The 62899-nt window shown below is 36.3% G+C and overlaps 1 protein-coding gene across 5 annotated transcripts; it reads left to right on the plus strand.

Moving 5' to 3' along the window:
• The first annotated feature begins 28575 nt into the window (after positions 1-28575).
• Cep78 (centrosomal protein 78) lies at positions 28576-60316 on the plus strand. 5 transcript variants are annotated; one of them, XM_048806947.1, is made up of 17 exons: positions 28576-29103; positions 32476-32648; positions 32744-32816; positions 34078-34181; positions 35188-35362; positions 38854-38967; positions 40212-40276; positions 40538-40649; positions 43189-43206; positions 44800-44932; positions 46232-46277; positions 47794-47922; positions 55348-55425; positions 57563-57729; positions 58594-58765; positions 59067-59114; positions 59691-60316. In XM_048806947.1, the coding sequence occupies exons 1-17, from the start codon at positions 28851-28853 to the stop codon at positions 60252-60254; spliced, it is 2424 nt and encodes an 807-aa protein (XP_048662904.1). In that variant the 5' UTR covers positions 28576-28850; the 3' UTR covers positions 60255-60316. The 5 variants fall into 5 exon arrangements, with proteins under 5 accessions (XP_048662904.1, XP_048662905.1, XP_048662908.1 ...); XM_048806948.1 differs by lacking the exon at positions 43189-43206 and having other exon boundaries at positions 28577-29103; XM_048806949.1 differs by lacking the exon at positions 59067-59114 and having other exon boundaries at positions 28578-29103.
• Positions 60317-62899: the final 2583 nt, after the last annotated feature.

Genomic DNA, 62899 nt, shown 5'->3' on the forward strand with positions numbered 1-62899 from the left:
CCAGTTCTAGAGAGTCCATGTTTTATAGTTGTATGTCTAGTTTATTTGATAAGGTTCTTTGTGTATCCATAATACATTCCAAAACTCATGAATCCATCTATCCATCTATCCATCCATCCATTCTCAACCCAGAAAATCCTGAAGTTTCTAATTTTCTTGACTTAATGAGTGTGGGTTACATGAAAGCAATAAATTATGCTTTGGTTGTGGACACGTGACTGGAATGTGCCTGAGCATGGACTCACTCCATCAATCATACTTATCAATGGAACACTCATTGTCTGTGGTAAATTTGACATTTGTTAACTCTTTCAAAAAAAGCTTCACAATTAAGTGGCAACTAGAATAGGAATATGAGATAAAAGAATTTTTTAAATTGGTTTTTATTTTCATTTGTTAAACAATGGGAAATATGAGCATGTTTCTAGTTGACATGAAGAAGTCTGTGCCGGGTTTCTGTTCTCACAACTAAAAGGCTCAGGGGTCACTCTAGTTAAACTGGGCTAACTAGGCTGCACGAAATAACCACACAAGAGACACAAATACCTTTTTCTTTGGGGTTGCTGTGACGGCTCCTCTGACCTTAAGGGTCCGCAGAAAGAGAGAGAGCAAGTGCAGGCGCTGACCCCTTTTATTGAGGAGAAGCTATTCAAATGAGGCAAGGGGTCAGGTTTCAGGGGGCTGAGTCTATCTTCATGATGTCCACTGTCAGCAGGTTGACTGACACCTGGGTAGGCCACACCCAAGGGCACAGTAAGAGGAGAGGACACACACAAGCCACTTCCATGGAAGATTCTATCCTAAACAGGGCAAGGGGCTATGTTACAAAGGAACAGGTGAGCATAGCTTCACCCATGGGGCTGTAGCAAGACACACCCGTTTCTGTGTCTGAGTGCCTCAGCACCCAGCTGGGGAGTGTAACTCAGTCACCCATAAGCTTGGCCTCCCACAAGTCTGTAGAGAAAGAACGGTTGATGATACATTGATAGGGGACAACAGATGGAAGGAGGTAAAGTTATATTGGGATGATATTATAGCCCAGAATCAAGGAATGCCCAAATCATGACTTAATGCTCTTTACTCTTCCCTACAGAACTTCTATTGGAAGAGGTAAAATATGAGGAATAACAGACAAAAGAAAACACACTACTTATAAATTACTAGTCAAGATAGACATTGCAAGACTCAGAAAATTCAGGTTTAAGAATATGGCTAAGCAAATGTTTTCTCTGATATGTGGACATTAACACACAAATGGGAGCGGGAGAGAATGAAAGTACTTGGGACTTGACAAAGGGATGGGGGAGAGGAATAGGAAAGACAGTAGAATGAATCGTACATAAATTTCCTATGTTCATATATGAATACACAACCAGTGTAACTCCACATCGTGTTCAACCACAGGAATGGGATCCTAATTAGAATAAGTTATACTCCGTGTATGTTTAATATGTAAAAATATTCTCTACTGGCACATATACCTAACAAGAACAGATTTTAAAAAGAATTTAAAAGTAGTTGGAAGATGGGAAGTGGAAATCAATACAACAGAGACCAGAACAGAGCCACATATCATCTACAGAAATACAGGTTATAGGGCTGGGGTTGTAGCTCAGTGGTAGAGCACTTGCCTAGCATGTGTGAGGCACTGGGTTCTATTCTCAGCACCACATATGAATAAATTAATAAACAAAATAAAGGTCTATTGACAATTTAAAAAACATTAAAAAAGAAATACAGGTTATAATAAAGGTGGTATTTCAAATCCATTGGGTGAAGCATAACCTATACAATAAATTGTGTAAGGAAAATTAGTTTTCAATTCAGAAAAGTGGAAAAATAGACCCTTACTTTATAGCATCCATAAAAGCAAACTTCAGAGTGAATTAAGTAGCTGAAAAAAAGAAATGAAAAGCATTCAGAGACTACATTGGAGCATGTTTTTATAACATGGAGGTGGAAAAGTTCTTTAAATAATGTACAAGTACCAGAATCCATAAAAGAAAAGGATTGAGAGATAAAACCTCACACAAATTAAAAATCATCTTGAAACAATAAAAGTCATGATAAAGTTAAAAGATGGATAACATGCTAAGAAAACTCTATGCAGCATATTTAATGAGTGACTGGTTATTGTGTATAATATATAGAGAGTTTCTATAATTCATTCAAAACTATAAATATGAGTGGAAGTTTTAAGTGGACAATTTACATGACAAATCCCCAAAGCCAATAAACACATGAAAAAATGCCCAACAATGCTAAATGAGGTGCCTGTGAAGAAACAGTATAAGCAATAGAAAATTTTGTTTGGAATATGAGAAATAGCAACTTTCATATAAGTTGTTGGTAGTGTAAACTAGTCCAGGCTTTCTGGAAGGTAATTTGGGGTTTATTTATTCAAATAAATAATGTGTCCTGGTGAACATCCCCCCCCAAAAAAAGAATATGGCTAAGATTCACAGACCTAAATATAAATAGGACATCCCCCACATATAAATAGGACATTCAGGTGTACATGCATATAAAGGATGTCCCAGGTCCTGGTTTGCTTACATATACCCTCATGGAAAGGAAGAAAGTGAACAACATTTTAAAACTATTGATATTTTGGGGCAGATACTTCTTTTTGGGAAGGGTGGGGAAGTTGTTGACCTGTATGAGGTAAGATACTCAGCAGCATCCTTAGCCTCTATCCACTAGCTGACAGTAATGCACTCACCCCTCCCAGCTGGAACAATCAAACATGTCTCCAGATAGTGACAAATGTCCCCTGGGATGAAAATGCCCCTGAGTGGTAGCTACTAGAGAACAGAATGACTGCCTTGTCTCTGAGAAGGAGACTCAATTTTGTTCCATGACAAGAAGGCAATAGATAGGCTCTACGTGGATGCAGAATTTCCTCCCTTTCCCAAGTGAAAAAGAAACACAGTAAATATTCAGAGTTTTACTAAGCTGATTAACAACTCTATCCTCTCAGGTGGGCAAAGACAACCGAAGTGTCCCAGCCCTTTTCATTTTAATTGTTGATGGCCTCTTCCTGGAACCCAGAGCCTTATGCATGTGAGGCAATGACTCTACCAACTGAGCTATATCCTAGCCCCTGTTGATGGCCTATTATCTCCCTGGGATGGCAAACAGGGAGTAAGGCCCACTGATGGAGGGCTTATCCTCCACTCAGACTGGGAAGGGTGAAGGAGTGAAACTAAGACAGTCCCAGGCAAATCAGGATAAGCTAGTGACCCCATCAGAGCCCAACAGGGTTTTCAAGTAGTCGGGTTTCCACCAGACTTGGAGAAGTTTCCTCAGAATTAATTCCCTCATCACTTACTCCTCAGAAACCTTCCTTTAAATCTGTTTACCCACTATCCCCAAAGCCACTGAAATGAATGACAACAGTATATTAAACTAACTTAAAGGCCACAGGTTATTTCAAGTAAGAAATTCCCCTTCTATTTCCTTTTTTGTAAAATTTATTTTTTATTTGATGCACAGTAGTTGTACAAATCCATAGGATACTATGGAATATTTCAATATATGTATACCTTCCCTGTGCACACTCACGATATTTGGACTAGATTATCAGAGTTTATGTCTCATGCCTAAATAATGAAGAATGCCCAAACTTGAAAAGTATGAATTTTCCCAATTAATTCACTAAAGAGAAACTAAAGCCCCAGACCCAAATTCCCCCTCTCTTGATTGAAATTAAAATCTGAAAGAAATTATAGTCCATTGTTTTTACCATTCTTATTTCTTATTTTGTTCACTGACAGCCAGACTTGCTTAATTCACAAGGAGTCTCAATTCCTTTTTTTTTTTTTTTTTGCAGCTGTGGCCTGGAACATCTTCCACTGAGATGGGTGGAGCTCCCTCGAACACTGCTAAAATTGGATTAATCCAAACCCACTCGTCTCACCACTCTGGTTTTCTATAGTTCACAAGGGTCAGCAAACTATGTAAGAACCTCAATGGATCAGTCACACACAGAAAATACAAGTGAATCCCATTATGACAGTAGTTTACTTCCATGAAAAGTTATTTCTCTTGATCTCAGCAGATGGTATAATCCAGACCTCCTTGCTGTTGGCAGTCAAAGAACATATCAGAGACTAAATGTTTTCTTAGGAATGGTGGGTAGACAAAGAAAACAGCAGAGAGAAAACAGGAGATGCGTTTCATAATCTGCTTGTCCTGACTATAAGACTAACACCTTTTTCATGAGATGGTCACTAGCCTTTTTGGGATTCAAGCAAAACTGAGTCCTGGAGGCACAGTATTTGGGCATAAGCTTTTATATTTCCTTTTCAGTTCTTGGACTTTTAACAATTACATGAGGGTTTTTTTTTTTTCTCTACACCAACCTGATTAATAAGGTTTTCCACTTCTCTTCAAATTTTCATTGTTTAAATTAGATTACCCTCCATGACAATCCCCAACCCAAGTCCACCACAGCTGAACCCACTGGCTGTGATTTGAGTTTGTGAAATAAACCAGGCAGAATCAGATGAGGCTATATGCTGGTAGAGATGGTCAAGGTGTCGAATTCCAGGATTCAGGGACAAGCCATCTAAAGCCAAAGCTGAATTTCACATGAATTTTTTTTCCTACAACATCTTCAAAATAACATAAAAAGAAACTAGATTTGGGACTATCATTTAGTACCACCTGCCCATACCAAATACTGAGAATTTAAATTTCAAATGCTTCATAAACCAGTGTTCTCTAGTCCTCTAGAATCAAATGACTTTTACAGTTTGAAACATTGGCTCCCAGTCATGGCTGGGTAATAAAATGAAGGGAACAAAAAGCTCTAGTGAAAAAAAAATTAATTACTCCACCTATCAGACCTAAAAACATATAACAGGGAAGTTCTTGGTTTGAGATGAGTATTGGACCTCAAAGTCATCTCTTTTCCTAAAAATTAATACTAGCTGAAGTAATTACAGCTGTTCCAAGTACACCAAGAACCTCAGTTTTTCCTACATGGTACTTTGCCCCAAATACCAGTTCCATATAGATATCAACATGAGCCTACACTTTGCCAACGTGTATAGGCTTTGGGGAAAAAAAAGATTTTGTATGCCATTATGATTCCATTGCTTCCAAGTATCAAAGGATGATACTTCCCTGATGATCACCTCTCTTCCTTATGAGAGTTTAGGCCAAATATGTACAAAAACCAATAACAAAAAGAAAAACAAAATAACCCCTTATTAATGGCAAGAACCATATACAATCATAAACCTAGTATATAATGCAGGTCTGGAGGTATGATACCACACTTCAAAAATTCTCAGAGGTTTCAGGAAGATATAAAATTTTGAGTAACTATCAACCTCATAGGAGAAAAAAATGAATGTTACAAAAATGCTGAAATATATCTTAGAAGTAGTTGGAGGTAATGCAAATAATACAAATAATAATAAATGCTGGAGAGGATGTGGAGAAAAAGCAACACTTGTACACTGTTGGTGGGACTGTAAATTAGAACAAATACTATGGAAGTTAGTATGGTGACTCCTCAAATGACTAGGCATGGAATCACCATATAACCCAGCTAAACACTTTTTGATATTTATCCTGAGGAATTAAAGTCATCTTATTGCAGTGATGCATGCATACCCTTGTTTATAGCAGCACAACTCATAATAGCCAAACTACAGTGTTAATCAATGGATGAATGAATAAAGAAAATTATTTATATATAATGGAATTCTATTCAGCCATAAAGAAAAATGAAATTATGTCTTTTTCAGGTAAATGAATGGAACTAAAATCCATCATGCTAAGCGAAATAAGGTCAAGGGTTGTATGTTTTCTTTCATATGTGGAAACTAGAGAGGAAAAAGGAAAAGAAAGCTGGAGGTGGACCTCCTAAAAATCAAAGGGAGATCAGTAAAGGAAAGGGACCAAGAGTTGGGAGATGGGGAGGGAAGGGAAAGGTGCTGAGGAGTGATAGTGGCCAAATTATATTGTTATACTGTGTGCATTTATGAATATGCCAAAAATTCCATTAATACGTACAACTATAATGCACCACTTAAAAAAAGTAGGGGCTGGGGCTATGACTCAGTGGTGAAGTACTTGTCTTGCAAGCATGAGGCACTGGATTGGATCCTCAGCACCACATAAAAATAAATAAATAAAATAGATGTATTGTGTCCATCTACAACTAAAAAAAATTTTTAAGTGAAAAAAATTAAAAATAAAACGAAGCTAATAATAATAATAAAAGAAATCTAAAGAAAATGTGTTAAAATACTTTGGAACTATAAATAAACTTCCTTCAATATTATAAATCTTTGGTGTTATCATACGTATCTCTCATAAAAGAGAGAAAACGTTTTCCATATTTCTATTTGGGTAGCTTCAACTGGTAATAATTAACTGCTTAGATTAAAGTACATTTAGATGGGAAACATATACACTTTTATAGATGGGAGTCATTTCTGTTTTGATTAACCTATTTCTTTCCCAGAGCACTTCTTCAAAAATGAAATTGGCCAAAGTTTCCCCAGATGATGTAACTTGATAGAAAATCTAGATTTCAGCTTACATATTTGAGTCAGTCATTAAGTAAGCTGACAAGTTCAGTGATTTATTTCCCAGGCCTAGCAACTACATTAAAAAAAAAAAGGAAGAAAGGAAAATAAGACAAAAAAAAATGGAGTTAAGAGTTCCTCATGGAAAGACTGATTCCATGAGAAAGTCTCTGAACTGCGCAAACAGAACTTATCCTTACAGAAGTAGAGTCAATGCAGAGAACAGAAGAAGAATATAGTCATTAACTCTAGACAGATTTGACAGGTCATTTTTACCAAGAAAAAAAGAAATAATTTTGTGAAAAATAAGTACTCGGGAATCTGGGAAATTAAAAACATAATTCCTGAAACATAAAACTGTACTCACTGAAGGATTTAATAGCAAGCCTAACCCTGCTGAATATAGAATTAGTGAGCTGAAATATTAATCCACCTTATTCATGAACAACAAGCAAAAAAAGAAAGGTTATAAAAAAGATAAGGCAGGTCTGGGGTTGTGGCTCAGCAGTAGAGCGCTCGCCTAGCACATGCAAGGCCCTGGGTTCGATCCTCAGCACCATATATTTATTTATTATAAATAAATAAAATATTGTGCCCAACTACAACTAAAAAATAAATATTAAAAAAAGATAAGACACTCAGAGGATAAATTCCTGGTGTTCTAATGATTCAGTTTTAGGAAGAGACTCAAAGGAATAAAGAATAGAAAAAAATTCTTGTATTGAGAAAAGCCTTGAGTGTTCTCATTAGATCTGTCTACCCAATGGTGAGCAAGAAGTAATTTAAAATACTTCCAAAAATAATTACGATACCTACAAAAGTCTTAGTAAAATTTTGGGTATCAAATTAATATCTCAAATTATCTCCAAAGAGAACAAAAAGGTATAATGTGAAAAGAATCAGGTTAGCTGGCACAGTGGTATATGCCTGTAATCCCAGCATCTTGGGAGGCTGAGACAGGAGCATCAAAAGCCAACCTCAGCAAAAGCCTCAGCAAAAGTGAGGCACTAGGGCTGGGGTTGTGGCTCAGTGGTAGAGTACTTGCCTAGCATGTGTGAGGCAGTGGGTTTAATTCTCAGCACCACATATAAACAAATAAATAAATAAAGTTCCATCAGTAACTAATAAAAATTTTTAAAAACCAGTAAGGTGCTAAGCAATTCAGTGAGACCGTGTCTCTAAATAAAATACAAATAAAGGCCTGGGGATGTGGCTCAGTGGTTGAGTGCCCCTGAGTTCAATCCCCAGTAGCACCCCTGCACAAAAAAGAATCAGGTTGATGTCAAACTCAATTTGAAAAACAGAATACAAGAGGATGAATTAATAGGTCCTTAAGTTTCTGTAGGAAATTTTGACTTGGAGTCTTTCATTATTCTAAATCAGTATAAATACTGATGATGGTAGAAGGAATGTTTTTCATAAAACATATCATCCATAAACCTTTCATAGAGAAGTAAGCCAGAATGTGCTTTAGAAAAAACTAAGTACTAATCTATGGAAAAGAAAAACATGAAATAAAAGAAGCAATAGTTAGCAAAAAATCAAACACTAGATCTAAAAAAAAAATCATTGCTACACACATGAATGTTAAGGTTTGCTGCCAATGAAAATAGAAGCATCATATAAATAAAGTTTGAAAGCCTTTACCTAGATTTATAGATTGCTTCAGAAAAGCATGGAAAGCCAAGGAGATTTTGAGTGCTATTAATAATGTCTTACTGGGAACACTGAAAAGAGGTTAGATCCTGAGGAGTTTTGATAGTGATAGAAAAATGTAAGTTAGCATTTTTCTTAGAAATGGATTCTTTAGCACCTTTCAAGGAAAAATTTTTGAATTCTGAAACACATTTGGCAAAAAAAAAAAGTTTCAGATTCAGGATTGTGATCTTAGATGTAATTTCTTTTTTTTTTTATACCTTTATTTATTTATTTTTATGTGGTGCTGAGGATCAAACCCAGTGTCTCACTCATGCAAGGCAAGAGCTCTACCCCTGAGCCTCAATCCCTGCCCGCCAGAAGTAATTTCTAAAGGTATGGTAAGAGATTTTTCTGTCTTAGTATGTAGGTACTGTGTTGTGGCTAATGTTAAAATGTGCTTACAAGATACATTTCTTAAACTAAATAATAAAAAACTACTCCCCAACTCCCTGAAAATTTGTCTTTTTATGAAAACCACTAGATCAATATTTCTTAAAATATATTCTGAGGACCAGTACATCAGAAGCTCTGAAATGCCTGAAGCAGATTTTGAACCCACTGCAAACTTAGTAAATAAATTTCTGAGGGTGAGGCCTGAAAGTTGATGTTAATTTTCCTCACTCCTGAACTTCTTCACATATATCTCTTTTTACATCATTTACCTCTCTCTGCTTTATGCTTTGATTATGTATGTATTTCTTCTCCATTATAAGATTTAAAGGTCATATAGGCAGAGACTGTCCTTCACTACTCTCTAGCTCATTGTATATATTACTGTTTGCAGAGATATGCAATGACATATGCGATTGTGTGTGTCTCTTCACAACATTATTGTCTGTCAAAGCCCAAGAGAAATCCACTTGCTCAAACACAACCCTATGCAAAAAGTTATATTAATAAATGTTTTAAAATAAAAGAATTGTATGCTTTCTGTTAAAAAACTAAAAAGATAAAATTTTAGGGGCTGGGGCTGTGGCTTAGTGATAGTGCACTTGCTTGGCAAGTGTGAGGCACTGAGTTCAATTCTCAGCACCACACATAAATAAATAAAATAAAGGTCTATCAACAACTAAAAAAAAAATCTTTAAAAAATGTTTTTTAAAAATTTTAGAAAACACTCCCTCATCATGATCACTCCTCATTAAAATGTGAGTTATTTACATTTAAGTTTATGTAAACCTAATGTATAATTACAATGAAAATAAATAACAAAGGAGTGTGCAGAAGATATAATAATAGATCTATAATTTCTCCCCCAAATAAGCAAGGAAGCATTCTCTATAAGAAATCCCATAACTTGACCAAGTTGTTATCCTCAATTCCTTTCTCATCATTAATGCCAACAGCAGAGGGAATATTCTTGTAGCTTCCTGTTACATTGTAGAAACCAAGAAAAGGTGAAGGGAATAATAAGATAGTTAAATAGCATTTGTTATGGTTGGATCTTAAATGTATCCCAAATTCTCATGTGTTGAAAACTTTTTCCCCAAAGCCCTCAGTGTGCAGAAGTGGGATCCTTGAAAGGTGATTTGATCATGAGGGCTTCCATCTCGTGAATGGATTAATGCAGTGATGGAGCCATAGCTTAAAGGGTTTGGGGGGAGGGGCTTTGTTATAGAAGCCTTCTCTGTCTGTTTGCTTCCTGGACTTTATGAGGCGAGGAGTTCTTTTCTGCCATGTGCTTCCCACCATGATGTTCTGCTTTGCCATAGGTGCATAGTAATGGGGAAAGTGACCATGGATTGAAACCTCTGAAACTATGATACAAAATAAGTCTCTCTTCCTTATAAGTTGATTGCATCACATATTTTGTCAGGGTAACAGAAAGCTAACCAACACAGCAGATCTACTACTAATCTATCAATATACCCTCTCCTTTGTCTTTAAGTATTTCATCAGTGGTATTGAATATAAAATGAGCTGATCTCATATCATCCCAGGAGAGGTTGAAGGGAATTATATAGGACTTGCAAAAGCATATGATGAAAAAATGGAGATGTTAAAATGTACATTAAACAAAAACATGTCATTATTTGTTTTTAACATTAATTTTCACTAGTACTAATGTAAGTTTCTTTTCCTGCTAAATGGTAGAAAAGGCTCTGAGATGCCTTACTGGCTCTTACACTTCTGAGAAGACAGTCCAGGAGCAGTGTTGCAGCACATTCCCCAATAAAAATAGCCTGAGAATGTTTATGATTAGGTCTCCTGGAATAGATAATTTCCATTTCTATTCTTGACATTTATTCTTAAGATATCAATCTGGGGGTGGTGGTACATCAACCATCTCTGAGCTACTCCTACTATTGATTTTGGAATTTGAACATGAGATGTTTTAAAAAAATCACATCCCCACCTGAAATCTGGAGACACAGAGAATAAGCTAAGAAGTGTTACGCCTGAATTACAATTTCTAATACTATGAAAAAGGTCACATCAATGTGATAGAGCACAAAAAGGAAAACAGTCTCATGGGAGCAATTCTGGGACTCATTAATGTACCTTATCATTGATTCCAAAATAGAACCAGCAGGAATCGTCCTAGCTCCCCATCTAGAAGCAAATAATTATTCACTAAAAAAGGTAATTCAAATGTGGCTCTTACGGAAAACAAATTAGCATATGAAGCTGTAATATCAGATTTTTTAAAACCCTGGGAACAAAGGAAATAAAATCTAGTATAAAATGCAAGCTATAATGATGTAAAATTTCCCATTTTCCTTTGCTAGTTTTCTCCTTCCAGTTCCAAAATTACCTCTAAGCTAAAGATGGAAGTGACAAGCATCACAAATCAAAATAATATGAAAGGAAACCTTGTTCATGTTTGTAAATATATAAAACAAAACATCTAGGATTATAAAGAATATCAAAAACATTGAAATACAGTTGTCAAAATACTAAATACGTTTGTGATGTGTGCTGCTTTATTAATAAATAGCAAGATCTAGCAACTGGTTTACTGACTACCATAATTTTATGGTAAATTATATAACAAGGTATCTGCAGTACCTATATGTGATCTTAACATGTGAATCTTCGTGCACATCCCCTGACACAGTTGTCCCACATTCAGTATAAAGGCTGACTGGGGTGCCTGAGAAGGGGAAACGTAAGAAGGTCCCTGACCATTTTAGTCCTTCCCTTCAGGACCACTAAAGCTTTAATAGGGTCCTGATTATGGACGTCTCTGCAACACATTATAAGAGATACCTTAAGACTTCTCATAAAATAAAATCCAAGAATTCTAATCTCTTGTCCAAAGTTCAGTGCCACCTAAAAGTTGTTAAATTTTAAAACCTTTGCAACTGTGACTTTGCTTATCAAAGTGTCGGTTCCTAGACTGTAGCAGTGATTTCACTTGCAGTGAATTTTACCACATGGAAAACAGACTAGTCTCCTATGTCAGCCTTATGAAAGTCAGGGATTGGGAGGGATAAGCCTGTCCTCATGGGGATCCATGAGGATCCAACTTATTCCCATCCATCATTATTCATCATGAATCTCCAGTTATAGACATCCTCCAATATAAACTCGTTATTAGATTTCTCCCTCTTATGTTAATGCACATTTATTATTACAATTGATTCCCAATGGGTTATACAACCCATTCTCTATGGCCTAACCAACCAAGAATACAGAAAGAGTATGGAGAACAAGTCTTCAATGTTTTTAAGATGTAAGCCAAAAATGACCATATTAACCAGTTTTCTTAGTACTATTATATCTCTGTGGATGAGCCCTGGAGCTTGTGGAAGAGATGGTAAAACTGGTCCTCACCAGTGTGTAATCAAATAAGGATATGGTTTCCATGGGACCACCAAAGAATACTATATAAAGAGTTCATGAATATCGTAGGTGTTTAGTGAATGGCACTTGCAGTGGTGTCACATGCAAATCCTTTAGGTTTATGCTTGATGTGAAATTAGGATTATGTGACAAGAACAAATTTTCTTATGTAAAAGGCAGAGCCTTGAAACTTTTAATTGAGGGATCAAGATATAATATGCATTGCATTTCAAAGTGAGCTGCAAAGTAAAATACAAAATTTCAAAAGAAATATCTAAAAAAAAACAATGACAGAACTCATTTCTCACACATATTGAAAGATATAAAATGGGTGAAGTACATGTAGTTTTAGAGAAGAAACTGGGGAGAAGATTTTGGAAACAGATGTCAGAGAGCTGAATCCGTTTACAAGGGAGGGAATAGAAGAAGCTTACCTCCTAGTCTCAAGTGAAGGGCTTTGAGGCTGGGGATGCAGCTCAGTGGTAGGGTGCTTGCTTAACATGCACAAGGCCATGGATTCAATCTCTAGCATCACCACCAAAAACAAAACAAAACAAAATTATTTAACATGCTCAAGTGAAGAGATGATTTTACGGAGCTCACATAGAGAAGTTCTCTACGTGCCACACTTCATTCGGTGGGAATCAAATATTCAAATGCAAAGAGAAGATATATTTGGAATCAGACTGATAAGCTAGAAGAGGGCTGTGGGCAAAGAAAGTGTATTTCCTAAGGATCAGATTTGTTCCACCAATGACAGACAGCTAGCCCGGAAGCACCAAGAATCTAAGAACTTTCTCAACTGAAGGATGCTAGTGGAAGATCATCAAATGCATAGGGGTTGCAGGAGGAGTTGCAAGTGAACAACTAGAAGAGATGTTCAGTTTTCTATATTGAAGAAATGGAAAAGATAGACCCCCATCATTGAATTCTCTTGAGAACCCTAAAAAAATCGCACACAAGAGAAAAATGTACACAGGTAATGAAGCCATCCACTGATGATACAAATCAAATAAAAACTTTCTTTCCCTCTATGCTGCTTCTCCCACGTGTCAGATTCCAACCCTGAATGAGCCAAGACAGTTTTAATGGGGAGACAGAGGGAAAGTAAATGCCACTAGGCAGAAGACAGAAGAATCATCATGCTTTGAATGGTACCATGTGAGGAAAATCAAGAAGGCTTACATTTGAATTAAAATTTCCAAGTTTTGGTTATTGCTGAAGCCTATGTGAATTTTCAATCAGAAAAGAGGAAGAATGAGCTGGGTGCAGTGGCACATGCCTGTAATCCCAGTGGGTTGGGAGGCTAAGACAGGAAGATTGCCAGTTCAAAGCCAGCCTCAGCAAAAAGCAAGGCACTAAACAACTCAGTGAGATCCTGTCTCTAAATAAATAATGCAAAAAAAAAAAAAAAAACAGGACTGGGGATATTGCTCAGTGGTCAAGTGGACCTAAGTTCAATCCCTGGTACCTCCCACGGCAAAAAAAAAAAAAAAAAAAAAAGGAAGATGAAAGATTAAGAGGTCATGGGAAAATACAAAATTTTTTTTACAATTAGATAACAACTTTGTTGTATTAGAGTTGTGTTTATTCAACCTACTGGTCATATAAAAGAAGGTTTTTATGCCCCTATCCTTTAACTTAATCATTTCACTGTGGAGAAGATACTCTCATAGCTTTATGGTTCAGCACCATTTTTTGTTCACTTCACTTTCTTTTCAGGATAGATATTCATCTTTGCTCTGAAATGTTGCTCTGAGATTTTCTTGGTGAGATAAATCTAAGGAAGAAGGAAGCCTCCATTATCCTGTGATTAAGATACACTAAGGCTTTTATGTCCAGAGAGAAAATGAACAATACTCCCTATGCCCAGCTACCCTTATGAATTAAAGGGGTCCTTGGAGGTGTACTGAGGGCCAGTGGTGGGCTAGTCAATTGAGTCATTAAGATAAATTGACTCCAGCACATCCAGGAAAGTGCTTATAGCTATAAACCTTAAGTACTAGGCACCAAATGCTAAAGCCTGGAACTCAGGCCTATTCCAGGCCAGGAGAGTACAATATGGTACGATCATCTTCCTTATAAATGAGGTCATGGAAGGTTCTGCTCCACCCACCAGCTTCTGAGATACCTTCCCTGTGTACCAGTTTTTATCTTCATAAGGCTCAGCCTTTCAGGTGGAGATACTTAATCCAGAGACATGGAATCTCTGCCTTAGGGAGTAAACCAAGTTCCAGTGCCCTCTCACCCTGCTAGCCTTATTTCAGCTCTGAGCCATAGTACTCCGATGGCCTTATTGTGGTTCCATCTTCCCATGTGGGACAGGGTGCCCTAGATGCTCCAGGAGTGACAGAATGAGTACATAAAAAGGCCTCATCAGTATGGTGGGGTCTTTGTCCCTGAACCCAGCTGCAGAGTGGGAATACATTCTAAAACACTTCCTCAGCATTGTGCCTGCTCCTGGTGTGTGAATTCACCATAGCTTTCACATTCCCACCCAAAGCTGGTGTGGAGGGCTCAGCAACCCTGCAACAGGGGTAGCACATCAGAGCATCAAGTTGACTGTGCCCCCACATTGAGACTTCTCCCTCTCAAGTCATCTATGCAGCTTGTTATCACTGTATGCATGAAGGGAGTGGCTTGGAGATTTGGAGAGAGATATGTTAGAACTCTTGACTGCTGCTGGGGCTGTCATTTGGGGGCTCTGACCATTTTCTCTGATAAGGAATTGGAGCACTCAATTTCCAAAAGTGGTGTTTAGCAGACTGAGAAGTGCTGGTCTTTTATATGCTCTTCTTCTCTATGGCAGGGTTTGTCACCAACAGCACCACCGACACTCTGGACTCTGCATATTTGGTTCTTGCTGTGGGGAGGGGAAAGGGGAATTCTCCTATATATAGTGTAGGTGCGATGTTTCCAGCATCCTTTGATTCTACCTACTAGTTTTCAGTGGCACCAACAAACAGACATACACAACCATAAAAGTCTCCAGGGGCTCAGGCTGTAGTTCAGTGGTAGAGCACTTACCCAGCATGCTCAAGGCCCTGGGTTCAGTCCTTAACCTGCAGGGGAGAGCCTCCAGATATTGCCCCATGTCCCTTGACCAGGGGGCAACCCTCCCTCCCCCACCATCAATTAAGAATCTTTGATCTAAGGGGAAAACCTCTGACTTAATAACCATCTTTAAGTGAATGATTTTGGTATTTTAATCTAAGTACAAAGTTTTCCCTGTTTTATTGGATATATCTAATTGCAACCCCTTTCTGCCTTTTTATGGTTTGATGGGCATTTAAAATAACTATTTTGTGGTTCAAAATTGGCTCTTTTGGCTCAAAACTGGTTTCTTTCATGACTGATGAAGATAGATTTGGTTTAGTGCATCTAGATTCACTCAGGCAGACCCTGTTTTAAAACACTCTTTATGGAGCTAAGTGGGAGACAGCAAGGAAAAAACAATTCATTTGAAAAGGAAATCCAGATAGTTGCAAGGTATTGTATTTTGAGCCGAAAATCCCCTGTGCTGACACTTGTTAGAGATGAGGAGAAGAAGGAGAGAAAGAATTCAAAACGAGCTTGTTCTCCCTTCACCTTTGTGGGAGAATGAGCTTTCCAGTAAACCATTTCATGGAAATTGTGTGAAAATAATGAGGTGATGTGGTAATTTTTATGGGAAAATACTTGTTTCTCAATAATATTCATGACTCTGGGCTTCAGACTCATGCTGTTTGAAAGTGTGATGTAAGAATCACCTGAGAATACCATCAATAAACTGTAAGTATGAGTTAAAATACAGGTATCAGATTCACTGACTCAGAAATTTCCAGATAAACAACAAACATATTTTTAGTACAGTCATCCCTCCGTATCTATGGGGCTTGGTTCCAGAACCACTTACCTCTCCCATCCCACAACCCATGGATGCTCAAGTCCATTATATAAAATGGCATAATATTTGCATATAACCCGTGCACATCCTCCTGCATACTTTAAATCATCTCTAAATTACTTAATTTCTTATAGTACCTAATACAATATAAATACTCTATAAATAGATGTTATATTGGATTGTTGAAGGAATAATGGCAAGAAAAACATCTGTACATGCTCAGTATAGATATAATTTGGGGCTGTGTGTGTGTGTGTGTAGTACTAGGGATTTTATCCAGGGGTGCTCTCCCACTGAGCTACATACCCAGTCTTTGTTATTTTTTATTTTGAGACAGGATATCATTAAGTTGCTTAGGGCCTAGCTAAATTGCTGAAGCTGGCCTTGAACTTGTAATCCTGCTGCCTCAGCCTCCCAATTCACTGGGATAATAGGCATACACCAGTGTACCTAGTATAGATTCAATTTTTAAAACAATATTTAAAATCTATAGTTGGTTGAATCTGAAGATATTAAACTCATGAATATCAAGATCCCACCATATAAGTCCCAATGATTGCATGGGTCATAATTATTCTAAAAAGATATACTCACTGAAATTCAGATTTAACTGAGTGTCCTGTATTTTTATTTACAGTATCTGGTCATTCTGTCTGGCACTGGAGTAAAATAAACCTCTTTCCTGAAAACATCCTTCAGTAATTATTAGGCACATCATACACATAAGTTTATGACCACAATAGTAGAGTTGTTTGATTATTCATTAAATTAATATTATTCCACAGATAACTGGAAAAGTAACATTATATTACTTCTTTACTAGGGTCTGGTATTGACTATAGTCCCTGTTTAGAGAGGATTTTTGCAGCTACTGGAAGCCACATGTGCTTTACACTGCAAACTTGCAACATAAAGTGGCTAGCAGGAAGAACTTTTTGTTCTGGGCACTCTAGCCTTGCAATCTCTGAAGTTGCTGGTATCTCTTTGTGGGCTAAGACCAGGAAGTCTGGTTAAAATGTAGCTAATGCAGTAAGTAATAAGGCAGCGTTTTCCTTTCTGTTTTAGAAAGGGACTTGCAGAGTCCAATAACCATCCTTTTGGTAAGGAAATATTGCCACCTAGCCACAGAACAAAGTATTTCCCCCCTGGGCATCAGACAAAGAATCAACTCCAGCTATATACACATTTTCGAGTATACAGATTTGCACATTTTGGTTTTGGTTGCTTTCCTCTTAGCAGTCAGAGTTTGTAGGCTTTTGCAGAATGCAGGGAAAAAATATCTTTTACCAGTAGAGCCTGGACCTGTGAAAGGTAAGTGAGAAGGATCCCTTTAAAAAGGACAAAAATATAAGAATGGGTTCTCTTTTGTATGCATTGGTAAATATGAGACTAAAACAAGAAAAACTAAGTGCACTTTGTTGAAAGAAACTTCTTTTGCCAAAAGCTATGTGGATAAAATTCACATTTATTTTGCTATTCATGAAATGTCCAAGTTTCTGATGCATGTCCAAGTTTCTGATGCACGTACAAGGCTGAATAAAAATCACCAGAAAACATAACCACACTACCAGTTGACTAAAAAAGCAACTATATAGCTCAGTGGTAGGGCACTTGCTAAGCATGCTTGAGTCCCTGGGTTTCTGAGTTCCCAGAAATGAGAAAAACATCTAGTAAATAATACATAACTCTCATATATAAAAGTAGCATGGCTTGGCTTCTATTTGAGATCCCTGGATCAACTAAGGGCTCCCTCCCTAAGTTAGTTCTCTAGTTTTCAAACTTGTTCCAGCAAAATTTCCAACATCTCATTATCTTACATTTGTGTTTCTAATATTGGAGATAAATCTTGCCATCAGAGAAGAGAAAATATTTAGTTTAGAAATTTCCCAAGCATATGATGAAGACCTTCCTCTTTTCTTCTTCCTTTCTCTCTCTTTTTTTTCCTTTTGCTTTGTAAGGGGGCTGTGGCTAGTTATAAAAAGAAAAATCTTTTTAACTTGTCAACTTCATAATCACTCTTGGCCAGGTGCCACCTATTTTAATAGATAAGCCCTTGTGATCTGTGGCAACAAGGATTATGTTGCAGTTATAAATATTTACTCTCCCTTATTTGGTGCTAAATTTCAGAGTAGCATGTTCTCACAGTTGGTTACTAACTAGAGATATGTTTTGCAAATTTATACCACTTCTGTCAATTACAGTGTTTTGAATAGAAAAATCTTTTGTGAACATTTTAACTTTCAATTCAAATAATCTTGAGCTACTTACAAATACTTCTTGGGCACTTACAATGAGGCAGACATTGAGATGCAAGCTCACATAAATGAATTGGGTATCATCATGCCCATTTTATAGTTGGAAACTATGGCTGGTAGAGTTTAAGGAATTTGGCTCAGATCCCACATCTAGTAAGTACTAGAACTACATCTGTGTCACTGGTTAGACCTCCAGAGGATGGAGAGATAACCTCACTAGTAAATGAACAAAATAGCTTTTAACATTTGGCTACATCTTTACTCAAGCCAGGTGGAAGCAGATTACACCTAAATATTTAGCCAATCTCCCTCGGACTCCAGAGAGAAGGATGGTTGAATGCAAAAGAAAACTGCAGCAAGATTCCCCAACCTGTGTTCTCAATACAAGAGGTAATTCTAGTACAGAAGATTCTAGATGTCTTAGGTAAGGTGACAGACACTGCGTAGTGTTCCAGTAATTGAATGCTGTATAACATAACCACCCTAAAGTCTGGTGGATTAGAAGCGCAACTATATTATTTGTCATTTCATGTCTGCTCCACCTGGCATCAGCTGGCACAGCTCAAAGGATAGGCTTTGAATGATCTGAAGCCTGTTCACTTACATGATTAGCCAAGATCTTAGCTGGGGCTGTATGCTAAAATTGTGTGTGTGTGTGTGTGTGTGTGTGTGTGTGTGTGTGTGTTGTGTTGGGCAAGCTAGGCATGTTCACCCCTGACCCCAGCTTAAACTTATATATGTGGCCTCTTGATACGTCCTAGGCTTCCTCACAAAATGATGGGTTCCAAATGTGAGCAGCCTCTGAGAGAGAAATCCAGGCAGAATTTGGATTACCTTTTATGACCTAACCTCAGAATCACTCAACTGTTAGGAATTGTACTGTGTCTGCAAAAGATATGTTCAAGTACAACTCTTGGTACCAGTGAAGGTAACCTAATTTGGAAATTGGGTCTTTGCAGATGTAATCAAGTTAAGATGAGGTCATACTGTGTTAGGGTGGGCCCTAATTCAATGACTAGTGTCTTTATAAGAAGAGGAAAATTTGGATATGGGATACACACAGGAAAGAATGCCATGTGACTATGGTGGCAAGAGAGTGGAATGATGATCTACAGGCCAAGGAATGTCAAGGATTGCCAGCAACCACCAGCACTAGGAAAGAGGCATGGGAAAGTTTTCCTCGGAGCCTCCAGAAGGAACAAGCCTTGCTGACACCTTGGTTTTTTTTTTATATCCAGCATCAAGAACCATAAGAAATTAGATTTCTGGTTTTTTAAGCCATCCAGTTTGTGGCTGTTTGCTACAGAGCCCTAGGAAGCCAATACACTCATGTCTGCTGTATTTCATTCAATGAGACAGCAATGAAGTCATGCATCACTTTAAGGGAAAGTAAATAGATCCAACTTTTAGGAGAGTAGAAAAGTTCAGGAAGGGACTGAAAATACTGCCATGGTCCTTTGTGGAAAATATAATCTGCCACAAGTAGAAAATAGCAGTCCTTAAAATTTGAATACTTTCTGGCAGCTCCTTTGCTGAATCTTATATCCTGGTATATATATATATATATATATATATATATATATACACACACACACACACACACACATACATATATATGTATATATGTGTGTGTGTATACATAGATATACATACATATATATGTGTTTATATACATGTATGTATGTATATATATACATTTTATATGTAGTTTATAAACACACACACATATATATATACACACTTTTTTGTGGTGGTAGTGAGGATTGAACATAAGACCTCACATATGCTAAGCAAGCACTGTATCACTAAGCAACACCCTCAGCCCCAAGTTTCAGTACAGATACTGGGGTTAGAATCCCCTTCTTACCAATTAAGTTCTGAGATTAGTTTCATAGATGGTGATTTATCTTTGGAATACATATGTTCAAAGCCAGCAAAAACTGAAAGCACTTTTCATATTTATTTCCTATTACAAATAAAGCTTTGAATGAAGTTCAATGATATAGTTTGACATAAAACTGCAATTGTAATTTTGAATGCATTTTCAAATGTATAACTTTTGTCATAGTTTTAACAGGTTTATTGAGTTATAATTTACATACCGTATTCACAAACCATAGTTTCATATCTATATATCTACATATATATGCTATTGGTTGTTATGAGTTATGCACTTACCACCATCATCCAATTTTAGAAGATTTTTATCTTGCCCAAAGAAACTCATACACTAACAGTTATTCACTGTTCTCCCCAACTCTCAGCCCTAGGCAACTGCTATTCTACTTTCTGTCTCTGCAGATTTGCCTATTCTGAGCATTTCATATATGAAATCATATAATATGCAATCGTTTGTGAATGGCTTCTTTCACCTTGCATAGTTCTTTCATGACTCATTTGTGTTGTAACATGCGTCAACATTTTTCTTTTAATGGCTGAATAACATTCCATTGACACATTTTGTTATGATTTATCAGTAGATTGATATAGTAGTTATTTTCAATTTGGGTTATTATTGTAAATACACTTCTTTGAACATTTATGTACCAATTTTTGTGTTAACATGGTTTTATTTCTCTTGAATATATATCTAATAGTGGAATTGCTGAGACATAGGGTAACACTATGTCTAATATTTTGAGGAACTGTCAAAGTTTTGCAAAATGAATTATGCCATTTTGCATACCCCCCAGCAATGTAAGAGGGTTTCAATGTCTTGCCTAATGCAATAGTATATGTTCTGCCCGGGAGAAAGTTTAATATACACTTGAGAATAATGCTTATTTGCTATTGATGAGTTGAGTGTTTAATTGATGTTTGTTAGGTCTAATTAATTTAGAATTTTATTTGAATCTTTAATATTCTTGCCAGTCTTCTGCCTAGTTGTTTTTCCCATTGTTGACAGTGGGATATTGAAATCTCCAATAATATCACATTATCTATTTTCCCTTCAGTTATTAGTCTTTTCTTCATGACTTTTCTTTTTTTTTTTTTTTTGGTGGGGCACACATGATTATAATTTTTGTGTCTTGCTGATGGATTTACCCTCTTTTCATTGTAAAATGTCCCTTTTTGTATCTAATAATATTTTCTACTTTAAAGTCTTTTTGGTTTTTAGTATTAGTATAGGCAGTTCAGCATTCTAATAGTTGCTGTTTTCAGGAAATATGTTTTTTCACACTTTTTCTTTGAACGTATTTGTATCTTTGAATCTAAGGTGTGTGTCTCCTATAGACACTTTGATCTTCTTAAAAATCTAGCTTGATATCAAGCCTTTGCTTTGGGGTTGTTTAATGCATTCACATTTATTTTTATTATTAATATGGTAGTATTGTATCTGTCATTCTGTATTTTGTTTCCTATGTGTTGCTTTCTTATTGCTGCACCATTTCTCCTTTATTATTTATTTTTATATTGAGCAGATATTTTCTAGTATAACAGTCTTTTAATGATCTCTAACTGTATTTTTGGAATTATTAGTGTCTATAAGGCTTATAAAATATATCTTATCAGAATCTAATTCATATTTATAATAACTTCATTACAGTGAAATATAAAAGCTGTATTCTTATATAGTTCCATGCCTTACCCCTTTTTGTTTTTATTGCATTTATACATATTACACATCCCACAGTACATTTTTATTATTATTTCTTTATATAATCAAGTCTTTTAAAAAGCTGAGAGGATAATGGAGAAAAACATTTATAGAGTTTGTTAGGTCCATCTATTTATTTATCATTTCTGATTCTCTTCATTTCTCCCTCTGAATTCCAGTTACAATCTGATGTCAATAAAAGCCTGGATCCAAATTTGTTCCGTCTCCTTTGTGCTGCTATTGTCAAATACACTATATTTCTATATGTTGTGTGGATAAAAGTCCAAACATAAACGTATTATTTGTGTAAATACTTTTAAAACCAGTTGAGAAAAACAGAAGAAGAAATTTGAAATATACTCTTCTATAATTAGCTACACGATTACTTTAGTTAGTATTCTTGTTTTGTTTTGTTTTTGTGAACTTGTGACACGTTTTGGCTCTTGGAGTGTGGCAGACATAGGTGATGAATGTTTTATATGAGCTTGCCCTATTGGACTTACCTCTTGTGCTTTACCAACCGTCAACACAGGGCTCACTTCTTGTACTTCATGAACGTGATTCAGCTACCATGTACGCTGGAAGCTGATGCCCAGAGTTGGGCCCCAGGGTAAGATCTATGGAACAGACCTCAAACTGAACCAAAGCATGGAGCAATACCCAGCCATCTGAAGGTCTAAAATAGTCATTACAACTAACCCATAGATTTAAAAAAATAAATTATTTTTGTTCATATCACTGAGTATTATGCTTTGTTTTACAGCATTATGGCAGCAACAGCTGACTAATATGAAATCCTCAAAATCAATGTTACATAGATGCCTTGTTATGGTTTGGATATGAGGTGTCCTCCAAAAGGTCATGGTGAGACAATGTAAGAAAGCTCAGAGGTAAAATGGTTATATCATGAGGGATGTAACCTAATCAGTGGATTAATCCACTTGAATGGATTAACTGGGTGATAACTATAGACAGCTAGGGTGTGACTAGAGGAAGAAGGTCACTGGAGGCCTGACTTTGAGGTTTATGTTTTGTCCCTGCCACCTTGCTTTCTCTTTGCTTCTGGCTGTCATGAACTGAGCAGCACTCCTCCACCATGACCTTCTGCCATGATATTCTCTTTCACCTCAGGCCCAGAGGAATGGAGTTGACCCACCATGGATTGAACCCCTGAAACTGTGAGCCAAAGTAAACTTTCCCTCCTTTTAAGTTGTCCTGGTCAAGTCTTTTGGTCTTGGTGACAAAAAACTGACTAATGTGTGGCTGCTACCATGCCTACATGTGAAGCTACCTTGTAGTTAGAAATTTTGAGAATTCTTGAACTTCTGTTACCTCTTTAACACATTTCATATGGTTAAAGTTCCTCAAATTGGTAATGTGCCATAAAATGTCTCCCTAAACCTTTATTAAATATAAAGTAAAATAATTTCTATTCTGTTTCTCCTTGTATGTAACAAAAATTGTGTGTGTGTGTGTGTGTGTGTCTAAAAGAAAGAAAAAATGTAATGGAACATCTCTGGAGATAGCAGTTATTCCCAGGGGAAAATTACAATCAATATGGGCATTTCACCCAGTATACAGCCCTGGTGCAACTCAGTGCCTCTAAATACCAAAGGAACAAAGCCACTTAATAAATATTGGATCTTTCTCTCTCCACTCGAGAGAGAACACACTGTTCTAAAGTTGCAGGGATGCTCTTAGCAGCTATTTGCAACGCTGTGAACTTGGGTATTGTGTTGCTATGAAGCAACATATTGTCCAAACCTAACCCTCTCTTATAGGATCTTTGAAGAGGAAAAAGAAAGAGCCAATGAACACATTCTAATGGAGACTCATTCATTCAGTTATTCATTCACTCAATAATTACTGATCAGGTTGACTATGTGCATAATACAGACACAGAGATCCCAACTTGTGGATATTTAGATTCCAGAGGAAGAGATAAGATATAAGTTTCAGATGTGCCCTGTTAAACTTTCTGCAAGTTCAAAGGAGAGATGGGAACCATATTTTTCTTGGATTCTCAGTAAAATTTTCCCAGGGAGGGAGGCATAAGGATAGTGGCTGGAAGAATGTGTTTTTTAGGGGCTGGGGATGTGGCTCAAGTGGTAGCGCACTTGCCTAGCATGCATGAGGCACTAGGTTCGATTCTCAGCACCACATAAAAATAAAATAAAGATATTGGAAAAAAAGAATGTGTATTTTAATAGACAGAGATGAAAGGGAGAAAAGATAATTAAACCCATAACACAAAAGAGACAGGAAAGCCAGATTGTGGAGGGTCTTGTTTGTCAATATTGAGAGTTTGGGTTACATTCTGTTTGCAATGAGAGTCATGAAAGGCTCTGGCATGATCAAGGAACCTGTGGAGGTGTGGTAAGAGATGAAAGAAGAGCTTGAATGTAGAGGACACTCTATTCTCTGAAGCAATACTCGAACTCTAGGTGGAAAATAGTAAATGGTGTGGAACTCAGGTAATAGCAATGCATATAGAGGTAAGGGAGGAGCATGAAAGATGCTTAAAAGGGTCCTGGTCATTAATTGGAGAGTTCATTTATTCGCTTGACAGAGAATGTCAGTAAGATATTGCAGCTAGTTGCTGGGGCACAAGAACGGGCAAAACATGCATAATTCCTTCCTCGTGTATGGTATAGTAAATATTTACCTTAAAATGAATGTGAAATAGGATGCAGATTATGAATGAGAGTTACATGTTATAAGAGCTTGTGGTGGGAGATTTGATGAGTCAGGGAGGAAAGGAAGAAATGCTACCTTGACAAGGCGACTTGTGAACTGAAAAGAATATAGGGTGTGAATTAGGTGCAGATTGAAAGGAAGTACACTGTCGGCAGAGGGTACAGCATGATCAATGGCCTGTTGTAAGCAAACAGGCCTCAAATTAGGTCACTGTGAAAGGGACTCGGGTATAAGATGAGGCTGCAGAGATCATACCACATCATGTCTGGAGGATGCTGCACTCTGTGGACTAGTGCTAGTTCAAGCGCCAGTGCCAAATGTGGTAAGGAGCTTGTTCTAGAATGTGTAAGTCAGCACACTGCTTCTTTTATCAAGAAAATCGTGTTCTAAAAAAGCCTGCTGAACTGCCTTAATGCAAAAGTGACTTACACTCTGAAGTGAGCTCCTTATATTGGGAGAACAGTAATAATTCCCAACCAGCAGCCAATGTGTGGCTCCATGCTGGGTGGAGATGGTTGTGAGTTTTGTCTTTATCCTAAAAGCAATAGGAAATCTTAGAAGGATGTGAAGGGGAAGTGGTAGTGGCTACATTACAGAGCACAGTTTGGAAGGTAGCCAGAGTGAGAGGAAAGAAGACAAGGAAGTTTACGTCTTGTTAAAATAGGAGATGTCCTTTTCAGGTGAGAGAGCAGGAATTTAGAATGAAGTCCAGTGGCAATCTGAAAAGAGTGGAGGAGATTTGGGATAAACTTGCAAATATCCCATAAGGAAGGGAGTAGAAAAATGAAAAGCGACCACATGTCAGTTAAAATAAGAGAGCCTATGCTGTCGGCAGGTTGACGTTCTCTGAGACTGGATCCAACAAAACTTGCTTCTCTGGAGCAGGTAAAGAGGGTCAATTTCAAAGATGAGTAGAGGGCACACGCATTGTGGTTCAATGGAAAGAAAAGTAGCTAGGAAGTCAAGTAAAATATTGTCAAGATCAACTCTGAGTAGAGTATGGTGAATAAGAGGTAACACGATGCCTTCAGCTGTATTGTCAACATTCACTCACCAGATCCCTTAGAAGAGGAGAGTATATCTCTCATATTGCCCAGTAGCATATCACTCCCAAGTCATCACCTGCAGGGAGGCCAAAGCATTTTGTCTTGGGCCAGGTTTGAGCCCATCTTCTCAGAGGATCCCAGAGATGCTGTGCACAGGCACCTTCCATTCATAGTGTTCGGGGCAACATGTGGGTGAACAAACTCACCAGACATCCAAAGAAGAAACAAAACCATAATTTAATTGAGGCAGAGAAGAGATTGTTGGGCAAGGCTTGACAGAGATCTTGCCACAGTGAAAATGAGTAAGCTCAGGAAAAATAAATTTTAAATTCAAATGTTAAATGATTAATTAATATGATGGAGGCTTCCCTGAGCTGGATCAATAGGCACCAGCCACAAAATGCTGATGATGACTTGTGATGATGAGGAGATTGTTCCAATAATTAGTCATCATTCAGTACCTCTTCTGTACCAACACTGTGCGAGATTGGCTTAGGGAATACAAGCATGAATGAGACATGTTCCTTGACTATGGAAGGAAAATCATGTAAAAAAGATGCCAGTGTTTTGTACTAAGTGTGTGTTTCAGGAACATCAGGGAGCAGAGAAGCAGGGCACTAAAGAAATAGGAGAGATGAGTGTTAGGAGAAAAAGGCCTCCCTGGGATGGTGCCCACAAGCCAAGGCTGGGGGAAAAAATTGAAGTTAGACCACTCAGGAGTAGCATGATTAAAGGGCTGTGTAGGAATGACAGTATCAGAAACTTCAAGCAGTTCCATGTGTCTAAAGAAGATACATAGGAAGGAATGTAGTAAGAAATAAATCATTGGAGGTACTCCAGTTACAAAGGTGCCTAAATGCCAAGCTAAGGAATACAGATCTGATTCTGAATGTAGTGAGAAATCTTTGGCATTCCCAAGATTTGATGTGTGGAGAGAGATATCTTTGTCAGAAGCCATTAATATTGAGGGGGAAGTTCAAATTGAGCCAGAGATAAAATCAGCAAAAGAAACTGCAAAATGTCAGAAAAGGTAGAGGCTGAGGATGGAAACCAAAAGAAAACCAACATGTAGAATAAGTAAGCAAGAGAAATGAAAATTGGAAACGATTTAAATTTTTTACTGACAGGAAAACAGACAAGTAAATTATTTATGTTCTTATATGGGAATCCTCCATAGCAGGGAAAATGAATGAATTCAAGTTCTATGTATGGATGTGGAAGAACCTAGCAATAGGAACAACGAAGCAGGCAAAAGCATAGTAGAATGTTACATGCTATTTATTTACAAATGTAGCAGAAATGCAAAACTTGCAAGGATGAATAGCAAGTTCACAAAAGAAATTATCTCAGGGTCTGAGGGCACTGCAGTTGTGATCTGGAAGGCAGTTATACAAGGCTCTTCAACTAAAGTGGTAATGTTTTAGTTCAAGCTGGTTGTTGGATATATGAATGTTTATTTTAATTTGAGCATGTTGCATGACAAAGTCATTACTGTGGCCATATCTGAGGAATTTTAGAGGAATGTATGTGCATGCATGCACATATGTGTGTTTGTGTGTGTGTGTGTGTGTGTGTGTGTTGGTAGTGGGTTGTAATATTCAGAAAGCAATGGATAGAAGAGGAACGCTATAATGTCTAAAGCTTGACAGGAAGACTATCATTGGTCTAGAGAAGGGATACAAATACAGGTTTTGAAGACAATTCTCAGGGTTCTTGTACTGACTGAGCTGTATACCACTTAACATCTCTGTTCCCCAGTGCCCTCATCTGTAAACTGTATTTACAAATCACAAAGCATATTCCTTGAGGAGATGATAGGAAAAAGAAATAATTTCATACTTATTGCCTAAAAATAATGCCTAGGACAAAGTACTAATTATCAGAGTTAGCCATCATCATCATCATCAATACCAAATGTAGTGATTCAATGTAAATACAATAAAATACTGAGTTTATGTAACAATTTACAATTTGCCAACAATTATGTGGGCCAAATAGAAACTACAGAAATTAAGGGTTATTTGTAGAAATTGATAGAGGCATAAAAGATTTAATGGATGACAATCCACTATTCATATATTCCTTATTGAGTAAGTCTCTGTCCTGACTACTCCAAGCACAGACACTTTCCTCAGGAGTTTAAGCTTTTTGTTTGTTTAAAAAAACTGTCAGACTGTATGTTTATTTTCCCAGAGTTCATTTTGTTTCTGTCAAAAGTAATGCATTTTATATACAATTAAATGTTCCAATAAAAAAATAAATGAGCATATGATTCTGAATTTTCCTACTGATAGTGAACGGTTTATTTTCAATAACTATTACACTGAACATAATTGTAACTTTTAAAAAGGACTATTGAAAATAAATTATCTGCTTTCTGTAACACAGAAGTCACCCACAAGTACACATTTGCATTTTAACATAACATTAAAAACTAATATTAATTGAAAATTATAACTAAGTTAAATACTAGCTTTATCTGCTCCAAAGAGAAGACAGAAAACAAAACTGAAGCCATTTGATTTACATGTGGATTTGAGCAGCTTCTCATCTCATTTTTTTCTACTGACAGAGTATGGTTGACTTCCAGGAATTGAACACTTTTTAATAATTTACTCAAGGACTAGACCCTATTTTTTTTTGCGGGGGGGGGGGGCGGAGGAAGAGGGGTTACCGAGGATTGAACTAAGGGGCACTCGATCACTAAGCCACATCCCCATCCCTATTTTGGATTTTATTTAGAACAGGGTCTCACTTTGTTGCTTAGCACCTCCCTTTTGAGAAGCCGGCTTTGAACTTTCGATCCTCCTGCCTCAGCCTCCAGAGCCGCTGGGATTACAGGCCTGTGTCACTGCGCCCGGCAGGACTAGATCACGTTTTAAAAATGCGTTGCTACATCCATTTCACATATTTATTCAGATCAATAAGGAAACTCTTTGTCGCAAACTCCACATTACACCCATCTACTATTCCTGAGCTTGGCCAGCCTCCCAGGCTTAAGGCCCCGCCCCTTGGGAAGGCGCAGTCTGCGTGTGGACGCAAGCAAGCGCGCTGACGTCTACGCGCACCACCCGCGCCAGAACCCGCCCTCCGGCTTGAACCGCGGTCCCGCGCCCCAGAGGTTGATTAGGCGGACGCCAACGGCTACGGCCGCAGAGCGGGAGGCAGCGCGGGAAGGCAGCGTAGACGAGCTGGCCTAGCCTGGGGCCCTGGCCGTGGTCTTCTGGCTGAGCCGCCGCTCCTGCGCACTGTGGGCGGTGGGAGCTGGAGAAGCTGGGCGAGATCCGGGGCCCCTGGTGGGTGCGGGAGTGGTCTCTGTGGCCGGGATAGCCTCTGGCCATGATCGACTCGGTGAAACTGCGCCGGGACAGCGCAGCGGACTTCTTCTCGCACTATGAGTACCTGTGCGCGTTGCAGGACTCGGTACCTTTGCCCGCCGTGCGCACCTGCCTCCGGGAGGGCGTGCTGGACTTCAATGCTGACCGCCTGCGGGTGGTGGACTGGGCACCCCTCCTGAGCACCCTCAAGATTAATAAAGATCTGCCCGTGATCTCCATCAAGAGCTTCTTCCAGCCGTGGCTTGGTGAAACAGGTTTGTGCTCCTCGGTGGGTGCCTCGAAATCGGTTTTTAGATAGGTCCAAGGTGGAGCCTGGGCCCTAGAAGAGGCGCTTTGTGCTGGAGGATGTGTGCAGTACCAGCGAGGCGAACGTGGGCAAGTTATTGAAGGTCTTAAGGTACCGAGTTCTCATCCGTAACCTGGGCTTAATAAGAAAACCGAGGATAAGTGATTTCAAGGATTCCCTGAGTTAATGATGTTTGTAGAATGCTTAGCACAGTTTGGGACCTCATTAAATCTTGGATAGTTGTTTCCTCTTTAATTCAATGCCTTTTTGGTTTTTTTTGCCTAATACAAAAAAAGTAAGCGATTAGGAAATTAATATATTCCAACCCTTTTCTTCATTAAAAAAGTGTGTATGTAAGAATTTTGTAAAGCCCTTTTCAACTATTAGCCGCTTACAGATATAATAGGGTAATTAGAATCTAGACCCTCCGATTATTCAGAAAACAGGTGAATGACTACATGTGACAAAATGATGTTATTCCTTATAGTACTTTTCACAACATTTTGTACATTATAAGGGCTCAAATCATATTTTCTAAATTGACGTGAACGAGGCTCACATCTTTCCATTAGTAACCATCAAATGAGTATAATAAAAGAGATTTTGTTAAAGATGGATGGGGAAAGTAAAGTGTAAATTTATGAATCCAGCCTAATCTGCTTTCATGGGATGTTGGTAGCTAGCTGGGATGCCCTTGTAGTTTTGCCCCCTTCAGGCAGTTGGCTGGGAGAGTGGTAAAGTTTTGGAGTGGGGACACTTGAGTGAGAATGACAAACTTGGCTCCCTGCAGGATATATTTAGGATGATCTGTTAGGCAAAGTGATTGCTCTTAATGCTTCTGTTCTTTGTTTCTCTTTATTTTTAATTTTTGCAGATTTTGTATTTGTAAATTCACCATGCTTAATTTAACTCCCCTATCAGTATTTGTGGTGCTTTCATGTTCATTCATGGACATATGCAAAGAAGCAAAAAAAAAAAAAAAAAAATTGTCACCCAACATATATATTCCTATCTCACTCTTCATATCTTTTTAATAAAGACAGATGTTGTTAAAAAATTTTTTTTAAAGTAGTATCATATAACAAAAGTGTACAGATATTAGAGGTAGCCTAGGGGTTTGAATTCTGGAGTTTACATTCTATGTGATCTGAGGCAAATTACTTTTTGAACTACAATTCTTACAATTATAAAAAAGTATTAAAGTAACTCTTAAGTGAGTTTTTAGTATTAAATCAGGTCATGTGTGTAAAGTGTCCTGGTAGCACTACAATGAGCTTAGTGTGCCTCTGCCCCAAAGGTTCTCCCCTTCTGCTGGGGGAGACAGCAAGTAAGCACAAGCTTCTGGGTCAGTGCTGTGGAAGAAGTGATCCCAGGTGCTGCAGAGCACAGAAAATTGAAGAGGGAGGTTCAAGGAAGACTTCTTGGAGGAGGTGCCATCCTTTTGAAGGATGTGTAGAACCCAGCCATATGACAGAAGGAAACAGTTTGTGCAGAATTGTAAATAAAGAATATGGCAAACTGGGGTACAGAACTGAAATTTAGAGTTTGAGAAAGATCTGAGAGTTGAGACTGATGAAGGCCAAATAGATCAGATGTTCAGTGTTTATCCTGAAGGTTGTGGGGAACCAACGAAGGATGTTGAAGTGGACTTTTGATTTAGGGCCCTACTATGTCCTCCATACGGAAGACAAATTAAAGTTGGGAAAGAATTGTAATCTAACAGCCCAAATTAAGATAGGGAGAAGGGCTGGATTTTGAATGATGAGAATGGATGGGGCCTGGTGACTAGTTAGAATTTAGAGTAGCATCTTTCCCTAAGACACAGGACAACTAGATTAGGTTGGGAAGAGAATCTTAGTTCATCTTTAATGTTTTAAGACAGCTTCCAGATTTGTCTGTTAGGCAGGTCTAAACCCTAGATACAGATTTGGGCCTTGTGGAAAGATAGGCATGTGAAGATAGGAGAGGATCTGAGTTACCCACAAAGAAGATGGAGAAAATATTTGAAAGGCTTGCAACATTTTCTAAATGGATGGACTTGAGTTATGTTTATAAGCTGAGAGAAAGTAACCAGCTGAGAAGGAGGGTATGGAGATCTTGGAGAGGAAGTGATTATGGATTTATTTAAAAACCTGACTATTTGTCATATGCCTAGTCTTTTTCTAAGGTCTGAGGTTAGCACCATCCATGGTCTGCTCTGCAAGGACCATTCATCACACCCCTGACTGAAGAGTTGTCACCTTTTCTCTGTATCTCATTCAGATGTTATTCTGCACCTCTGAAGGGACTTAACCACAGTAATAGCAGAAATCAAAATAAATGAAAAATGAGAGGGATCTTAAGAGTCAAAACTAGTATACTTGATTTTGCCAAATGTTTTATACTCAGTGTAAGAAAAAATGTATTGTGGACCAATTTCTTTTCAGATATCCTTTGCTGAATCTTATTCTTTTCTCAAATCCAGTGGGTCTAGGTTTTAACCTCTTATATGTCACTTACTCAACCTTAATTACATTTTGCCTGTACTATTGCAGAAGCTCCTAGCTAGTTTTGCTGCCCCTGAACTCAGTTTCCCTTAATTCTTCTGCCCACTTCAGTTCAAGTGATCTTTCTAAGATGAAACCATATGCTTAAAAAAAATGCTTAATGTGACTCACAGGACCTCTGCAAATTGGTGGCACAACTTGTATTTTGTCAAAGGTACTGAAATCTGAGCTGTGTTCTGCCAAGCCTCATGGGGCTAGTTATGCCTGAGGAAGGGGTATTTTTTTTTTTTTTAATTGAAAGCAGGTGCCTTTTTCTAATCCTTTTCTTTATCTAATTGGTCCTCTCACAGTGAGACACATTATTCTGACATGCCAGGAACTCACCTAGTGTGTGGTAGCCCTAGTTCTCATCACTTGTGAGATAAAAGACAACTTTTTTCCAGGCTTGTTTCTGCCTCTTAAAATTTGCAGCTCTTCTTCTCAACCCCTGCAGAGTGTAGTCATTCCACCTGCAGCATTTACAGTGCTTTGCAGGAGTCAGGCATGGTTGCCTTTGCACATTCCACTTCCTCTTAGAAGAATACATTATCCACTCTAACTTACTTTCATCTTTCTGGGTTCAATATCAGTATTTTCTTGAAGCTATCCCTTAGGTGCAATTTCTTTGCCATCTTAAAAAACTCTATGTATAAGGTTTGTGTTTCTGTACCTCATGTGACTTTGAGTTCTTATGTTTTTCCTTACAAGGATTTTTTAAGGATATGGTTCATGTCTGCGCCTTAATAGTGAACGAATGTTTTTAAATGATGAACTATATCATTGAGATTGCTAATTTTACAATAACTTTGCTTTAGGTTCTGACATAAACAAAGTTTGCAGAAGTCGCGTTCCTGCTATAAGATCCAAAGATGTGACCTTCCAGTTGTGTAAAGCTCTTAAAGGCTGTCTAAGTATATCAAGTGTGCTAAGGAACCTGGAGTTAAATGGACTAGTTCTGAGAGAGAGGGATTTAATTATTTTAACAAAGGTAAGCCTTCTTCAGTGTGGCCTGCAAACATTTCATAGTTGTTTTGTAGGGGGAAATACTCAATAAATTTTTTTAACTCTTTTCCTCTAATAAAGGGATTGAATAAATCGACTTCTTTGATGCACCTGTCTCTTGCAAACTGTCCAATTGGAGATGGAGGTTTAGAAAGTGAGTTTAAATCTTCTTTAACTTTTGACCCATCAGACTGGTCTGTTTGCCTATATACCATATTAATTCCTGTCTGGTTTTTTATTAATAACCCTTTTCTGGCTGCTGCCTCTGTCTGAGCTACCTCCTGTGCCTCTTTATATCTTGATCCATTATCACTTCTACCCTTAAAGCTTATCATGTTGATTACTCTCTGAAGTAACTTTACTAAAGGATGTGTTAAGCCACAAACCACACAAACCTCTTCTGTCTGGTATTCTGTTTTTTGTGTTTATTCATCTTTTAGGGTTTTCCTTCTAAGAAATATTTATGGGAATGGCAATAGCAAAATGTGAAGAGGAAAAAAATCATTATTTTTAAATGGCATCTATAATGCAGTCTTAATGCACTGTGTGGTGTGTGCTAAAATAGAAAATATATGCTAAGTGCTATAGGAGCATATAAAAGGTCAGTGAACTCTTTGGCCAGGAGAGGGCTGGTCATGTAGATAATTACAAGAGGTCTTCTGTTGATTGGGGTCCTGAAGAATTGGTGTGTGGAATCATGGTCTGGAGGGGTAAGGAAGCTTGCATTTCAATCTGAACAGAGTTTAAGGTCCTCTATCTTCTGTTGCTCTTGTATCTTATGTGCTTTGGTAGAGCACCTAGTTATATTAATAAGAGCACCTGATGTAGTTCTGGGTTTATAGTTGACATTTAAATTGATGATCAAGATCAAAGTATGTTCTTGGAAATAAAATAGAAAAAAAAATCATGTTTTTTTAGACTTTTCTTTTTCTTTCAGATGGCTCAAAAACTCTATAATACTTTACTCTGTGATTGGGAATACAGAGTTTTCAATTTTAGCATCTAATAGGATTATGTTATTGCTGTAAATTAGAATAACACTTTGTCACAAACATGTTGTAGAATGTACCTATCCATTAGTTTTTGGAAAGAGTATAGAGAGTGATTTTTAAGAATACAGCTATAAACTAAAATATACTCAAGAAAGTTGAGGCCAGGTGTGGTGGCACACACCTGTACTCCCAGAAGCTCAGGAGGCTGAGGCAGGAAGATTGCAAGTTGGAGGCCAGTCTCAGCAACTTAGCAAGACCCTGTTTCAAAATAAAAAATGGGGATGTGGTATGTGGCTGGGGATATGGCTCAGTGGGTAAGCGCCCCTGGGTTCCACCCCTGGTACCAAAAAAAGAAAAGGATTGACCAGGTTGATTAGGCTCTTCGGTTTATTGTATGTGTCTTTTTTCCCCCCTTCTTTTTAGTTATTTGTCAAGCTGTGAAGACCTCTATCACTCTTAAGACAGTCAACTTCACTGGGTGTAGTCTGACATGGCAGGGAGCAGATCACATGGCCAAGATCTTAAAGGTGACTTTGTATTCAGAAGTTTGTGAAAATGTGCTATGTGTTTGAAGCACAGTAATACTTTGGTATGAGATGGCAATTATTTTTATCTTTTCATTCATATGGTGATTATAATTATATTTCTAATGAAAGAATGTGACCTGTGTTTAGCTTGGGGTTCTACCATTTAGTAAGATATTGTACTTAATCTTAGGTGAGATTTTAAAGTATAATGCATTATGAATTATACATTTGTGTGCCTTTAGTTATTGAAAATATGTTTTGGGCACTGAAAGAAATTTTGTGCATTACAGTCTTCATTTTACTTCAGTGACTCAAATATTAACTGCTATAATATATGAACCAATAAAAATCATAGTTTTTAAAAAATGATTTTAAGGGTGCCTTAATAACTTTATAGTGGTTTAACTACTATATTTTGGCATACAATTACTTGATAATTTGATATGAAACCTTTTTTATAGTTTGATGGTACAGATCTGGGATAGGCAAACTTTGTGGATCAAATTTACCACCAGTTTTTTTAAACACAACCATGTTCAGTTGTTTACACAGTAACTGTGACTACTTTCAACCTACACCTGAATTGTTGAGTACTTCTAAAAGGTACTGTCTGACCCACAAAGTTGAAAATGTTTACTTTTGGGCCGCTATAGAGCAAGTCCTCTGATCCTTGCAATAGATAATGGTAAAAAGTGTGAAAATAAAGGAAAATAAAACTCTTGAAATTTAATTGAATTGTCAGTTTACATACTAATCTGCAACAGGTTACCCAGTGGCTAGAGTTGCACAACTAGTCGGTGGCAGACTGGGAGCTGGGTCACTGGACCCCTAAGTCACAATCTACTGTTTAATATACTAAAGATGACCTCCAGCAAATATACTTGGGGTGTGTGTGTGTGTGTGTGTGTGTGTGTAAGGCACTGACATAATCAGCCATACTTAGTTTTCTTTTAGTTTTTCTGTGTCCTTTTTAAGCATTTAATTTCATGCTATTAAATTGTTGAAGTATCAAACCATGAGACGGCATGAAGAAACCTGGGCTGAGAGTCTTCGCTATAGGAGACCAGATCTTGACTGCATGGCTGGCTTAAGGCGAATCACATTGAATTGCAACTCCCTCATTGGTGACCTGGGGGCATGTGCTTTTGCAGACTCTCTTAGTGAGGATTTATGGCTTAGAGGTAAGATAAATGAACTTCTAGAATTGAAAATGGTGAATTTTGAGTATCAAATATGCTTACCTCTTGGAATTGTATTGTTGTCATAATGTATCTGTTTTATTTTTTGTCTTTTTTGGAACTGGGAATTGAACCCAGGGCTTTGCGAATGTGAGGCAAACACTTTGCCACCAAGGAACATCCCAGCCCAAGATATTTTTAAAATCCTTTTTTTTCCTAATGGCTTTTAAACTTTTATAAAAGTTAAATATATTCTTCATAGGAAATACAGAGAGAGTAAACGATAAAAGATAATATTACCTATAATCAAAACACCCACTGTTCATTTTGGCATACATATTTTAGCTTTTTTTTGGCAGATGTATTTATACATGTAAGAGATTACAAAAATAGAGAACTATAGAGTGCTATTATTTGTTCTTTTTAGTTATATATAACAGTAGAATATATTTTGACAAATCATGCATACACGGAGTATAACTTCCCATTTTTGTACGTGATATGGGGTTACACGTAAGTGCAGGTGGTAAAGATTTTCTTACATTCTATAGATTCTCTGTTCATGTTCTCTTTGTTCATGTATTTATATATGACTATAAAAATATTATGTCTGATTCATTCTACTGAGTTTTCCATTCCCATTCCCTCCTCTGTTTCTCCCACTTCCCCTTGTCCAATCCAGTGAACTTTCACTTCACCCCCTATCTTATCTATTGTGAGTCATCTTGTATCTGTGAACATTCTGCCTTTGGTTTTTTGGGATTGGCTTATTTCACTTAGCATGATCATCTCCAGTTCCATCCATTTATCAGCAAATGCCATAATTTCATTCTTCTTTATGGCAGAGTAATATTTCATTGTGTATATATGCCACATTTTCTTTATCCATTCATCTGTTGAAGGGCATCTAGGTTGGTTCCATAGCTTAGATATTGTGAATGGAGCTGCTATAAACATTGATGTGGCTGCGTCACTTTAATATGCTGATTTTAAGTCTTTTGGGTATAAGCCGAGGAGTAGGATAACTGGATCAAATGGTAGTTCCATTTCAAGTTTTCTAAGGAGTCTCTATACTGCTTTCCATAGTGGTTGCATCAATTTGCAGTCTCACCAGAAATGTTTGAGTATGCCTTTTCCTCCACATTCTCACCAACACTACTGTCATTTTATTCTTGATAATTGCAATTCTGACTGGAATGAGATAGAATTCCAGTGTAGTTTTAATTTGCATTTCTCCAATTGTTAGAGGTGTTGAACATTTTTTCATATATGTTGACAATTCATATTTCTTCTGTGAAGTGTCTGTTCAGTTCCTTTGCCCATTTATTGATTGGATTATTTTGGGAGTTTTTTTGGTGTTGAGTTTTTTGCTGTATCTGAGTTGCAGATGGTAAAGATTTTCTTACATTCTGTAGGCTCTCTGTTCATGTTCTTGATTGTTTTCTTTGCTGTGAAGAAGCTTTTTAGTTTCATATCATCCGATTTAATGATTCTTGATTTTACTCTTGTGCTTGGGAGTCTTGTTGAAGAATTTGGTATTTAAGCTGACATGATGTAGATTTGGGCCTACTTTTTCTTCTGTTAGGTGCAGTCTCTGGTCTAATGCCTAGGTCCTTGATCCACTTTGAGTTGAGTTTTGTTCAGGGTGAGAGAGAGAGGTCTAATTTCATTTTGTTACATATGGATTTCCAGTTTTCCCAGCACTATTTGTTGAAGAGGCTATCTTTTCTTCAATGAATGTTTATGGTGCCTTTATCTAGTATGAGATAACTGTATTTGTACGGTAACCCTACTGTATTTTGCTTTATAGTGTCTCATGTAGTACTCCCTCATATTGATGCATAATAATTTAATGAATTCCCTGCTATTTGATATTTAGAGAGTTTGTACTTTTCCCCTATTTAAATGTATAGTAAAAGAATGTATGTGTCCATTGGAATTACTTCTTGAAAAGTGGAATGACTTTAATGTAACATATTTTCAAAGATAAAGGCACATAATGCCAAATTGTCTTCCAGAAATGCTGTTCCATTTTGTGGTTCACACTAACAGTATATATGTGAGGCCTGCGCACTCATAAACATGCAATTTTGTCAGTTTTAAAACTTTAAACTTTACTAAAATGAGAGCCACCTACCCCTTTTATAACTTTTTTCACTCACTATAGCTTGAGCACCTTTAATTTTTTTTTAGTGCATTATATTTATACATAAATGTGGGGCTCATTTTGACATATTCATAAATGCATATAACATAATTTACTCCATTTCAATGGAGTACAAATCCATTACCTTTCCTTCTCCCTCCCCCTGATCCTGGATAAAGACAATGTGTTATACATACACAATAGAGTTTCACTTAGCCATAAAGAAGAATAAAATTACATCATTTACTAATAAATGGAGGAAAGTCCTCTATTGCTCTTTCATTCATTTATTTTCTACCTGGTGCATTGTAGTTACACAGAAAAGTGGAATTTATTGTGAGGCTGGGAAGTCTAGGTTGGGCAGATCTTTAGCTTCATTATATTTGACCCTTGGCAGATCCACTGTCTGATGTAGGTGCTCCTCCTGGGTTATAGAAACCTGTCTTCTTGTTTTATCCCAAAATGGGGACTCTATTCCCAAGATTTTATCTAAGTCTATTTTCCCAAGGCCTCATTTCCTAATATCATGTCACTTATTTTTATTGAGGCAGGGTCTTCCTAGGATGCCCAGGCGGCCGTAAACATTTTTTTTTTTTTTTAGGTACTGGGGACTGAACTCAGGGGCACTCAAACACTGAGCCACATCCCCAGCCCTATTTTGTAATTTGTTTAGAGACAGGGTCTCACTGAGTTGTTTTTATCACCTCGCCTTTGCTGAGGCTGGCTTTGAACTTGAGATCCTCCTGTCTCAGCCTACCCGGCTGCTAGGATTATAGGCGTGCACCACCCTACCTGTCTGGCCTTAAACTTTTGATTGTTCTGCCTCAGCCTCTCAAATAGCTAAGAGCTACGAGTACAGGTGTGTGCCATTGTACCCAAATTCCCCTTCCATTATAGTTTGAGTTCATTTGGAGTTCAAGATCATGATCAAAGGAATAAAGTGCAACCTCAGTATACTACCCAGTATTTGCCTGTGATGTTTACACTGCCACTAGCATCCTTGTTAATTATGAACTGATATTCATTTTGTGACAATTTTTCTCTCTCTCAGATTGTTAGAGTGCTTTTCAACTCTGCAGTTATAAAATATGTGGGGTGACTCATTAGAACTAAAGTATGGATAATCATAGCATATCCAAGAAGAGGGTTTTGGGGGGAGTTGATGCTCTGTTTTTTTTCCCCCCCAGAGTATGTATTTGCATATGCTTTCTGATTTTATTTTTTTAATACTCAAGATTAAAAACCTTCCATGACTCATCTTGTTCAGGAATCTCCAACATTAATGAGAGTTGTCTGAATGTTAAACATGTAGAGAGTTGGCAAATGACCTATTGTTTTTCATCGAAAGCTCTTGACCTGCAGCAGTGTGGCCTCACCAATGAAGGAGCCAAAGCTTTACTAGAGGCCCTTGAAACCAATAGAACGCTGGTCATTCTGGATATAAGAAAAAATTCACTCATTGGTATGTCACCTCATTTTTAAAAAAACTAATTAACAAATAGCAGAATAAAAAGAATTTGTTCATGTATTGACAATTTTTAAAGCTTAATATGTTTATCTTCCTAATCTTATACTTTTCTAATCTTGTACTTCCTTATGTTTTTAGCAGGTGATTTGCCAATTAAAATGAGTTATACTTGTAAATTGTTCTTGGCTGCTACTCTGAATACAGGTGAACCCAGATAATAAACCTGCTTCTACCAAGAGCATTATTTCTGGTTTTTTTTTTTTTTTTTTTCTGGAACCTCTGAATTCTTGGGAGAGAGCATTTCATTCATTTGCTAATTTGACTAATAATTTTTGAATACTTCTATGTGCCAAACACTGGTTTAGGCACTAAACTTACCAGCTAGTTAAAGTCTTACTCTTACTCAGCTTATGTTCTAATGGGGGAAATCAAATACAAATGAGTAAACAGATAAGTAGTATAATTTGAGATAGCAGAAAGTGCAAGAATGCCTTAAAATAAGAAAACAGATGGGGTCTGATGAGACTGTACTAGATAGGTTTGTTAAGGGACAACATCACTGGAAACGTGACATACAGAGAGACCTGAGTGAAGAGAGGAATTAGCAATTCTAGAACAAGGAAGTAATGAGAATAAAAGTACAAGGTGGTAGAGTTGATGGAGTATTTAAGGAAAAGCAAGGAGACCAACATGGTTGGAGCACTTGGTGAGGGAGAATCTGGTATCCTATGAGATCAGACAGCTAGCCAGGGGTTACTTTGAGGTCTTAAAGGCCAAGGTAAGGACCTGGACTATTTAGAGTGAATTAAAACCACAGGAGAGTTTTGAGCTGGAAAAAGGCATGATCCAAGTAGCATTTCATTTGGCAGGAATAAGAAGGAAAACAGACTAGTTCGAAGTGGTCGAAGTGAGAGATGGTTATGGCTTAGCTTAGGGTGGAAGGTTGGAGGTGATAAAACAAAGTATAATTAAGAAGACGACTTGTAGATAGATTAGATGTGAGCTATGAAGGAAATAGTAATTTTTAAAATGTCCCTCAGTGATAATGTGTATGACAGAGTGGTACAGTTACTGAGAAAAGGAGGATGAGAGAGGAGCAGCTTCATGGGTGTATCACAACTTTGGTTTGAATATTTTAATTTTATGGGAAAAGTAATGATTAGTTGACTTTTGTTTTTAAATAGAAATAGCCACTCATTGGAAAAGTTACTACAATTTCAATTTTCATTTTACTTTAGATCATTCTATGATGAAAGCAGTTATCAAAAAAGTTCTTCAGAATGGAAGGAGTGCTAAGTCAGAGGTATAACATGTTTTAGTCCTCTAGAAAGAATTTTTATTCATTTACTTTTCTTTTGTTTTTAGTAAAATAAAATTGCCAGGGCACTTTCTTAAATGAAGTTTTCAGTCAGTTAAGGTGGCTTTTCTGTTTTTAAAAATATTTTGAGACTTAATTTGGAATCCTAAAACTGCAAACCTTTTGTTAACTTAAAATATCCTAATAAATTCGAGTTAAGGTTGAATCCTCATACCAGTACTTAAATTACCTGTATCTCTCTTCTAGTACCAGTGGATAACTTCTCCATCAGTAAGGGAACCATCTAAAACTGCTAAACAGAAAAAGAGAACAATAATTCTGGGAAATAGTCGAAAAGGAAAAGCTACTATTAGAATTGGTAACTCTATATGTCTTGTCTTTTTAATACTTTTAAAATTTATATCTTCCATGTGTTCTAATGTGTTAAAATTACTCTTCTCATTGTCTGTATTGACACATGTATATCTTCTCAGGACTGTAATTGTTCTGAAACAGATAACAAGAATTTGTAGAATGTAGAAATAGTTAAATGAATCATTATAGAAAGAATACTAGTATTTCCATTTTTTAAATTAGCCGTTTTTGTTTTTTGTTTTTCATAAAATGTTCATCATTTTCAGTGTTTCCCAGTTGACGATTACCTTGCATACTTTGCAGTTGAAATTGGGATGCCCTTTGGTGACACTGCTTTTTAGTGTCCTTTGTTGTTTTATGATGCTACAGAGGAATCCAGGGCTTTGAGCTTGTTGTCAAGTGCTCTACCAGAGTCATGCCCCCAACCTGATTTTTTAAATTTCTTTAATTAAAAAAAAAAAGTTTTTAATTTTTTTTTTCCCTTTAGTACTGGGGATTGAACACAGCAGGTGTGCTTTACCACTAGGCCAGTCCTTTTTATTTTCTATTCTGAGGCTGACCTCAAATTTGTGATCCTCTTGCTTCAGTCTCCTGAGTTGCTGGAATTATAGGTGTGTGTTGCCAATTTTTTTTTTTTTTAAATGGAGTAGTACCCTTTCTTAAAACTATAGGAAACAACATTTTTTCTCCTTGTTCCCCACTTCTCTGAAATTCCCACTTAAAAGGTATTGAAACCTGGCACAGTGGTGCATACCTATAATCCCAGCAGCTAGGGAGACTGAGACAGAAGGATCGGGAGTTTAAAGCCACCTTCAGTAATGGTGAGGCGCTGTGAGGTAACTCAGTGAGACCCTGTCTCTAAATAAAATACAAAGTAGGTCTGGGGATGTGGCTCAATGGTTGAGTGCCCCTGAGTTCAATCCCCGGTACCAAAAAGAAAAAAGGTTATTAAATATTAGATAACACCTTGATTCTTTAAATGATGAAGAAAAAACTTAAAATATATATAATCTTTATGAAACAATGTTGCAAATAAGTTTATTGACCCTAGATGGAATGTTTTAGAATGAAATGTTTTCTGTATTACTTGTTATAATGTATATTTAATCTTCCAAGTAATACTTAATCTAATAATAGTTAGAAATAAAAATATCCATGATTTTGTGACCAAGTATAATGGGAAAAACCTTTTAAATAAAACTCTTTAACAACCAGTGAAGTAAATTTTAGTTTGTAGTAATTTAATTCACTAAAATTTTTGTGTTATTTCTAAAGAGTTCTTAACTTTTATTTTCTAGAACAAATTATCTTTAGCACAAACAATTTTTTTCTTTGTGATAAGAAAAAATGACACAGTAGAATAAGTTAATCTAAATCTATTAGAAAACTGGCCTTTTTTTTGTAATAACTTTGAATTTTGAGACAGTAAAACCATAAGAACTAATATAGAAAAAAAAAATTATGTTTAGGATCTGCCAACTTTCTACTAGTTAAAGATTTGTGGTAACTTTAGTTATATGCCAGATACATCAAGGTCACTGAACAATTAATGGCAGTCTTTTATTTGGATTCAATCTGAAATCTTAACAAATTGTTTGACTTAATTCTATTGAGGCATATACTTAAAAATGGTTAATATGAGGAACTGGGGATGTAGCTCAGTGGCAGAGCACTTGCCTAGTATGTGTGAGACCCTGGGTACAGTCCCCAATACTGCACATACACACAAAAAAGATTAATATGGAAATTTTTGTTAGATATATTTCAACATAATTTTTTTAACGTTGTTTGATGATTTTTGTTTAGCTTTTATTAAGGTGTTGTTTTATAATAGCAATGGAGATAAAGACAGAAAACACCTCCAGTTTCATTATTCTATCAAATAATATTTTCTCCTGTTGACTGTCAGCATAAATATAATTTGGCATTCTTTTTTTCATTTCATAGTAAATTTTTATATGATTAATAGTTACTTTTTTTAATACAGTCACAAGGTTTTATTGAGTTGATGGGTCAATATTTTAAACTGGTAAAAAGCTGGAAAAAGATTTAAGTATTTAATAATTTAAAAAATCCTAGTGTAAACATCTGCATACCTATAACTTCTTGTTTTATTAAAAGCTGTATATTTTTGTTTACTGTTAACCAACTTATTTGTAGTGAATAGTAGTAAATGTATTAGGTAGTAGTAGATAAAAGTATAGTATGTATCTTATCTACCAACTCTCATATCAGAACAGTGATATTTTAGTTGTCAATCAGATAGTATATACAATTGAGACTGGTGACATCACACTAATTAAATATTGCTAAAGGTTTATATCATGTAAGCATTCTTTTAAGTATTTCTGTTGGTGTTTATAAATAAAAATAGAAAATGTATATTACATCTTTATAAAACATGTTCAAAATTCTTTAATTTTAGTAGCTAGTGTTGTGTAATAAAGAAAGTGGGAATGTGGCTGAATTTTACAAACTCACTGAGGTATTTTAAGAGTAATTTTGTTTCTTGGGCCCTTTTTTTTTTTTTGGATTTGCCTCAGTTATTTGGAGACATAGAGGTAAGCCAAATCAGAGTCTTGGCAGTATAGTTAGATTTTAGTGAGAACAGGGGTTGAATATGTGAATTGTATCATATTCATATTGTAATTATATGTGCAGAAAGAAGATAAGTTTTATTATATTTTTAATCTTCTGCCAAAATAGGTTTATTTTAACTTTAATTAAAAAAGTTGTTTGCACTTTTTAAAAAATTTTTTTTTAGTTGTTGATGGACCTTTATTTTATTTATTTTTGTGTGGTGCTGAGGATCGAACCCATTGCCTCACATATGCTAGGCAAGTGCTCTACCACTGAGCCACAACCCCAGCCCTGCATTCTGAAAGTGAAGGAAATGCTATATATGTGAAGGCTATCCACAGGAACATTTTTGTGTGTGTGAAGATAATTAGGTTAAAAAAAAAGAAAACTGGAAAAGGAGAATATGAATAGAGCTCCTGTGTATTTGAAGAGGCATGTAAATGTATCCAGAGAAATCCCATAGCACCATGTGGTGATTATCAATAAGTTACAATATATGAAATGTTTTTCCTATATTACCATAAACATTTTATTTTAGATGCCATCCTAATAATGGCTAAAGTGCCCTTGTTTAGTAAAACAGACTGGAAAGATAAATATAATCATTTTAATAAATGAATATTATTTGTTCTCACTAATATTAGAAACAAATACTTAAATTTGAATTTTTAATATCTGTTTTCTAATAAAGTGTCAATATATAGATATAGCTTTTGGGGCTGGGGTTGTGGCTCAGTGGTAGGGTGTGCTTGCCTAGCATGTGTGAGGCACTGTGTTTGATCCTTGGCACCACATTAAAAAAATAAACAAAGGTATAGATCTAGTTTTTTCTGCCAAGTGTTTTATATAAAGATACTTAACTCTTCATTGTTGAAATGTAGGTTCACTCTTTTATCCAATGTTTTATTGATTTCTTTTGTAGTTTCTAAAAAATCAAATGAGCACTCAAGGTCATTTCTTAGTTACTATGAGGATAACATTTAGTCAGCTACTACCCAGTAACCTTCAGTCTTTTAACTTTGATAATTTTTATGTAGTAAAATTAATCTGCAGGTGAAATTTTGTTTTAATTCAGAAGGTTCTGTTGGGCAGGAGTTATGGGTGTACCTATTTTGATCTGACCTTGAGATTCAGAAATACTCAAGATGTTCTGAGATTCAGTAAATGGAATGTTTTTGCATGATGCACAATTGTTCATTGTTTGGAATATATTTGTATTTACTTTGGCATGTTTTGCATGACCCATATACTTTTAGTCAAAATTATAACCTGTTACCCTGGAGAACTTAAATTTTCAAAACACTGCTGCCCTATTTAATAAGAGTTTTACAAATTGGGTGCTGGGAATATGGCACAGTAGTGTAGTGCTTGCCTGTCACACACGAGACTCTGGTTTTGTTCCCAACGCAGCTAAAAAACAAAAAACAAATTTACAGACTGATTGTGTTTTATTGGTTTAGTATCATTGTTAATTGCTCATTTGAATCCTTTTAAGAATGTGCACATAATAAATAATTGATGATAGCCTTTTATTGCATCTGGAGTCTTTCTTTTTAACATTGTCCTTAATACAGGATTGGCGACAAAGAAACCTGTAAACAGTGGAAGAAAGCACACCCTTTGTAAAGAATGTGCTTCTGAACCTCCACCACCTGGTGTATCTGGTTTCTTGCCATGGCGTACTGCAGAACGTGCAAAAAGGAGCAGGTGGGATTTTTTTTCCCCATCTTTTAGTCATTCACAATTCTTTTGGGGGGGCTTCTATTATATGGAAGCTATCTGGTTGTTTTTATAAGGAGAAGAAGATAACTAACATATGGTTTCTGCTTAATGGATCCTTTAGGGAAGCAAAACAAAAAAATTAATATAACTAGGAATTTCATGTTACATCTTAAGTGTCACAACAGTTTGTAACCCCATGGGAGTTCATAGGAGACTGAAATTATCTTTATTTGTGCAGGTAAGAAAAGGTTTCAGAAAACCCATGTGTAGTGTAGCTGAGTCCTACAGGACAGAAGCAGAAATTTGGATATGTAAGAATAGGGAAAAGGGCATTATAGGCATGGGGAATAGTTTAATGCCAAGTGGATAAGAAGTATGGATTAGACTTACTAAGTCATCTGGCCTAACTCTCATTTTAGTAAATCAAAGAAGATTTAATAAGTTTTAGCTAATTACTTACCCAGGACATAGCTATTTGTAATAATTTTTGTCAAAGAAGTTTTCAAAAATTATACTATAATTTTAGGCTTGATAAGGGCATTAAACTACTATACATGGCTGGGGTTGTGGCTCAGTGGTAGAGTGCTCACCTAGCATGCATGAGGCACTGGGTTCAATCCTCTGAACCACATAAATGAAAAATAAAGATATTGTAGCTACCTAAAAATAAAAAATAAAATAAAACTACTATACTTTATTTTCTAATTACTGATTTGAATATTTAAGAAATTAAGGATTAATAGTTGCTTAAGACAATAAAGAATTGATTCTAAATAGGTCTAGAAATAGGTACTATGTAAAATATCTGTTCAGTTGCTCACATTTAAATAAATTGATATATATAATAGGCAACTGACTACTATGTTTATTTATAATTGGTAATGTGAATTATTATTACATAAACTAGTGCTGAAACACCAGATTTTACATCTTAATTTTATAACTTTGTGTTTTTATGTCTTTTTCTTGGGATGCTTAGTAATCTCTAGTCCACTCTGATCAGAAGGAGCTGTAAATCAGAGAGTAATTATTATCAGAGAAGTTAGTCTGAAAATCTCAATCATCCTGAGCATAGAATTGAAATGCATTTCCCAGAGAGTTATCAAAAAATCATTATGCTGCAGTTTGTTCAGTTTTCTCCCTCGTAAAGCTTTCTAGGTGCTTATTTTGAGATTATTTCTATACATAGCTCTATATGAATAATAATACTAGTAAGTGTGAATACTTGGTATTAACTGATGGTGCATTTACATCAAAATATAACAATTGTTGATTTTCTCTTAGGGGTTTTCCATCAATCAAAACCCGTGATATATCTGATCAGCTGCAGGTATGTGCTTATCATATTTGCAATATGTAGGGGTTTGGATTAAGAAAGATGGAGGGTCATTCTCTGCTTTTTAAAAACTTGAGTAGAACCTTATAAGAAATACTTCCCTCCCTGAAGTTAATCCGCTTAAAATTTTTCAGGTTGCTCTCTTGACACCACAGTATGGTTGTATGTATATGGCATACACCATGCACCTTGTGGTTTCATCTGTAGCCAAAGAAGCCATTTTTTCAGTTCATAAACTGCTGTTGAAATGATTTCAACCACCATTACTGACTTGACACATGAAGCTATCATACTCAAAAATGTCCTTCGGTTTTCAAGAAATGTTGTTTTGGGGAGATATATGCATTTCTTCATAAATTTTAGATCCTACGCCCAGAACAAAGCAACAAATGCCAGAGCCTCTGATTTCTCATACCATTTCTTTCTCCCTCACCAGGGCCACACATATTCCCTGTCCTATTGCCTCTCAGTCTTGGAGCAAACTGATTCTATCAGAGTATTGGGTTCTTCTCCCAGTTGTCCCAAGAGATCATAAGTTTTCTCTGCAACCTGTACACTCAGAAAAATGAGAAATTATACCCTATCCGATTCAAATGTATGATAAGATCATTGTACTGCCATGTGTATCTAATTAAAACAAATAAAAATTAAAATAAAAACAACACTAATGAGATTGAGACAGGAGCACCTGGGGTGTCAGTACTGCCCCCTGCCTACTTAATAGATGGGTGTACATCTCATTCTGCCATTGAGGATTTTCGTATACTGCATGGTTTGCTGCTTATGGTAGAAATTACATCTAGTGACTTGTTTTTCAGATGTATATCAATACTTTTTTTGATCTGTAGACTGTTTTATAGAGTTGGACCAGGTCAGTTTTTAAACGATAGGAAACGTATTAAGCAACATTCTAGTGTTAATGAAACTTGACAGGAGTATAGCATTGTTTTAAGGATGCAAAGGTAGTTTGATGGGCCAGTTTTAATTGTATATGTGTGTGTGTGATTTATTAAAAGGTCATTTTAATGTTTGTTAATTACAGTTTAGCTTATTAACTAATCATTCTTATAATTCTTTATCAGTCTCCCTACTTAGGAATTTTCCTCCAAAAAATTTTACTTTATAGACTCTTTGTGTCTGATCGTGCAGAGTAAATTTCTCATCCGCAGTATAAAATTGACCTGAGAAAAAATGTTTGTCCTGGCTTGTCACTTGATTCATGTGCAAGAAATTTACTAAACTAAAATGGGAAATTTCAAATATTAATTATAACCATGTAATACAGTAACAGTGTTTTAATCAAGTTTTTCACTGCTGTGACTAAAGGGACCCAACCAGAACAATTATAGAGGAGGAAAAAATTATTCTCCTCTGAAACTTCTTATATTGTGTTACACGTGAGCTTCTGGGGGACTTAAATATTTCAGAAAGATCACTTTGATTAGATGCCTTTTACATTTGGTATTTGATTGATATTATTGTTTATACAATCTTGTCCTCTTTATTTAAGCAATCAGATTTTCCTGTGACTGTGACAGTAGAGAGTCCTTCATCCTCAGAAATTGAAGAGGTTGATGATTCTTCAGAAAGTGTTCATGAAATGCCTGAGAAAACTTGTTTAAAACAAGAAGCATTACAGGTACAAAACTATTACTTTAAATATATAGGGAAGATTATTTGAAACTCTGTGGTACTTACTTGGCAGAAAGCTTGATTGTGAAACAACCCTGGATACCTTGCGTGGGATCTGTTTACCCCTTTTCTAATTCATATCCCTTGGAAAGGTTTCTTTTTTTAGAGCAAGGGGAGAGAAGGACATGTGACTACTACAAAATAAAAATCAAAACATATCACCAATAATATATTTTTCTTTTTTTATAATCATAGAATATTATATTTAAGGAGATCATAAAATAAACTCAAGGAAACTAAATATTGTATGATGTAGTCACCCAATTCATTGTTCTTATTTTACATACCAAGAAATTGATGGGCTGGGGCTGGGGCTGGGGCTCAGCGATAGTGCACTTGCCTGGCATGTGTGAGGCACTGGGTTTGATTCTCAGCACTGCATATAAATAAAGGTCTCTTAACAACTAAAAAATTAAAGAAAAAAACCTAATTAAAAATTGATGGTTTAGCTGAATTTTCTTGTAAGATAAAATTTTAACTTTGTGCTTAATAAAACTAAAAGGGAAGAAAAGTTTTGGTATTCTCCTTTCATAAATAAATTTTATGTTACTTTATATTGCCTCACATCTAATCTCATTCTATTCTTCTGTTTATGTGACCAGAAAATAAAAATTTATAATATTTTTGTACCTTAAAAAAGATTGTATTTATTTATTTTCAATTTTAAAGTAGAGCTTATAACTTATAGTAAGGGAAACACCATTTGGAGAGTTCCTGTTCTTTGTGTGTGTGTACTACAAAGTTCTTATTTTATTTGTTTGTTTTGTTTATTTATTTTTTTGGTACGGAGGATGGAACCCAGGGTGTTGCACATAACCAGACCACAAAGCTACACACCTAGCCCCCCACATAAAATTATGATTTTATTTTAGAATGAAACTTTAAAATATAGAAAGTTATCCTTTCCTATATTTATCTATTGACTTATAAACAATAGAACTTTAATTTTCACAATTCTGGAGGCTAGAGAATACAGGATCAAGGTGCTGGCAACTTTGGTATCTGGGCGGGGGCCTGCATTTTGGTTCACAGATGGCACCATGTTGCCATGTTCTCCCGTAGTTGAAGGGCAGTTTCCTATTTTTATGTGACTATGGAGATTACTGATCCGTGAAAAAAAAATAGAAAGCCAGTTGAGGCATAGCTCAGTGGTAGAGTACTTTCCTATCATGCATGTGGCTCTGGGTTCAATCCCTATCACTGAAAGAAAAAAAATAAATAAAAAGCACTAGACTTTCATTTTTTTAATTACTAATTTGCCAAGTAGAGACAAAATCTTTGATCATCTAATCCTAATCCATTGTTGTTTTAGATGTGTTACATTTATTCCCTTCACCAGGGCACTACAAGATTACATTTCTAAAAGTGGTTAGAGCCATTGGGAAAGATCAAGGTTCAAAAATGTAGATAGAGAATTTCTAATGTCCTCTAAGCTCTTCTTCATTTTGAGAACCCTCTAAAATGATGGCATCAAAAAATTCTAACTATGTAAACCCATAGCAGTCAACAGTCCAGAAGAGATTCTAGGCCAGATGTGGTGGTTCATGCTTATAATCCCAGCAACTCAGGAATCTGAGGCAGGGGTATTGCAAGTTCAAAGCCAGCTTCAGCAATTTATGGAGACCCTGTTTCAAAAAAAAAAAAAAAAAGCCATTGTAGAAGAAATTCTAATACAATTTTGAAAAATAGAAGACAAGTGGAAGAAAATCTAACTGAACAGAAGAATAAAAGAAAATCATCACCTGGAATATGCACAGGGGCAGCCTATGCTCAAAGGGAACCTAATCCTCCCTGCAGAAACTGCTCCATGCTCAGCTGTGCCTGCCAGAGGGGGTGGGATTAGAAATGTGACTAAAGTAGGGGTCGCTCCTTACAGTTTATGTATAGAAGAGTTGACTCCCAGCCCTACCTTCACTCTCTTAAAGTGAGGTAATCTGACTTTGGAAAAAAGGTAAATGATCTGAGAAGTAGAGTAACTAGTGTGAATTTCACGCCCTAGAAAAGGACAGTTGGGGATATCGTAATCTAACTGGTGGCCCACTTCTTTAAGCATAAAAGAAGCCAGTCATCAGTTTCCAATGAGCTTCTACTCTTTTATTCTTAAATACAAAATAACTGTGGTTCACCAGCTGGTTCAATAAAACTTACATGACAGGGGAAAAATAAGATGAAAAATGCATCCTGGTAGGGCCAGAAATAATTGAGAACAAAAATATTTTAGGAAAAAGGCATCTATAAAATAATAATAGGGTATAGTTTAAAAAGGAACTTTCAGAAAGCAAGAAAGGTCTCTGGAGGTTAAAATATGATCGTTGAGTCATGTGTGGTGGCACATACCTGTAATCCCAATAGCTCAGGAGACTGAAGCAGAAGGATTACAAGTTCAAGGCCAGGCCCCACAACTTAGTGAGACCCTGTCTCAAAATAAAAAGGACTAGAAATATAGCTTAGTGGTAGAGTGCCCCAAATATGTGTACATTTGTTGAAATAAATTCAATAGGAGTTAAGGAAACTTATTTCTCATTATATGGAAAACAAAGAAATGGAAAATATGACAAATGATATGGTCTTGAGGCTGTGTCTGTGAGGTCTAACATGTTACTACATGTTACCTATACCTTGTCTGAAATGTTTGGGACCAGAAGTGTTTTCAGGTCTCATATTGTTTTGGAATGTTTGCATATATATGCAAATATAATAAAGTGTCTTGGAACTGAGACCTAAGTCTCAAAACACAAAAGTTACTTACATTTTATATTCATCTTATACACAAATCCTGAAGATAAGTTTATACAGTATTTTTGATATGCCTGTGGGTTTTTTTTAAGTTGTCAATGGACTTTTATTTTATTTATTTATATGCAATGCTGAGAATTGAACCCAGTGCCTCACACATGCTAGGCAAGTGCTATGCCACCGAGCCACAACCCCAGCCTGTGTTTTGACTGCAATCTCACATGAAGTCAGATGTAGAATTTTCCACTTGTGGCACCATGTTCATGCTTAAAACCTTTCACACTTTGAAGCATTTCATATTTTAGATTAAGGGCCGAAATCTCTGGTCAGGAGAGAAGGAAATTATCCCTCCAAAAGCAAGAAAATGTCTCTTAACAGTAAATCAAGGTCCCAGGTGTTTTGCAAAGGACTACTCTGTGTTGAACAGGATGAATGAAGATAGACTTATATAATTGGACACTCTTTTTTTTTTTTTAAGCTACACATGACAGTACAATGATCTTGACAATTCATACATTTGAATCAAATGGGGTATAATTTCTCATTTTTCTGATTGTACAGGTTGCAGAATCACATTGGTCATACAGTCACCTATATACATACAGCAATAATAACGTATAATTAGACACTCTTCATTGTGAAATTTTAAAACAGTGAGGAAAGACATTTCAAAAAGAAAAAAAAAGTTAAATTTCTAAAAAAGAATAAAAATTAACCTTTTTCATGCTTCTTATCATCTATTATAGATTCCAGAAGGCATTGGAAAGATACTTCAAAGTTTTAAAGGCAAATAATTTTGTACCTAGGGTTTTGTATGTAACCAAGCTGTCAGTCTTAAGTGGTGGCTGAATAGGATATTTTGTACATTAACAAATTTGAAAATTTATCTCCTATGCTACAGCTTTCCTTATTTAAAAATGTATGTAATCCAGCAAAATTGGGGAATAAACCCAAAAGGAAGATGAATTCAGTATGGAACAACCAGTCTAGATTTGTAACTTTCAGTGATTGTGTGATTGAGCGCTTTAAAAAAACTTGAAGCACATTACCATGTATTAAGCACAGTTAGAAGGGAGGAGGGAAGATTGAGAAGGAAGAAGGACATCAAACTCCAGAGGAGGAGAAAGCTCTGTTGACACAAACATAAAGCAGACTATATTGGGGCAGATTTTTAAACTACCATTGGTGTATGACAGGGAAGAAGAATCCACTTGGATTTGATAGTACGAATACAAGTTAGTAGAATATTTTGTTGAGTGATTTTACTTTGTAATTTTTTGTTCCATAGTCCCTATTTTCTTCAAGGAGCATGAATTACTCCTAAAGGAGTGGTTAGGACAAAGGGGTATTACTTTTTCATGAAAATGGGACATTATGTTTTAATACCACTAGAGGGAGAAACCATTTCATGTAATTGTACTTTGGTGTTCTATATAAAACCAGTCAAGAATGGAAAAGTTTAATCTCTTTCCAGTGATGAGAGATTTTTGTTGTTGTTTGTTTGCATCATTGCTTAAATTTCAGTGTCAGTTTTTAGTATTAAAACCATTATATGAATAGTAAGAAGAGGCATTCTGAAATTTCTTCTTCCCTTTTGCCATAAATATTTGGTTGGCTTTAACATTAAAGAATCAGAAGTTACTACTGGGCTCAGTGATACACACCTATAATCCCAGCTACTTGGGAGACTGAGACTGGATAATAGCAAGTTTCAGACAAACCTTAGTAACTTAGCAAGACCCTGTCTCAAAAAATAAAGGGCTGGGGATGTAGTTCAGTGATAGAAAACCCCTGAGTTCAATTCCCAATACCAAAAAAGAAAAGAAACAAACAATTTGAAGTTTTTAGAGCATTTACTTATTTTCAAACATGTTCTGAGTATAAAAGTATATACTTATTAAGGAAAAATTTGAGTATAATGAAAAATTTAAAGGAAAACCATTTATGCATGGTTTTATGAATTTTATTTTTTTATTTTGGTACTGGGGATTGAATCCAAGGGTGCTTTACCACTGAGCCACATCTCCAAGTCCTTTTTAATTAAAATTTTAAAAAAATATGTTTTTGCAATTGTAGATGGACACAACACCTCCATTTATTTTTACGTGATGCCGAGGATTGAACCCAGCACCTCACACGTACTAGGCAGGCACTGTATACCACTGAGCCCTAGCCCCCAATTTTTTAAATTTTGAGACAGGATCATGCTAAATTGTTCTGGCTGGCCTTGAATTTGTAATCTGGGATTACATAACAAAATATTTTTTTAAAAAGAGGGTAGATCATAAAAAATCAAGACATGCACCACTATGCCCAGCACATCTGAATATTTTATAATCTACACTTTTTTTTTTTAAAAAAAGGAAGTATCAAAATATTTTGTCATTGAATACTCTTCAGAGAATATGTTTAACCTTATAAACCATCTCTCAAAGAAAAAATGCAGAAAATTTTTAAAGGTACTTCTAAAGCCCATTTAGTAACTCTGATTGAGATCTTTATATCATTGTTTTTTTAGTGGCTTCATAGAATGTTCCTTCATATGGATGTGCTATTTTTGTTTTATTAATTACAGTTTGGAAACTTTTGCTTCTAGGGTTTTGTTTTAGTTCTCTGACATTATGTTGATAGTTCACCTTGCCCACATTTGTGATTATTTCCTGTGGGAAATCAGAGAAAATTGTTGGTATAATCTAGAGATTACTCCAGAAAATGCTAAATCAGTTTCCTCTCCTAATGTCAACTTGTAGTAGAGCATCTCCACTCAACACATAAGCAGGGTTAAACCTAAAGTTGAAACTATGTTTAAGTGAATATTCAAAGCCTTTAAAATAAAAATGTATCCTGTTGTTTTAGTAAACATACATGTTCTGTTCATTTAGTGTTGCACAACCACTCCAAACTAGTGGCTTAAAACAGCAGTAGTCATTTATTTTGTTTATGAACCTGGGGGTTGAGTTGTATATTAATTTTCTATCGCGATAAACTTGGTGGCTTTTAACAGTACTCACTTATTAGCTCACAATTCTATCAGTCAGAAGTCTGGGGTAGGACATGATAAGCATCTCTGCTCAGAGCATAAAGCTGAGGCCCAGGTGTCAGTCAGGCTGTGTTATCATATGAATGCTCTGTAAAGAACCTTCTTCTATTCATGCATACATAATTCACTTGCCTATAGTCTCAGCAACTTGGGACCTTAGCAACTTGGCAAGGCCCTCAGCATCTTAGATCCTGTCTCAGAATAAATAAAAATAGATGGACAGGGCATGTAGCTCAGTGGTAAAGGGCCCCCAGGTTCAATCCCCAGTACCAAAAACAAACAAAAAATCCTAAAGAACAGCGACGGAAAAAAGCAGTTCCCTTCCTGTAGTTAGGACTGAGATCCCATTTCCTTTCCGCCTGTCAGTTTGGGGACTGTCTCAACTGTTAGCCATCCCCTCCTTGCATTCTTTGCTACAACATCATACTTCAAAAGAAGCCAGCAATGGAGAATTTCCTTTGTGTCTAATTCCTTTTTTACTTGATATCTTTTATCAGGAAGAGCTTGGTCCCTTTTAATTGGTTGCTTGATTAGGTCACATCCACCCAGGGTAATCTTCTTATCTTAAGATCAGTTGCTTTGGGGATCTTAATTGCTTCCCTTCAAAGCAACACCTAGATAAGTGTTTGATTAATAGTGGGAGGTGCAAGAGGGTACCCCAGCAAAAGGATTCTTCGGGGGTCATTTTAAGGTTTGCCTACCATAAGTAGTGACCCCTACTTTCAAGGAGTCTTAGTTCCTGAAAATGATAAAGGAGTTAACCCATTTGCATTTTATTTTTTTGACCTTGATGAAGGAGAAGATTACCATATTTGTGACCAAGACTGGCACCCAACTTCCTTAATTCAAACCTGGCTCTACTACTTAACTAATGACGTGATCTTGAGTGTGTTAAACTACTTTTCCTTTCCTTAGTTTTCTTATGAATAAAATAACACAATAATTGTACTTTACTTGTAAGGTTTTGATAATTCAATTAGATAATACCAAGAAAACTCTTCATGTATCTGGAACAATGCTTGACATATGATAAAGTGCTTTGAAAGTGTTTACTTTTTAAAAATGCATTGTAGTTTGCAATTACAAAGCATGTTAATAGTTTCCTGACAGACTCGGGAGGTTGAGACAAGAGGATCGAGAGTTCAAAGCCACCTTCAGCAATGGTGAGGCGCTTAGTAACTCAGTGAGACCCTGTCTCTAAATAAAATACAAAATAGGGCTGGGGATGTGGCTCAGTGGTCCAGATTTCCCAGTACAAAAAAAAAAAAGTTTCCTATTATGAGGGACTCACAAATAAGAACAGAATTTTCCTTTCATGGCCTTTACTTTTCATTTATGAATCACTAACTAGATCATGTATACACCTTAGGGTGAACTGCCACAAATGTCTTGGAAACAGTGGGATTTAAATAAATTGTTGCATGCTAATTTGGTATGTTTTGCTAATTAATTTCATTAGTGTGGTATGATATCACAAGTAGTATTCTGTAATTCCAGCTCTGCCCCTAAATACTTGGTGGAATCTGTAACTGGAAGAGCTTTGGGATAAGGGATCATAGTATGAATGAATTATAATATTTACTCTTTTCATTCTAGGGAAAACTGGAGGAGTGCCTAAAGCAGTTAAAAGAGGAAAGAGTAATAAGGCTTAAAGCTGATAAACGAGTCAGTGAGGTAAATAAGTTTTAAATTCTGAAAGTTTTTTGCTTTTTAGTTTGAGTTTGATTTAATTCTAAGCCATATATACATACATAACATGTAAACTTTTAAATATAGTTTAAAGTAAGAAAATAATAGTGATTGCAAATTGGTTCCATTATTTTTTTTTATGAATAAGCTTTTTTATTTTGATGTCATACCTGTATTTGTTCTTGACAGTATTTGCTGACATATATGAGTATTTTTTTATTTGTTGTTTTAAGATATACATGATAGTAGGTATATTTTGACATTACACATACATAGGGTGCAATCCATTACAATTTTGATCCCGTTCTTGTGGTTGTACATAATGTAGAGTTACATTGGTTGTGTATTCATATATGAGCATAGAAAGTTACGTCCAGTTTTCTGCTGTCTTTCCTATACCCATCTCCCCTCCCTTCCCTTCATCCCCCTTTGTCTAATTTAATGAACTGCTATACTTTCCCACCTTATTCTCCCTTGTTATGGATGAGCATCCACATACCAGAGAGAACATTTTTTTCTGGCTTTTGGTTTTTTGGGACTGACTTATTTCACTTAGCATGATATTCTATAGTTCCATCCATTTACCTGCAAATGCCATAATTTCATTCTTCTTTATGGCTGATTAATATTCCATTGTGTATATATACCGCATATTCTTTATCCATTCATCTGTTGAAGGGCACTTAGGTTGGTTCCATAGCATGGCTATTGTGAATTGAACTCTTATAAACATTGATGTGCCTGCATCCCTGTAGTAGGTTGTATTATTTTAATCTTTGTATTTATTTATATTTAGTGTCATGTAATTATATTTAAAGTAAGTTGTAGTCTCTTATTTGTCTCTAGGCCTTTATATGACTGCAGTTTATTTTCTGACACATGAAATGGACTTATTAGGCTTATACTGCATGTGCAGTAGCATAAAATGAGTAATTTAAGTATAAGATAGTGGAAACAGCCACAAATGCAATGACAGATAAAAATCCATACTATATAGAGTACTAAATTAGACTAAGATGCATGAAAGCTAGAACATTTTTTATAAACATATATAATAATATAAATATAATTTGTACAAAGAGTATAGGGAGGAATTTTTGATAGTAATGCATTAGATTGAAGGACACTTAGTCAATTAAGAAATATTGAACACCTGATTGTATGAGGCAAAAATTACATTGCAAAGAAATGGTCTTTCTGAGAAATTAGTGCTGGGTTTGTGTGTGGTTTTAGATAAGTATATGATGAGAGGCAGCAGCATGCAGGGGAGTAAATATTTTCAAGAAGCCAACAAGGAGGTTGCAAGTATTGGTCGTTACCAGTTAACAAGTTAACATGACTTCCAAATCTTAAATTACTCTCAACTTGATTAATCCTTAACATTTAGCAGAATTATAATAGACTTTGCTCAAATCAGTCTCTATATTTTGTTTTCTAATTTACTAATTTTGGTTTTTTTAGTTGTAGATGGACACAGTACCTTCATTTTGTTTGTTTATTTTTATGTGATGCTGGGGATCAAACCCAGTGCCCACACATGCAAGGCAAACTCTCCACCACTGAGCCACAACCCCTCGTTTTCTAATTTAAAAGAAAATCTTAGGCACCTAATTTTCTAGTGTAGAATGATCTGGTATAAAAATGTAACCAGTTAATGATCTTTTGAAATATTATTAATGAAATAATAACTTCCTGTTTTGCAGGAAATTTTGTCAAATGTCTCCAAGTTGTTTTTTTTGTTTGTTTGTTTGGTTGCTTTTTGTTTTTGTTTTTTGGTACTGGGGATTGAACCTAGGGGTACTTAACCACAGAGCCACATTTCCAGTCCTTTTTTATTTTGAGACAGGGCCTCACTAAGTTGCTGAGGCTGGCTTTGTACTCAGGATCCTCCTGCCTCAGCTTCTCAAGCTGCTGGGATTATAGGTGTGTGCTGCAGTGCCCAGATGTTTCCAAGTTTTGATCTGTTTACTCTTTATTGTCATCACTGTGAAGACTTACATTAATTACAAATTAATTATATTTTTTTAAATGTTTTATTTTAGTTTTGTTACTTAAAATTTTTTCTTTAGATTACAAAAAATGTATGAAAATTGTGTCACACACTTTCAACCTTCTTTTGTAGCTGGAACATGAAAATGCCCAGTTAAGAAATATAAATCTCACTTTGTCTGAAGCCCTTCATTCACAGTCCGTGGCAAGCATGATCCTGGATGATGAAGGTGTTTTGGGCAGTATTGAGAATTCTTTTCAGAAATTTCACGCTTTCTTGGATCTCCTTAAAGATGCTGGGTTAGTTTATTTCTGTCTAGGACATTTTTCCTTCCATGATTTTAATCATAGTTTGCTAAGGAACCTGAGTGATTTTCAGAGCTCTGTAAGCTATATTTAGTGTGTAATGATAATATACTTGTTTTTTTACATGAAAAATTAGTTGTTAAAAAAATGCAAAATGGCAATTCTGCCTTGGTAGAGAGCCCATCGTAAAAAAGTAGTGCTGTAGTAATCGGTAGGTATAACTCTTGGCACAGACTAAATTAAAGGCAATTATAATTGAAAATATTCAGGACTGTATAGAAATTTTCTTGCCTTTTATTCATCTTTCTTGTTGAATTGATATTTTTGTCCTATTGTAATGCTTATTAATCTCCAGGATAGATATAGATACAAATATTGATTGGTGGTTCTAAACCAGGAATAATTTTGCTAAAAGAAAGAGTTGGAGATAGTTGATGAGTGATATTTTGTACGTGAATGGGTTGATAGTGGAAATATTCACATTCTTAGAAATCGTAGGAAAAGTGGTAAAATGTATGGGGATAAGAGGCACAAAGTGCCCCTGGTAAGTTAGAGCTTAAAATGGAGGAGTGATGCTAAGGACATAAAGTCAAAAGATATTAATACAAAGTTGTAGAGAATATGGAGTACAGGAAGGATTGGAGATCCAGTATGTACCCCAAGCATGAATATGGGAAGATCTGAGAAATGTAGAGAGATGGGGGTTATGATCTGGAGTAAGATAATAGCTTCTAAGATCTTAGAAGCTTAGTATTCATTTATACAAATATTTCGTGCTTGTAAGAGTAGGGAAATCCGAGTTATTCTGATGAGATTACAGTAACCCTTACTTCTTTCTCGTTTGTTCCTCTTATGCAGGCTTGGGCAACTTGCCACAATGGCTGGTATAGATCAGTCAGATTTTCATTTACTAGGTCGTCCTCAGATGAATTCTACTATTAGTAGTGCACCTAAAGAAGAAAAGAAGGCACTTGAAGAAGAAAAAACAGATCCAAAGCAAAATGCCCTAGGACAAATGCAGAATATCCAAGTAAGTGGGCAGAACTTAATGATCAAAGAATGATTAGTAAAAAGGGGATTATTCAATTAGAGAGAAAATGAGAACTGTTTCTCAGTTCCCAAGCTGGGGGACCAGAAGCCTCTTTAGGGTCCTTTCCATGTCTGAGATTAGTAAGTTTGGGTCCATTTCATAATATTATATTGTAAATAAGAAATTTATTTTGACAGTTTATGATTTAAAGCAGATTGTCTTCAGTAAAGAAGGAAAGATTAGAGAAAATACTCTAAATTTTAAATTTTGTAAATGTCTATTTTATTCACATTTCATCTAGGTTTCTATTTGTATGCAGTCAGCTTACAATGAAGGAACACTAATGAAGGTACAAATACTGATAGATAATTTTAAAAAATAAGTAGTCCAGATATAACTAAAAAGCAATATATTGTAGGTAGCCACTGGTGATGGGAATGGGAGGGGAAAACCTGTCTGCCACAGGACTCCCCTGCTGCTTTTCCCCTGCCTTACCTGGAGCCCCATCTCTCATCAACCAATCTCAGACTGTTCTCAGGAACTGACAGTTTGAGAACTCAGTTGAGTTACACATTGGATACTACTTACATGCATGTGGTATATAGAAAATAAATTCATTTTCTTAGGAAATAGGTGTTGTTTTGTTGTTTTAGGTTTATTTGTTGCTGTTTTTGAAGGAGGGAAAGGGAAATGGACAGTAATTACATTAAACACAAAATCTGAAAACGTTCTAGACCTAACTCTGAATATAGCACATTTTGAGTGTGGAGTCATTTGCCAAGATACAATTAGTGGGGAAAAATGACTCAAATCTTCTGAGCAATCAACTGATGGCTTAACAACAAGATTACAGAATTACATTCAAGTTCTGCACTCTTTAATTGTTAGCTTTGTTTCTGACTGAATTTTGTGTTTTCCTTTCCAGTTTCAGAAAATCACAGGTGATGCTAGAATTCCTTTGCCTCTTGACTCCTACCATGTCCCAGTTTCTACTCAGGAGGCCTCAGGAACTTCCAAAGACAACCTGGGAGACCCAGCTTCTGAGCAGCGGCAGGAATCTTTTGAAGGATTCATGGCGAGAACATGTTCTCCTTTAGCAGATATGATTTCTGGAACTGGAAATCAAAGAGAAGAAGAGGAATTATCTAGAAATAGCAGTTCACCCTCAGAGAAAATGACCCAAGCAGGTGAATGTACCAAAAAACACTTTGCCAAGAAACAGCCTGGGAAGGACCTGCATTCCTATTCTGACTCCTTTATAAACCAGAAAAGCAAAGGAATTGGGGAAAATAGGTCTTTGGTTCATGAGTCAATTAAAAGTGAGTCTTCAAAAAACTACATTTCTGTCAAGAAAGAAAGTAGAATAGTGACTGTTTCATCCAAGACAAATAAAAGTAAATCCAATCCACTAGAACATTCTGAAAGTGATACTCTTGGATCTGATTTTGAAGTTCAAGAGAGCATCCATTCTCTATCACACTTGACCTAGGTCTGAACCTTCTGAAATTATGTTTTTACCTTCAAATTTTAATAAATTTTCTTATGTTTTTATTATGGCATATGGTGTCTTAAAATATAGGAATGGAAGCCATTAAAGGAATATTTATCTATGCTTTTTATCATAATGAAGATTATGGCATATTTTCCCTTTTGATCTTTGCACTGTTCATTCAACAAATGTTTACAATACTATTCTGGGTACTGTGGCTTTCAGCAACAAAGAAAGCAAAGCTTTTACCCTTATGGAACTAATACTGTGTGGAGGGAGAAAAAGGACAGCAACAATGCAGGGGAAGGGGACTAGAAAGGGATGAGATTAAGTTGATTAAGTTAAATGTAGAAATGCAGATCACATGGCCAGAGGTCATTTGACTTGTCCTAATTTATAACCAGAGCAACAAACTTGTACTTAGGTACTTAACCAACCATGTTATGGATTACAGCAGCCCTATACAGGAGTAAACTACTGTTACGCGCATTCCGTAGGTGAACTTGAGGAGACTGTGAATTGCCCAAAGTTGTCCAGATATAAACAGTACAGCTGGGTTTGGAACCAGAACCAGTGCTCTTATTCATTTATCCATTTTCCCTGTTAGGAGAGAAACAGCAGAGATGGCGAGAGAAAGGCCAATGAGCACTAGAGGTGCAAAAGAGGGGGGGCTATCAGAAAATATATCTGTCCCTTACCCCAGCCTTTTTCAAAGGCAGAGTATGTAAATATGACCACATATCTAGACTAAATCATCCCTCCTCAGTAAAATATGCACGGATAAATCCTGTAGAACAACCAGACTGATAAGAGAAAAGCTGAGAGTGTCGGATTTCTCCTAAACAGTCCTTCCTGTATGTTATCAAAGGACTACTACAATACTCTTGAATCCATTAATCTTGGCCCTTTAATAGTATGTGGGGTGGAGAGACTCAAGATGATATTTTAAAACTCTGTGTTCCATTCCATGGTGGGAATACTGAGTGAATTTAATGTGTAGGGAAAAAAGGAAGCTGTGAGAAAGATTATATAATATGAGACTAAGGTCATGTTTTTATCTAAGAAGAGATCATTTGGATACATAAGCTAAGTCTTAAACTAGTTAGAAGCTGGTGAATAGGAGATGAAGAGAACCACAAAAACAGGTAGTTTAGAGTTCCTGGAATGTCATCAGACAATGACATGTGACATTCAAGTAGACACCCAAGAGGATGAGACCTGGTCTTAACAATCCATGTTGCCTGAAACTAGTTCTCTTTCCTCAGGAAATAATGAGCTAATAGAGAACAGAAATGACAGTCCTAGGTTTGCAAATTAGATCACTTAGTATGGAAGATAGACTAAAGAAGCATGGAGATTATTTTTCTTCTTTTCTGAGAATTTTTAAAAATTTTTATTAATTCATTTGTTGGTATTGAGGATTGAACTCAGGGATGCTTTACCACTGAGCTACATTCCCAGCCTTTTTTATTTTTTGAGACAGGTTCTTGCTAAGTTGCCCAGGCTGGCCTTGAACTTATGATCTATTGCCTCAGTCTACTGAATCATTGGAATTATAGGTTTGTATCACTACAAATGGTGGGTTTTTAATTAAAGAACTTAAGCTCGCACTTACTGTCCTACCCCTACTGAAAGTATTTTGTGGAAAAACGTAATGGAGATATAGTGGCTTAAATAAAACTAAGCTGTTTTTTGTTGTGTTGTTTTTTTGCAGTGCACCTCACACATGCCAGGCAAACACTCCACCCTGAGCCATATCCTTATTCCCTTAAGCTGGTTTCTTCACTGTAGGACTTCTCAGCACAACATAGGGCAGTATTCATTCTAAATCTTTAATAAGATAGTCATATTGTAGCTGAGCATGATATTACATGGCTGTGATCCCATTGACTTGGGCAGGAGGACCACAAGTTCAAGGCCAGCCTCAGCAACTTAGTGAGGCCTTAAAAAATATAGTGAAACCTTGTCTTAAAAAGGGCTGGGGAATAACACAGTGGTAAAGTGCCCCAGGGTTCAATCCCCAATTCTTAAAACGTCTCTTTCTTTCTTCCTTCCTTTTTTTTTTTTTTATGTGCAGCCATTCTCAAAAATGTTTGATTATATAGAGTCCTTTTAATATAGGAGTTCCTAGCAACTGGTTATACAATTTGATAACTTCTGAGTTAGCCATAGTAAGAGGAGAAAGATTTGAAATAAAGTATGATGAAGGAAGGAAATAAGCTTGAATCTTAGGAAATAAGACAGCAGTTTGTTACTGCAGTTATCTTACTGGATATCACCCTCAATTTTGAAGTAGGAGCGGTATGTACATCCTTTGTGCAGTATGTACTCCATAAGATTGGGTGGTGGTGTCAAGGTTGAAAATAACCAAACTGCTTTGGTTTCCAGCTGCTTTGGAGAAAAGAGTTTGGTTTCGGACATGGTGAGCTGTAAAGCACCTGTAGAATTCAGGAGGAGGTGACTGGTAGATGTTTTGATGAGTAAATGAAGACATGAAAAGAAAGAAAAAAGTCAATCAGCACAGTAGCTAATATGAAAGTGGATGAGATTGCCAGGAATTGTGGGGACTGACATTAAATGACAAGCAAAGAAAGGATTCTGAAAGATATAAGTGATTGTGTTTCAAGAAGAAAGAAAAAAAATAT

This window comes from Marmota marmota, unplaced genomic scaffold (genome assembly GCF_001458135.2).
Source record: "Marmota marmota marmota unplaced genomic scaffold, marMar, whole genome shotgun sequence".
In the NCBI taxonomy this organism is placed as follows: Eukaryota; Metazoa; Chordata; class Mammalia; order Rodentia; family Sciuridae; genus Marmota; species Marmota marmota.

What these genes read in the sequence shown, in the direction of transcription:
- Cep78 (XM_048806947.1), top strand. Translation starts at nt 28,851, where the DNA reads ATGATCGACTCGGTGAAACTGCGCCGGGACAGCGCAGCGGACTTCTTC. An exon ending in TAAAACAAGAAGCATTACAG is followed by an intron (nt 47,923 to 55,347) that starts GTACAAAACTAT and finishes TTTTCATTCTAG; the next exon opens with GGAAAACTGGAGGAGTGCCT. An exon ending in GACAAATGCAGAATATCCAA is followed by an intron (nt 58,766 to 59,066) that starts GTAAGTGGGCAG and finishes CATTTCATCTAG; the next exon opens with GTTTCTATTTGTATGCAGTC.